This window comes from Fundulus heteroclitus, chromosome 7, assembly GCF_011125445.2.
Source record: "Fundulus heteroclitus isolate FHET01 chromosome 7, MU-UCD_Fhet_4.1, whole genome shotgun sequence".
NCBI lineage: Eukaryota > Metazoa > Chordata > Actinopteri > Cyprinodontiformes > Fundulidae > Fundulus > Fundulus heteroclitus.
The window spans coordinates 15,608,378-15,659,440 of NC_046367.1; the positions used below are offsets into that span (position 1 = coordinate 15,608,378).

General features: G+C 41.2%; 4 protein-coding genes across 4 annotated transcripts in view; 2 read left to right on the top strand and 2 right to left on the bottom strand.

Moving 5' to 3' along the window:
* Window positions 1-3,289: 3,289 nt before the first annotated feature.
* On the bottom strand, window positions 3,290-20,490 carry hacd2 (3-hydroxyacyl-CoA dehydratase 2). The gene is made up of 7 exons (XM_012868500.3): window positions 20,282-20,490; window positions 16,648-16,765; window positions 16,253-16,271; window positions 13,617-13,705; window positions 12,920-13,041; window positions 6,267-6,445; window positions 3,290-3,571 (listed from the first exon to the last, which is right to left on the bottom strand). The coding sequence occupies exons 1-7, from the start codon at window positions 20,404-20,406 to the stop codon at window positions 3,489-3,491; spliced, it is 735 nt and encodes a 244-aa protein (XP_012723954.2). The 5' UTR covers window positions 20,407-20,490; the 3' UTR covers window positions 3,290-3,488.
* Window positions 20,491-23,761: 3,271 nt separating this feature from the next.
* On the top strand, window positions 23,762-38,210 carry stam2 (signal transducing adaptor molecule (SH3 domain and ITAM motif) 2). The gene is made up of 14 exons (XM_012868497.3): window positions 23,762-23,940; window positions 26,078-26,162; window positions 26,333-26,408; window positions 27,298-27,393; window positions 28,160-28,306; window positions 30,899-30,965; window positions 31,136-31,334; window positions 32,810-32,904; window positions 33,091-33,173; window positions 33,260-33,347; window positions 33,450-33,504; window positions 33,588-33,735; window positions 35,492-35,658; window positions 36,055-38,210. Exons 1-14 carry the CDS (start codon window positions 23,901-23,903, stop codon window positions 36,236-36,238), a joined length of 1,530 nt encoding a protein of 509 aa, XP_012723951.1. The 5' UTR covers window positions 23,762-23,900; the 3' UTR covers window positions 36,239-38,210.
* A 1,413-nt stretch (window positions 38,211-39,623) lies between these two features.
* cacnb4a (calcium channel, voltage-dependent, beta 4a subunit) lies at window positions 39,624-45,119 on the top strand. Its single transcript, XM_036139745.1, has 3 exons — window positions 39,624-40,019; window positions 43,655-43,745; window positions 45,076-45,119. The coding sequence occupies exons 1-3, from the start codon at window positions 39,624-39,626 to the stop codon at window positions 45,117-45,119; spliced, it is 531 nt and encodes a 176-aa protein (XP_035995638.1).
* A 5,495-nt stretch (window positions 45,120-50,614) lies between these two features.
* LOC118563820 overlaps window positions 50,615-51,063 on the bottom strand; it is a 7,974-nt gene continuing 7,525 nt past the window's right edge. Inside the window, exon 3 of the mRNA XM_036139746.1 lies at window positions 50,615-50,742. Within this exon, the coding sequence (XP_035995639.1) occupies window positions 50,615-50,742 (128 nt within the window). The remainder of the gene's footprint in view (window positions 50,743-51,063) is intronic.

Sequence of the window (51,063 nt, forward strand, 5' to 3'; positions counted from 1 at the left end):
CCTGAAATAAATAAAGTTGAGTGCACTGTGCGGGGTCCACTTGTGCGTAAGGTGACGTCAATGAAAATAAAGCTGTTCTGTGAAGGCCTCAGCAGCGGGACGAGCCGCGAACACAGCAGGCACGTCAGGGAGGGAGTTGGGGAAGCGTGTAAAATATTGGTCATAAAACAACGTCCCGAGCTTTGAACGCTTCAAAAGACCCATTTTCAATCCATTATTTTAAAAAGTGACTGTGGCACAAGATGAGCCTTCGGCCTATATGTAAAAACGCCACGAGGGATGGAAAGCCAGCATTGCCCATCCCGCTGAAAAGCCATCCACACACTGAAACGTGGTGCTAGGAGATTTATTTCAGCAGGACAATGTTTTTAGAACAAAAAGACTTAAGACTTAAAACATCCAGAGCTAGAGTTAAATGGGTTATATCGAAGCATATCCATATGTTATGAAGGACCCAGTCCTTCATTAAGTCCAGACTTAAATCCAATTGAGCATCTCTGGCAAGATTCATCGGCGTCTGAGACATCTGAGAAGTGAAATGCACACTTCACTTCTCAGATTTAAATATTGGAAAACCTTTGATATTTTCTTACCATTTTGAGATTGTGTGCCACCTTGTGTTGGTCTATCACATACAATCAATTAAAGTGGATCTTATACGGGTGACAAAATGTAATAAATGTCGAGAGTACTTTCTCAAGGCACTGCATCTTCTCGAGATACGTTACATGGAGTAAACGTTGGCCATAGCCAGAGCAATACTGACATTTCCTGCCTTCCCATGTGACCGGCAACTTGCTCCGGAAGTTTGCTTTTCTCACAAAACCAGCTCTTCATTCTGGACAATCCACATATTCCGGTGGCAGTGTTTACAGCAACTTCCGTCTCAAAGAAGAAGCCAAAGAAGCTACAAACAGCGTGGCTTTATGAGAGAGAGAAAAAAACAAAAAAAAAAAAACACACGGCTGTAAATAATCGGATCCTTCGCTGCCGCAGTGCATGACGGATGAGATCTCTGGGGAGCCTGAAACTGTAACTCACACAGATATCCCTCTCAAACTTTGTCGGACATCGGGAGAAGTATCAGATTTGTGTACCCCGGTGGAACCCAAGCGTTAAAAATAAAACAAAATATAATAGAAATTATTCAGGTTGGTAGAAATAGCAAACAAGTGAGAACAGTTTCAGCTCAGCTCACCACAGAAAATAAACAAAAACAAGATCAGAAGTAAAGAATATCCCAAACACACGAGACAAACCAGCTCTTCACATATTAGCTACTTCATCTCATATACCTCAACACGAACCACACATTTTAAGCACAGCAATTCTGCCCTTTAAAAAATAGAAGTTAACAAATGCAGACATCCAACAGTAAATTAGGCTACAATGCAGGGTTCTTACATATCAAAGCTTCTCATTTTAAAACACTTTTGCTACAGTGTTGTGCTATCAGTTGATTTTAGGCCAAACTGTCCCACTTCTTTAGAAAAATAAACAAACAAGACGGTGAAAACCTACAAAAGCAGAAAATAATTCAGTTAATTACCAACATATGGCTGAATATGGAAACAAAATGTAATCTGAGCAAAAAAAAAAAAGATTTGTACTCAAAGACGGTTGTATCTAATAACAATTGACTTAACTGAACATGTATTGAAGAAATATACAATGAGATCATAAAAGACGGCACTCACAGCAGCAGGAGTGAAAACTACCTGATCACTGCCTTGCAAAAGCATTCAGGCCCCTGGACTTTGCAGATGTTCCCATGTCATAGCCACTAATGTCTGTGTTTTAGTGATATTTTGTAAAGAAATAGTGCTGCATAGCTGAAGTGGAAGGAAAATAGCAGGATTTTTGTAAAGCTTCTAATGAACAAAAACTAAAACCTACCAAGATATTACCATCCACCTGATCTGACAGGCTAGCTAAGGAGGACATTAACCAGAAGCCATAAAGCCAATGGGGGCTCTGGAGGATCTGCAGAGTCCCACAGCTCGGGTGGAAGAATCAGTTGATGTAACCGTTATTAGTGCATCGCACAAATCTGAGCTTTATAAAGCAGCAAGTAGTCCTGTGTGTCATAAACCGTGCAGGTAAAACAGGAAGGGTGTACAAGAAGGTGCGTCCGGTCAGCTATGACCAAAATTGTACTCTGGCCTTTATAACATACAAGCAGAAGACTCCATTTGGCAGCAAACTAACACTGCATGTCACCCTGAACAGGACAACCCCACAGTGAAGCACGGTGGTGGCAGCAGCAGGCTCCTGGAATGCTTTTCTTCAGCAGGAACAGGGAAGCTGGATGGAAATAAATACTCCTCAAATAAAACTCAAATCTTGCAGAGGTGCAACATCCAGCAGCATAACGACCCTAAACACGCATCCAGAGCTGCAGTTCAAAGGTTCTGATCAAAGAAAGGTCATTAAATCTGGAATACAGCAGTCACAACTCACAGCTAACTCCAAACTAAAGTCGGTGGCAGGACTTTAAGGCTGATATTTATAGTCTATCAAACCAGACCGACTTTGAGCCGGTTTATAATGATGAAATGTTTAAAAAGTCAGTGTAAATGTGGAAAGTAGGTAGAGGCATATCACTGAAAACCTTTGGCTGTAATTGTGACGGTATGTGGTTCTGCAAAGCAGATTCCAAAGGGGCATCACACATTTCAAATCTCTAAAAAAAAATATATATATATTTTCCTTCTGCATCACAATTATGGCCAACCACCTGCTGGTCTACCAGCCAAGGTATACAGAAATGTATGCATGGGAAATTCTGCCGCAGGTAGGAGTACTTTTGCAAGGCGCTGTATTTTAACGTAAACCAAACCAGACAAACAGCCAAAAAGTGAAAAAAACAAAATACAATCATGCGAGCATGGGATGAAAAAGGGTTTATTACGCTAATATGGAACTAAACCAAACTTTTCAATAAATTACACAAAATGGAAAAACTTACAAATGTGTACAAAGCAACACGGATGACGCAACACCTACAGACATCTACTTTCAGTGCTAGACTCCAAATTATTCTGTGTGTTACTGCAGCCTAAAGAAAGCCTGCTGTAGGGGAGGTGTGGGGGGTGGGGTCCTAGTCTGTTCTCCGCTTTAATGCCGTTTCTTAGGAGGTCAGAGGTCGATTAGTGCTTCATTCAGCTCAGATTAGCCGTGTCCAAGCCCAACTCAATGCTTACAGAGCAGCTCATCTTAACCTAAGTCAACAGTTCCTTTAAACTTCGATGGAATCAGAATTTGTTCATAAATATGCAAAAATAACAAGTGCATCCAGAATGACTTTATGGTTTACATAGCTGTGGAAAAAAAAAAGAAAAATGAAATCAACATAATGTGGGTGGATAACAGGATGATCTATGGGGTCGTTTTTGGCAGTTTGAAAACTAAAAAAAACACTGATTTGTTCTTTCTGGGATGTTTTGGTTGTTTTCTTCTCATTTGGAGCGTTCCGAGCGCTGCGCAGCTCACTCCACTTTGCTGTAGTCCTCCGTGTGGCCCAGCACCTTCTTCCTCTGCCGGATCATGTGGAAGTACAGCTGGGGGAAGACTGAGGGGAGATACAGGGCACAGGCTTCGTTACAGGGAATGCACCTTAGAGAGCGAAACGAGCGGATTTGTACAAAAGGCTGACGTCTTAAACTTAGATTAAGCTTGAAACATCTAAAAGTCATGTCGCAGATTAGCAGCAAAAGCAGGGGCCGAGAGTAAGTAAGTAGTGATTTTGTTGTAATGGAGGATGAAAAGAAAAAAAAGATAACTATCTGACAGCAGAGCTATGATTTCTTTTCATTGTGATACAGGAAAGCTGGGAATAATAGCAGCAGTAACCCTCATTTATATTTGAATGTATATTACCACAAAAGCATCATTTTCCAGGAAGATACATTTGATAATTATACACAGCGCAATGCTAAACATTAAAGGACGATTAAAGATCCCTTAACGTAGAGCTAATTATGAAATTTTATTCTGGAAAAAAAATACAATTTAAAATGGAAATGGTTCAAGCTGAATATAACCGAGCTCTTTACTTTCTTCAGTTTCCAAGAGTGATACTGCAATATTATTAACTTTTTTTTTCTTCTTCACAAAACATTTAATAACACGATTTCCAACATCCAACAAGAAGAAGAGGGTCTAAAAGGACGTTTGTGTGAATTTTAAATGTATACGAACACCAGCGACATTAAAAACCCATTGACAGGTAAAGTGAACCGTATAGACTCTTATTCTGCCAGGATACTTTGGCATTTATGGTGATTACTTATCTAAATGTTTCAACGGCCCTCACTACACAAACAGCCGCCCCACTAGACTTTAAAACCCGCTCAGAAAAAGCTGCGGCCGGAGTCAACATAAAGAGTTGTTTTAGGGGAAGGAACCGTTCTCGTAAAACCTCTGATACAGTCTGCTACCAATATTCTCTCTGCACATCTTCATTTTCTGATTTTGTGTGTGTGTTGTTCACAGAGGACAGGATGTCCAGATTATTATTATTATTTTAATCAAATAAAGCCCATCCAGACGTGTGAAACTCGGTTTGTGAGAGGAGGGCCCGGGGTGAACTGCTGTCCATCTCCACACAGGAAGGAGAACCCAGTCAGAGCTGTGACTGTGACGAGATCTCATGACATAAAGATGCCACGGTGTTTGTTGTTGTAGCGGAGTCGCTCTCACGAGGAGATATCCGGTTTGCTGTCAGCGTGACTGAAGTAAATCCAAGCCATCTTTATGAGACGAGGATCTGATGCTTTTTGTTGATCTGTTGACGCTAAGCAGGAGGAAATAGCTGATATATAGTGGCCAACATTATAGCCTCGCTCATCCGTTTACGGGTTACACACCCACTTGTTGACAGAACATAAACGGTTGCCTAGCTGCTCCAATCACTTGTTTAATGAACTTATTTACTAAGAAAACCAACATACTCTCTCCTTGGGAAGTTGTTATTTTTAAATCTGGTGATAAAACCCTAAATATTACCTATCTAAGAATCAGTTTACGTCTGATTCTATCTAAGGTGGCGTGGTGATGCTTACGAGGTTGTTGTAAATCAAACTGTGTACAAGTGCCACTGGTGGTATTTGAGCTGCTTTAAGTGATACTCAGACGTAATGTCGGTACACTTTAGAAGCGAGGTGAATACAAGATAATTCACTATGCTTTATTAGAATACAGTAAACAGTAAACCAGGAACATGTGCCGTCATCTTCTTTACTGCTACCACGGTAAACACTTAAATCAATACGCTTTGTGTCCCACCAATATAAACGTTTATTTTGCTCTGAAACGTGTGTCTGAGCAAATGTGCACAAAGGGGCCTTATAGATGATGTGAAAATGTCTCTGCTTTAGCAGCTCGTTAACATTTTCTAATCCTTCACCATCCAACATGGTCACATCGCCCAGCCCTGCTGTCTGCTGCCTTCAATATACGTTGGAAATCTGAACCTGGACCGGGGAGCCATGGCCTACTGAAACGTGGTCCTGTTGCTGGTCATGGTCATGCGTTGCTGTTTCTTGCTCCAAGCCTTTTCCACTACTGTTTAAAAATTAAATATTTTTATCCGACATATATTAGGTTTAACAATCACTGGTTTTGATCTGGGTTTAAAACTCCCCCAGATATTATTATTATTATTATTAGGCATCTAGTTATCTATATAGTATACTCATAGGACAAATCTTTCAGTAAAATTCTGTCTATAATAGTATCCATCTCTATATTTATTCAGTAAAAACCCATGTCCTGTACTTATGGAACCATTGTTTATCCTGCACTTGCTGCTATTGCACTTCTGGTTAGACCTAAACTGCATTTCGTTACCTTGTACCTGTACCTGTGTAATGACAAAGTTGAATCTAATCTGAAAGTATTTTTCAAAGCATACCCATTCCACATAGATTGATAACTTTGTGAAACTTCTTTAAAAAAAAAAAAAAAGCATGTATCCTAAATGGATATTAATGTACATGCATTGCTGTAACCTTCTGTTATCATTTCTGGCCATAGTTATAGATTAGCTAGATCTTTTTTTGTCCTTCAAACCATCCGTTTAATCTATGGGATTATAATGAGAGGCTTGATGCATCCTAGTTAGGTTGTCCATCGTAGTTTTAACACAGACAACTGCTGCCTTTTTATCAAGTCCAATTAAAGCACCTTACATGCCAAAACGTATTCATTCCCCGAGTGCGCCTCATCATGAAAACGTACAAATCTAACCGTGCGTGTTTACTTACGAGGAATGTAGGAGATCATGACGAGGATGAGGAAGGCGTAGTAGTCGAAAGAGAAGTTGTACTTGTTGGGCAGGGTGACGGAGTACAGGCCGGTCTTCTGCACGTACGGCAGGGCGGCGTAGATGGTCAGCAGCTCCCCGCTCACTCCCATCGGGTACAGCACGATAAAAAAGGTGTACCTGCAGTCAGAGATTCAAGACGGAGAAGGCACGGGGAAATAAATAATCCAGCTTATTCCTTTATTATTGATTGCTTCTACGGCGAGGGAGGGAGAGGTGGGCGGCATGGCTATTATAGCCAGCACCACACTAGAGGAGAGATCAGTGGTATAGGGTTGAAAAGATGGGTTAAAAAAAATGAAAAAACTATGTTGAGCAGAGGAGAACACATGGTGCCAAGGCCAGAAATATCGGGTTGGTTTATCTTGTCGGATAAAAAATATATAACCATGGACTGAAAGCGTGCTGTGGATTAAAGGGGCAGTTCTCTAAAAACAATTGCAGGGAAACCGACAATTATGAAACGGAGAATGGAGCAAGAATGAACCAACTTTTATGATGGATATTGCTACGTCATAAGAATTAATTACAGTAAAGATGAATACACCTAATAAGCAAATAAAAAATAAAAAAAACTGCCTCTGGACGTTTCTGGTTTTAAATTGTTCCCCCCCAGACTATCTGAAGGAAAACAAGTGCAGGCGTGGCATTAGATATAAGCGGCATGGTGTGTTGCCTTTCCTCTACAGAGAGAATAAACATCAAAGTGGGAGAACGGGGAGAAAAACTTCAGCACCTCCTGCTTATCCGACGCCCCAAACCATCTACTCCTGATCCTGCATTTTCCACACATGCGCGGCCAATTTTCTGTCTCTTAGGGTGCAATTCAACTGAAACTCGAATACCAATATAGCTGCGGCCTCATTTGCTACCTAGCAACAAAGACTGCAGGGAGGGAGGCACTTATCAACTGTTGCCTTGGTGGGAGACGCAGAAAAACCCGGTTAGCCAGATAGAGATGTTGATTTTCATAGTGGCACCAGATAGAGGATGCGAATGGCGTTGTGTACAGCATTGATAGAGCGGTTTAAAGAGTGTTTCTGGGGCCGTTTCATTAACCACGCTATTTAATTTCCCTTTGGGATCAATAAAGTATATTAGAATTTGAACTGAATTAAGTATTCATAAACTGTCACTTCTCCCATCACAACAGTTTTAATGAAGAACGTGTGACGAGTCTGTTCAAGCAGTCAAATGAGACGACACGAACATGTTAAGCAAAAAAAAGGGATTCTCTCCTATAGCACAAGAACGCTTTTGCCTCTAAAAAGCCGACATATCCCACTGTTTTAACCATGTTTTGTGGATTTTGTTGAAGTTTCTCTTATTAGAATGCCTTGCAAAACTTCATGCATTGTTTTTGTTGAGGGTTGATTTTACAGACCAAAAACATGGCGCATTACACAAGAACAAAACGTTATTGTCCACTGTGGTTAGATCTCATCACTTCATTTGGTTAAGAACGCTTATTGCCCTGGAGATGAATTACTTTTTATAGATGTTTTTAGCTGCCAGAGGGACCATGTAACGCCTTCCTGAGCTCACCGGTTCAAACGTGCACAACAAAAAAAGGAGTATGGCAGCTAGCTGCTAAAATATTCCTTAGTGTCTTTTTTTGTCCTTCCGGTAGAAAGTTCAGACAAGGCTTTTTGTGCCGTTCCCACCATTTTACTGGCCACTGCAACAATTCTCAGAAGCTTTTTAGTCTAAAGCGAGAGTGGCCATACCATGCAGGGAGATGAAAAGTTAAAACTTAACAACAGCTTTGCACACGAGCTCGAAGGTTTGCTGACTGAGGCCAGGACCATGTACTTTGTTGTAAAAGTTATTCTCTGTGAGCCATTCTTTAAAAATCTAGTCTGAGTTTTCATCAAAAGGGGAGCAAACAGTCCAGAAATGACCTTAAGCATTTAAAATTTGCCACAGTTTCAAACAGGTCTTGTTTAGGGCACATAATTTGTTCTTCTGTCTTGACTACGTTATGATCTAGCTTGTCCTTACAGCCTAATGTGTCCAGACCCTTTCTATAGTATAGTGTGTTTCTATAGTAATCCAACCAGAGGCACAACATCAGCATATTTAATCAAAATGCAGCGTTGGTCACTGATCACAAATTTGTTTGTGAAAAGAGGCGAGAGAGCAGAGCCTTGAGGGCAACATCAGAAATCTTTCCACCACCACAGATCCTCTGAACGACGGGGCAGAAAATCCCTGATCCAAAGAACCAGGTCTGAGCTGACATTATAATCAATATGCCTTTTTACAATGAATTTTTTTTTAACTGAGAACTAAAACCTAAAAACAACTCTTCCAAAAGCTTTGGGGCTCATCACGTGTTTTGTAACTGTGTTCAACAGAGTCGACAGAGCGTCACCGGCGCCGCTGCTGCTTCTATGCAAATTGGAGCATAAGAGGGTAAACTGAGTAGTGAGAGGAAGCATGTATGCCATTTTCACCCAGACAAAACATCCCCAATCTAAATGACCGCAGCCACAGTGTCTGCTAGCGCCGTCCTCCAACTCTGAGCAGGGAAAAAAACAACCGGTTTGTTGCAGCCTACGCTGCCGCAGACCGACAAACCCGCGCCCCAAGGCCGTAACGGCCTGACCACACGTAGGATCCCGAGTGTCGAATGAAACAGCATCTTTCTGTGCAGCCCGGTCAGCAAACGCGGCACTGCTTTAAGCCTGAACACATGCAGGACTGTTTTAATATTGGGCCGGTTTTCTGGCCCATTCCTCCAGACAGAGTCAGGCTTGTGGGTCAGCTTGTTCGCACACACATTTCCTCTGGGATGAGGATCGGGGCTTTGTTAGGCCGCTCTAAAACACTGATTTTGTCATTCTCAAGTCATGTATGTATCTATCTGTGCCCCCGCTTCGACTTCCTGGCTGATGTCTTGAGGAGATATTGGTTCAATATTTTCATATAACGTGCTTTAATCCGGATTCTATCTCCATTTCCTTCTGGAGCAAAACCCCCAACATGATGCTGTCACAACCTACACTTAACACGGCTAGCGAGCTTCAACTGAGAAGCCCTCAAACCTATGACATCATCATCTGGGCTTTTACAAATTGTCTAAATCTGGTATACTTCCAATTTTGGAAAATCTCATTTAGTTTAAAAAAAACAATGTTATAAAATACTGAGGAATTTAATTTTTAAAAATTCTCTCATTATTCTGGCATTTAGCAAATGTTAAAAATTTAGGAATCTTAAGACGTTGAAGAAAGAATTCATTCAGACTAACCTGACTACTTGCAAATAAAATACTGAGTTAATAACCTTCAGGCACTCCTATATATATTTATATAATTGTGATTCAGGGACAAACAATCCCGTCATTCTTTTTAACGATCTTAAGCAAAATCTCTCCAGGCTTTCTGAAGGTCAACATTTCTGAGGTTTGGTCCTTTAATAATACAAAGCACAAAGAATTGTTGTCAGCGTTTATTTCTTTTCCACAGTAGAGTTGATGTGGTCGTGTAGTTATATGATGATGCTGGACACTGAGAAGCACCAGAGACGCATCTGTAGACGTAGTTCATTTGAATTCAACAAGTTCAACGATAACGCCAGAAACGGTAATTCAGTATCAACTTGTTTTTAATTCTTTATGTATACGTTGGTTACCAGTATCAAGATCCGTTAAACGGTTAGTTTCAAAACCATTAAAATCTTCCTTCACACCAATATAACAGTTTAAAAATCTTATTGATGTGATGAGGAGTGATCTGAGGTTTCTCCAGCTGTATGGGACTGAACCCCTTCCCCTACTTGTTGCTCCCCAATAGGGCTAGGCAATATATCGAGATTTTGTTTAGAAGAGATATAAGACATATAATCATCCAGCCGTTTTAAAACTACAGCTGCCAACCTCCGGCCTGCTTGTCTGACAAGCAGCTGACTGCAGGCTGCTTACATGATCAGAGCGTCTGATTAATAAATGTCAGAAAGATACACTACGCCCCTCAATAAGCACTTGCACACTATTTCGTGATTTAGAAGGTGTTTTTCCCCTGTATGCTTAACTTACATCAAAGTATGAAAATCAGATGAACACCATATCATTTTACATATCATTGAATCATGCAATTTCTCTTCTGCACTAATATGGTACATCTGAATACAGATGAATCCAATAATAATTGTATGTATACATTTATTTTGTGTTGACTGGGCTGATCCTTGCTGGTTGTGCAGGAGGCCCTGCTTCTGGGTCTGACTCAGGATCAAAGACGTACAGCTGTATCGTTGTGCATCTGTTGGCAGCCATTATTATGAAGTGCAAGGGTAAATATTGAATTGGGGGCGTGGCCAGTTGCAGCTTATTTGCATAAAATAAAAAAACAGCTCGTTCTGAAAGGAGCTCAAAATAGGCAAAAGCTTAGGAGGTGAAATCTAATTATCTTATTAGAAAAAATGTAATGAATGATTTGCATAGCCCACAGACTTATTCTAAATGTTTAAAAGCATCATAGGTCACGTTTAATGCAGACTGGGAATGGACAGCACTGAATTATCACTGACCAGTCCATAACTGGTTATCCTCCGCGTCTCACTGGAGCAGCTAAGGCTCGTGTTTAGGTGTCAAAGTTTACTGAGCAGGACAATGAATCGGCCCATTGCCCCTTATGTGCTCAATGTCCTGTGAGACTAAAACGCTGCTCAGATAAACCGTGCAAATACACAACGGCAAACACAACACGAGTGGGTGTACAGATAGGCGAACCAAAAACACATTGTAAAGCTATTAATAGTACCCAGGGTTACACAGAGCCTTATTAAAGTGTTCATACACCTCAGACGCTGTAGGCTGTGTTCCTTCATCTCCACAATGCTGTTTGGTTATTAATGTTCTCTCACAAACCTCTGAAAGTCTTCCTGGAACAGCTGATATATATACTAAGAACAAACTACACACCAGACACTAAAATGTCCAATTCGACACGAAACTGAGAGAACTACTCCATGCTTGATACCATTTTCAATACATCGGCAACATTTTTTTCGAAGGCACGGGTTTATTTCTGATTAAGAGCAAATATATTTAATTTACGATATGACAATATTTTAGCTTCCTTAATTAGGGGAAAGCCAATAAGTAGGGGGACAATTCAGCCCTCGTTCAGAGAAATAACTAATTTAAGTCTCACTTCCCTGTTTGGCAAAACATCAGACAAGATAACAGACTAAGTGTTAATATCCTTTATGGAAGTGTTTACCCTTTATTCAGTCATTTTATTTTACTATAATTAGTACTTATCTTTAGTGTGTAACTGCGTGCTTTCATTAGCCTGTCAATCTGATGTTGATACAAATAAAATTTACTACTGAGGGACAGATAAAGGATCACTTTCAGCTAAAATAAATTGTGCTCAAAACAAACATGGACCAAACAAAACAGATTTTTACAGTGCAAACAAGGATCAGGTCTATATATTCAGCAGCAGCCCTGTGCGATTTATGACTTCCTGGATGTTTTCCTCAATACTTTATTAAGTCATCAGCAATAGAAGAATGGTAGGCTGCTACGGGTTCATTCTGCCTCTACCATAACCTGTTATTATTAGCCACATTAGCCCCTGGTGGCCTTACAACTAAATGGAGAGGTAACAAACAGGGGTCGCACCGGTTCGTTTTGTTGCTTTACTATTAAGTAGCCAACTGGGCCATCAGCTTTTTTTTTTTTTTTTCACACTGACTCACAGGGTTTAGAAGTGTGCACCTGTGAAGCGCACCTCAACGAGGAGATCGGACTGACACAACCCCGTCACTGGGCTGTCCGTGAAGCTAATTCTTAACAGATAGCTTTAAGCTTTTGTTGTTCGGCAGGTTTAGTACTTCACTGTTGCAAATTCCTGGAGCTTTACTGACTTTTTATGTTGCTCTCAAACATCAGGCGCCAGGTTAGCATGTAGCATCGGTCAGTAGTTTTATTTATTTTTTTCCTGTCCATATGCTTCAAAGGGAAAGTTCATCCAAACGACGCCTTTGTCTTTGCCTTGTCGGCTTAAGAGGCCTGCGTATGATTTTCTGTGCATGTAGTCACCATAAATGATTTATTCACATTTTAAAACATAAAGTTATAAAAAATTATGCTGTTATTGATGTAATCATGGAAGTGAGAGGAGGGGCCTTGTGTCTCTGTTACTGCAGCGCTGCTGCTGGGGGAAGTGCCATAATTTGGGCAACGCAAATTGATCAGTTTATATCAATTATGATGCAAACCAGTACCTTTGAATATTTAAAAAATTTTTAGGAATGAATATATTGAAATCTTAATTATTTTGACAACTCTACCACATGCAAGTGGACTACTTACGAATTAAGTGACAGGTGAATGCAATTGGCTGCTCTGGATGTTGTTTAGGGGTATCAAATTGAAAGAGGCTCAATATAAATGCACACAACACCGTTCAGTAAGTCCAATAATCCCGTATGAGTTTTCTTCCACTGTAGGATCAAACATGTTTTTGTCCGTCTATAACATAAAATCCTTGAGGATTTGTTGAAACATCAGATTGTACTGTAACAAAATGTGTGAACAATCCTGCAACATCTAATCATCGGCGAGGCAGACGTGTTTACCTTGCCCACTTGATGAGGTACGGCAGGTGATTAAGCAGGCTGAAGGTGTAGAAAGAGTAGCGGATGATCTCTGTGACGGTCCAGGCTGTGACGAACAGCAGCACGCTGTCCTCACTTTGTACCTACGCAAACAAGCAAAGCCACGGTGGGTGGTGGACACGGACACAAACGGGCTCGCCTCATGCGTCGCTCTGCCGCAACGTCCTCTAGACGTTTCAAAAACAAGGGCCATGCTGTTTGTTTCAGATGCTTTAAGAACAGATCACACCGCAGGCTCATGGGCACTTTCTTCAGATATCGAGTTAAAAAATGATGTTAGACAGACAAGCACACTTTGTTTCAGAAACAAAATAAACTAGCTCTTCTGACAGGCATTTGCATTAGAGAGAAACTGGACGGCTCAAGAAGATTGTCAGCACAACAGACATACAGGAAATCAAAAGGTCAGTGCTACACAACATACTATTTAGAATATTAAGATCTAATAGAGTCATTCCTGAAAGCCTCCAGCGAGATCTCCTACTTTTACTCACACTTGTACTTTCCTCCAATCTATGAACAGGACAAAGAGTACACCAGCTGGTCATATTGCCACATAAATCCTTAAAGCTATGTACAATTGCTTGAGAAACGATTTAAATAGAGAAAAAGGTGATTTAGTTCACTGGGTTATAAAATGTAAACGAAGTCGACGTACCTCTCTGACACTGTGAGTGACCGCCCAGGTGAGAAAGACCCGAGACATGACCTGGAACCCCGTCAGGACCACAGAGGACGGCACGATTCCTGAAGTGGAGATCAAGATGAGACTTTAAACACTGCAAAGCAAACTGGGGCTCAGCTCCACTTTCATGGAGCCTACCGACTCAACTGTTTTTGGTTCTCCACTGGATAAATACATTTCCTGTTTACCAAGAGACCAATCATCAAACTCAAATAAACGCTAGTTTAGTTTATTTGCTCTAGTTTAGTTAATTCAAAGCAAATAACTCTGACTGAACTTGGTCTTGTGTAATGAACCAGTTTATCCATAGTTGAGCAATCAAAGGTGACTGGGTAGAATTAGTGACGGTTTTGACTTGAGTAAAAAGTATTTTTCCTTGTTCTTTGGCTAATGATGAAGAAGTGTCCTCCTTCAGATCAACTAGGGATCGACCAGCGGTCAAGTCTCCTGATGTCTAAGCAGCAGGAGGATGTGTTTCTTTAACCAGCTGTTGTAGGGCTTAATGGTTACTTTCCCATATAGGCTTCAAACCTTAGCTCCGACATGCGTCACAGCAGCAGGATATAGATTTCAGACCCTTGTCTTTGTTGTTTAGACTCAACAATGTTAGCTGCCAGACCAGCTAGCAGTCTCATACATGCTGACTGTAGTGGCAGCTATAAGAAAAAACATCAACAACAACATGAAAGCCTTCACCGATGCCCATAAGGCCAAACACACGTTGGCCGAGGACTTACATCCTGCTGTTTGACGTCAATGAAACAACTTTTGGGCCTAAACTGCTAATTACAATGTTTGCTTGTGTCAAAAACTCAAATAAATGTAATGACAAACAGGAAATACGTCAGACGCTCAAGAGGATTTTATTGAGCTGTTCGACGACTGGTCAAATGAAGACGTCTATTTTACAAGCCAGAGCACGGCCAGAGGTGCCCGTTTACTCTGCAGAGGCCTATTTACAATCGGAAAGGTCAGCTAGCTCAAAAAAATAACAAAAGGTAATGGACAACACCATTTAGGTGGAAATATGTTCAGATTCGATTGGTTCTCCTGTGGTCCTGAAGGTCATAAAGTAATTACAGACATGTGAATGACATTTTCAGTCAATTAATAATTAGACACGCCAGTCAAGAGGCCAGAGGTTGTCATTAGCCAAGTTTCTCTTGATGGATTCTGGATGGTGATTGGCATGTCAGATGCCCCTATTCATTAAACGAGTTAAAACCAAGAACTCCCATTAAGTTTGGTCTATACACACGCACTGATGAAAAAATAGGAGCACGCGTTGTAATCAGAGTCGGTTAAACTTCTGGTTATTGATCTAGTCTGTAGTGGAGGGGTTGTTAATCAGTGTCTGTTGTGCTGATGTTAATGAAATTAACAACAAGGGAACTGAAGGGGCAACAATGAGACGACTCCTAAAACAGGAATGGTTCTGCAGCTGGAGGCTGTAGTTTTGAATTTGACCAAGGTCAGTGTCACTACTGGTAGCATGAGGCGATATCTAGACCGGATTGTGGTGCACAGGCAGTCCGGCTCCACCAGGATGGTACATCAGTACGTGCCTTTTGCTCCCAGCACAGTCTTAATAATCAGGATCTTTGTCACTGCAACATCAATGAATTTCCCTCAGGGAGCAGTGGGCTGCTACTGTGCAGCGCCCAGGGAGCATCCTGGAGCTATGGTTCTTGCTCGGGGACCCAAAACAGCAGTCTCTGGAATTCGGACCCAAATCCCTCCAGGACGCAAGTGCAATGCTCTGACCTCTAGGCCACCACTCCCCTCTAAGAACATGGAGGAGATTCAAGGAGACAGGAAGTTACTCTAGGAGAGCTGGACGGGGCCATCAGAAGTCTTTGGCCCATAAGCAAGACCGGTATCTGCTCCTTTGTGCAGGGACCCTGTCTTTAGGTATCTACAATGGGTTTAAAATCCTTAAACCCATTGTTAGACCCTTCTCTGGTACAGTCAGTCCTGAGGGCCACCTGGTGCATGATAAAGCCCACCCTCATGTTGGAAGAGTAGGCAGGCAGTTCCTGGAGGATAGAGGAGCTGACTGACATTTCTGGGACATCGTGTTTAGGTCCAACAGCTTGTCCCTCAAACTGTCCAGGAGTTCAGTGATGCCCTGGTCAGGATCTGGGGGGAGATACCTCAGGACACCATCCTTTCATCTCATAAGGAGCATTTCCTGAAGCAGTCAGACATGCATACAAGCACGCAGGGGGTCATACAAACTATTGAGTAACATTCGGAGTTATTGCAACGACAAAATTAGCAAGACAATTTGACTAGCCTGTTTCTCTGTGACTTCGGATCGAGACCCCTGTGGGTTCCTCGTTTCGGTCAAACGACGTGGCGTCCTTTAGTTCCTAACACATTATACTGATTCCAGATCTTTCTTTCAACTGAGATCCGATGTCTTTTCAAAGCGGTCCTCTAATCTTTCTGAGCAGTTCATTCAGAGCTTAGACTTTGATGCGCCTTTTGTGTTTTAATAATAAAGTTTAGGGGCCACATGGTTTGATGGCCTTAAAAAAAACTGTTACCAACTCCATCCTTAAACAGAAAGCAGGGACAGTGAGGAGGAGAACTGCACAGACACTCACCTACAGCACAGTGCAAGATCTGTGAAATGAAAAGAGAAAATTACTCAATGTGCTTCTAGAGGTAAAACACAAGCTCAGTGGTAGCTAGTTTCAACCTTAATTGCAGAACGCTGGCTACTATAGGTTCTGTTTAGACGCACAATTGTTATTTTGAATACACACAAACAATTTGATGATGTTTTCACTCCCATTAATACGAGGATATATGAACTTGTAATGTGTACAGTTTAATAATCGAGATCTGGCTGAATGCTCCACACCTCACCGCTAACAGAAAACAAGCTTGCATCCTTAAACAGAACCATTTCTAACTGAGCTGAAACAAGTGACCACAGAAACGTCATGCCTTGTACTCTGAAAAGACAGCACCGTCTCAGTCTTAGTGCTTCTCTGACCTCCAGAAGAGCTCCTGTCTGAAAGAACTTCAGCGGCTTCTCTATGGAGTAATACAGCCCGTGGTAGCTTCCTCTGGCCAGGTAGGCTCTCACCAGACCCACAGCGATCACCAGCCACCTGGAAGCAGAGACGACAACACAGTTACACTCCCAAAACCAAACTTATCTCAGAAACCATCTGATCAGGTTAGCAAATGACGAGTGTCCAACGGAAGGACGTTGGACGTAAAGGAAAGTCCAGCCTGAGGTCCAGAGTAGCAGAACTAAACAGGAAGCATGTCTTTCCTTTCAGAAATAAACACGTTTGACAGTGACTGGAGCAAATAGGTTGTCTCTACATCCCTGGCCTTCCGTCGCTGGGCACTGGCAACCTGAAAGCATGTTTCTACGCTTTTCCCTAAATGACATCCTTGGCTGTTTAGATGATGTAGTAGGGCTGGATGATATAGGAAAAAAAGTATATCGATAAAATAGAAATCATATTGATCGATATCGATAATTAGCAACAAATTCAAAACATGTATTTTAAGTGCAGCCCTGGCCGTGTTATGGTGTACCTTAGCGACCTATTTTTAGATACAGACTAGGGCTGTGCATAAAAATCGATATAAAGATTAATATCGATATTTTTAAAAACGATTTAATATCGATATTCTGGCTTTCAATATCGATATACCTCCCAACCTCTAGGGGGCGTTATTACAGCGCAACCATTACAGTTCACAGCGAAGGAGAGCGAGTGAGACGAATTTGTGGAACGGCCGACACGATTTTAGAAGCTCCTTTGTCCCTAAAATCAGATGTTTGGGCACATTTTTGTTTCTGTGACACGTTAAATGCATTGAAGCAAATGCACTTTATTTTCCTGTTAATATGTCTGTGATCAATAAATAGAACATAAACATAATATTTGGCTGATTTTGGTGATAATCAGCCAATATCGTAATAAATATCGATATTGGAATCAAATCAAGCTGAGCTGTGTATCGAGAATCGTATCGAATCGGCTCATCCTAGATGATACCCAGCCCTAATACAGACACACAAACACGTTTTAAGAAGAAAAAAGAACACGTGCTCTCTGAACTCTTTAAGTCCGAGTCTGCGTTTGTGACTGGTTGGGAGGATGTAATGACAGTAATATTAACCTATAAGACTAGAATACAAAAGGAAGGAAAACTGTTATTCTATTGAACTTTTTATTGACCCTTTTCTTCTATAGTCGATTTATGTTGTTATTGAATTATTGTCCAGCCCTATGATGTAGAAACTAAAAGTGATCAACAGCGGAAAAAATAAAATAAACCACAAGCTTTAACATTTCTCTCTCAAGATAAATCCCAATCACTACTATGATCAATTATGTATCCCAATAATGATAAAAAAAAAACACTATAACTACCTGCCCCTAGTGCCTTCTGTTATTAGAACGATTTTAAGCGACATTTGGCAGAGTAACATGAGCTAAAACTATCAGCCCAACTAACCAACTAGCTGCTATTAGCTTGTTACACTAGGATCACTCCATGAAGAGTAAAATGGCCACAACTGCTTAGTAATGCGCACACCCAGGAAAAGCTACTGGCAACCCTCTACCATCTGTAGCAATTTGCACAAATTAAAATAAAATGTGTAAATTGTATAGTTTCGCTTTTGCATATTTTTTTAAACATATATTCAGCACTGCATGCTATCTCCTTCATGGAATCCCAATGAGTTCAATGGCAAATGAAAATCCAGATTTCCCAGATATTAATCTTAAAAACATTGTAAATTCGAATTAATCGATTAAAGTCAATATATCGCCCAAACCTAATATCAAGGAAATGATCATGTCTCAGCACAGAAGCAGACGGCCTATTGTGGTAAAAAGCGAGGGCCTCGTAATTACTCTTTTACAGCGCGTGTTTGGCATGAGTCTGTCTGCTGCAGCAACAAATTTAGACTATGATAAAAATCAGTAAAAGGCCTAATGAGCAACACTGAAGGAAATAATTGCAAGAATTTGCAAGTCCTGTAACGTCAAACATTTTTTTCCCCACTACAAAGCAAGCCCTGTATGGCGGGGCATCGGTACTGAGCGGCGGAAATGTGACCAAACAGGTCGGGACAGTCAGAAAACAACGCCCACCCTGTCATTGTGCAACAGTTTAAAAATCAGAGTAATAAAAAAAAAAAAAAAGGGACACGTAGAGGGATTTATTAGCTCCTGCTGCTTATCTGGAGGGTTACGACAAGTCTGATGTTGGACTATTTACGAAACAAAGTGCAATACTGTTTGAAAAGCAACTGTCTTTGACTGTAGGCCGCTGTCGCGCAGGACATTACCCTTAAATTCTCTGTGAAGATAAAGGCTGAATATTTGCCTGCGCCTGTTCATAGCGTTCCTGTAAGAAACGGGTAAAGAGGCTGACCTTCAAACAGGCACGCCTCTCATTGGTTGGCTGTTGTGGCCTCATCAAGCACTGGAAACTGTCCTAGATCCAATAAATTCAGTTCATATATATATATATATATATATATATATATATATATATATATATATATATATGTGTGTGTGTGTGTGTGTGTGTGTGTGTGTGTGTGTGTGTGTGTAACTGTCAAATGATGGTTCATGGCAGATGATTGCAACATATTTAGCAGTGGACATTGGTATTTACCATTTAACCAACAGAAATAGAGTACAGAAGTAAAGCGGAAGATAGAAATTGAGATCTTTGTAGTCTTATCCTAATTATGTTTAATTTGCTGTTAGAGAAAAACTTCTAATCATAAAGCGCATGTCAACGTCAGGTTTCAACTATGAGTGTGAGTAAGTCATAGAATTATTTATACTATTGTCAGATTGGAGTTTGAAGTGTGTTTTTTATTTTATCATTATTCTACAAGCATGTTTTCTCTGAGTGGACTGGAAATCATATTCATGTTTTTTAATCTGGTGCAGCCAGAGTCTGTGGAAGGAACAAATGAAAGAAGAAACTTGTGGAAATACCAGGGGAACCATGCAAGAAGCTGTAATCACAGCAATCAAACCGTTCGTTCATTATTAGGAACAGTAAAACTGATTCTCAATATGCCATTATATATATATATATATATATATATATATATATATATATATATATATATATATATATATATATCGAAATGTATGTGTTTCTATTATCTTTTTCGAGGTGCCCGTCTTATTTCCCATTAGAGACAAATCTCTACTAACTCATTTTTTTTTTTTATCGGTTATATGTCATTTTATGCATATGCCCTCACCAAATAAATGAGTGCACATATGAAACTAGAAACGCGGTGCTGGACGTACGCACGCTGTGAGCAAACAATGAACCATCTGTCTCAATGTTTTTAACGTGGGACCCGGTGGGGACTCTTCGGTCTCACTCGGTTAATCGGCGTAAGCTGTCGGAAGCCGCGCGCACATTCTGAGTCAATTTCTAAAAAAAATAAATAAATAATAATACGTCGCGCGGCTTGTCTTGTTTAAATCCTGAACGACAACAGGAGCAGTTCTAAGTCAGCATATTACAACCGATGAAACGGTCTCTCGTGCCGAGCCAGTCCCGGTTTGCTCCACGGCGCAGAAGCGAAGCACGGTGTTAGCACGAGGAACCACGCTACCTACCCGGCTGTCATAACAACATTGTAAATAACCAGGTAGGCCGTGGCCAGGGCGCCCGGTCCTTTCTTCTTCTTCGAGGCCACATCACCGTGGCCCGCTTTGCTGGTCCCTTGAGCAGCTGCCGACATGACTCCTACCCCCCAAAACGGTCTCTGGTCCTGCGCGACGGCGGCTGTCAGCTTCACCGAGTCAGGAAGGGAGCAGGGGCCAATGCTCGAAGCATCGCCCGGAAACAAGATTGTCGCCTCTCTTCACTTCCGCTTTTGCTTTGACTCGTTTAAAAAGACGTTATACGGATTTAAGCAACATTTGAGTACACGCATTTACCTTTTATTTGAGCCATATGTAGACATTATCAACATTTATTGTAACATCATTAGTCACCTATAGTCCCTTTGTCTCACACAAGACTTTGGTACAAATAGTGGAGGAAATAGAAGGTAACCATCTTGAGCAAACACTTTTTTCTTTGTCTCCTGATCTGAGTGCAGTGAACGAGAAGCGCGCCCCCTACAGTCTGTTAAAAATCATCCTGTTTCCCAACTTTTCTTGTTTTATAAACTGTCAGAGGTACCTGAGCTACCTTCAGTGGTGCTCAGTGGAAATTCTGGTTTTAAGGTATTGCAAGGTAAATAAAGACAGACAAATTGACTGTGTTGAAGTGGACATTGATAAAGAAACAAATGCTGGTAGCTACTTGGGCATTGGGTGTCCCCGGGACTCAACACATCAAAATAACAGAAGGCAAGCGTTGCTACACTACGTGTTCATTAGGAACACTCTGAACCCATGTTCCAGTTTCAACTTGGGGTAAGAGAATAGACATTTACCAGGAGCTTTGAGTGATCATCCACAGATTCTCTCAATAACGCTGCATTTGCCATTTGCCTCGGAAATCAAAGGACATCGGGTAAACCCGAGTTCCAGTTAACACGGTGTCAAAGAAGTCTGGATTCCAAAATGTAAAAAAAAAAAAAAGAAAAAAAAAAAAAAAGATTAGGCCTGGAAAGCTATGATTTTGTTCGTAGCACCTCGTATAAATGTGCTTTAAAGCTGTAATTTCCAAATGCAAACTCCACTTTTACTTAGTTTGGTTCATAGTTGCAGCTGATCCATGTAACTTTGATTTTAGATGCACTCTTACAACTGTGTCTTGTAAAATAACCATGTTTTGTCACAGCTTACTGTTGTTGATGCAAGGAGCTGCCATATTGGATTTGACAATTGGCCTTAAAGAAAATCCTGGATTTTCTGAGGGGAAAGTCTGATTAAGTTGATTTTTCTAATCGGAAGCTGGGATTTCGGAGTTGTGACTGCAAATGGAATACAACATAAGTGATACACATAAGAAAAACATATTGAATTTTGAGGTTGGGGTCGGTGATAAATCTTCAACTTTCTCACTTGAAATTCCAACTTCTATAGAAATTCTTAAAAAGAAATTTCCAACTCCCAACTTAGAAATGTCGACTTTTTGACAGGAAAACAAAAAACATAATCACACTGTATCTTTCAGCCAATCAAATAGTGTCAGTTGATCAGATCTTTTATCTTTTCTTTTTTTTATTGTTTTCATGACATAACACAACACTGTAAAATTTCAAAGATATTGATATATTGATATTGGCTGGAGGTTTACTGATAAAAGTTTAAAAACCACTCATCTAAATAATTGCAGGAATGGTATCTGTGGAGTCAGTTGCCACAGATCACAGTTTTGTTTTCAGTTGCTAACAGACATTTGTCCAATACAGTTGTCATTACATTTTCAAATCTGGGACATTGGTGACCGATATGTAGAAATGGAACTCAGGAGAATACAAATAATAACATCTGGACCAGGGAGAGAAAGTAGCCCTGGGTGAGAAGAAGACCTGGGGAGAGGAGCTGGAAAGAAGAGCAGGGTGTGGGACTGGGACACCTGGCACAGGAACAGGATCTGGCCAAGGAACACGACAACGGAGAGGTATTAAAATGTGTGGTTGTGGAAAGTCTGGGATCATCAGCCACAAGGCCAGATGTCTCGTCTGCTTGCTGTATCAACATCGCAGCCAAACACAGCCAGAGGTGGATCTGACACTGCAAGCTGTTTTATCCCTAGTGTATTTCCACGGATAGTGCCAAATGTGAGAGGTCAGAGAATGGAATATTTTGTTTGTTTTACCTCTTCTCTCTGACGTACTGTCCAGTCATAGTTTGTTTGTTTTTTTAGCAACTTTTGATCATCCTTATTTTATTCACTTCAAACTGTTAATTTCCAGTTTCCACTGTATACAGTAAAGGAAAACAACTTTGTTGATTTTGCTTAGAATCTAAACATTTCATGCCAACAATCAATTCTTGAATGATGAACGTAGTGTACTGATGGTAAAACCAAACAACACAAGTAGTGTTGGGCAATAAATCAACCTTGAGATTTTATTGAGGAGCAGAAAATGACAATACTAGTGATAAAGGCCAGGCTTTAGAAGTCAACAGGACAAATCACACGTGCGGCGTATCAGGCAGTATGTGGGCTCACCATTATTTAGGAATTTTTACAAAATGTAGAAGGGATCACAACCAGCAGTGTAAACTTGATTTTCTTTGTTCTTGTTTTTTTAAAATTCTTTTATTATTTATTTATTTACTTGCTTACTTGTAATCCACACTTTGCCACAAAAGCTCTATGAGAATTATATGTATTTAATTTCTGGCAGTTTCTGAAAACATCTTTAATAATTGAATTTTATTTGTTCTGTCAGTTTGTTGTTAAAAAAAATGCAGTGTTAGAAACTTGATTATTGTTTTGAAACTACTTTGTGATAAATATTGGAACGGTTCAATGCAGAAAACAATATTGTGATAGTTTTTGGTCCATATTTCCCAGCTCTAAATTCAAGTGGTACATTGTGTGTCCTGTAGGCAGGGGAACAAAAATCATAGAACTAATTCTGATTTGCAGAGCTAGCAATTGCTAGTTTTTTTTTTTTTTTTTTTTTTTTTTTTTTTTTTTTAAGTGGACGCATTTCTAATGTTATTTATTCACAATATGAGTTACAAACATGTGATGTTCTTTGACAGAATGGTTTAATTTTGAGTCTGATTTTCTGTGTTTTGATAAAGCTAGCGGGTAGAAAAGTATGTGATTTGAAATCAAGAGTCTGTGTTTTATTGACAAAAGGCGCTTTTGGGAATTGAATTGGGCAACTGGGATGTAGTTATGGTGCTCTTTAGAAACTGATAGCTGGGAACGGAATATCTTCTTTCGCCACTAGAGGCCACTCTTTCCCTTTGGCTGACCAAAACGTTACGTTTAATTTGTGATTTTTGTCATATTTTCTTCCCGACTCCCCTTCTATTATCCATGCGTGACGTTCTGTATTCTATGTAATAAAATTACGTCAGCATAAAGATCACATAATGAGATAATTTTTTTGGCTTAGATTCTCTCTCAAATGTTGGATTTGGAGTAATACCGATCAGGCATTATACGGGACAGCCAGGCTTCCTTCCGGAAGAGCAACTGGTGCAACTTTAATGGACAAGGAAGAGACGTTTGTTTAGGTTTAGTGTTGGCAACGCATCCACTTTTCCTTCGTCCCGGATTCCGGTTTCTTTTTTTATATATATATCGTTGAAAATGCCTTTGTTTTCACAAAACCCCTTTGACCAAGATGTCGGTAAGTATAGCACTGTTTTTGGGGGCCTTTTAGTTTTAAAGGGAGTCCGAGCTGTTGACGAGAGCTGAAGCTAATGCTAACTTAGCAGCTATAGTTTGCCGTGGACTTATTTCGGCCCCGAAAGCTGGTGTCAACAGGTAAACGTATTTTATCATGAGTTGTAAGCTCATTAATTTATGAGAGACAAACTGACCGGCTGTCGACGGCTTGTTCAGCGGTCGTTGGGTTGGTCACATTAGGGGCTGTTTGGTAACAGACTTGGAGTCTGACCGTAATCGATAACACGTTTGCTCCCAAAAACACCGTCGTAGTTCATGTTTTATTATTTTTTTTCTTTTTAGATTGTTTCCGATGCGGTTTAAAATGGGGTGCGAAAACAACGCCAGTCACACCAGTATCCCAGAATATTTGTCAACTAACAAAGATGCATTCAAAAATATTATAATCTTAAATTGTTTTTTTTTTTTGATTCAAGTAAAAAAAAAAAGAAAAACAAACGTGAAGTTTAAGGTTTTTATGTGGTGACGAATCTAAACGGATTGTGTTATGGAGTTCTAATTCATGAAATGGAATAATAATTTGCTTCTCTGTAATAATCAATATTCAGAAAAGCTTTCTGAGCTGTAGGTGGGAAACTGGTGCAATTGTGATTATTCTTAGACTGGCTTTGCCTTGTGTTTTGGTATGCTAATGACTTAGCAGTTTAAAGACATAAACTGGATCTTAAATTGTTTTCGATCGGCAGTTTTAACAATACTTGTTTATTAGTAAAACCTATTTTATTTTCAGGTTCCTCCATTGTAATTGTAAACCAAAGGCATAAATGGTGTAATTCCTCACATTATCGGCGTTTGTTTACATGCAGCAGTATGCTGTGCTATTACATTCTGTGAATTGTAGTCCGGTGGGGGGGAGAAATGTACTGTTAGCCACTTATTTAAGTCACAGCCCTTGGGCCCTCCTTAAAATGACAGTTCGGCACTCCCTCAGCCACCGCATGCTAAACTAAGTCAACACTTCAGGTCAATTTAAGGCTCTTCTTAAAGAATGTTTTTCTCTAGGTTGCCAACTCTACATTTAAAATAGCATCCACGTTATGACTGTCTCTATATTTCATGAAGTTTGGAAAGAAGTGTAGTAGCCCTTTATTTTAAGCCAGCTGACCAGCAGTGGGTAGCGCTATAACCTAAAAATCCAGAGAAAGTTTGTGGATGTAATAGAATGGTGTGACTGAACGCATTTTTACGTGCTGGTACCAGAACATGACCCGTTTCCTGTTGAGAGTTAGTTATTTAATTCTGACAGTTTATTCACGTTTTTTTTCTTGTTTTTTCCAGCATTAATCTTTGATACCGGTATCACTGAACACCTCACTTTGCCTGCCATTCAGGCTTTGTCTCATTAAGATATTAGTCTCTCCTCTGGCATTTCAAACAAAATAAAATAGTTTTCCTCTGGCAGCCGGCTTTCCAATTGGATCCATTTAGTTGCGATGAGTTAAGCCTTCATTCGAAAGCAGTCGGCCAACATTTAGCGCTTGGACATAAGCAGCAGGGTACAACACTATGTTAGTGATGGGGGAATCTTAAAATTTCAGCCCGTTGAAGGTGAATAGATGTTATTAAGCAAACGGACGCCTTTCACCTGAAATTATCGCCTGCCCGGTCCGAAACCGGCTTCTATGACACGCATGTAAATTTTATTCAAAACGTCCTTGTTCACCAGCTGAGTCTGCCTTCGCAACACACCACGTACGTCTGTGTGACGAAACAATGGCGCACTGTTGACTGAGGAGTCATGAGTGTTGTGACAAATGTTCATTTGGGGGATTTCCTGCCACCATAGTACTAAGAAGCTGCGTTCCATGTGGAGTGACACATCTTGCCTCTATCACAACAACTGAGGCAGATTTTCAAAAATGAACCACCTCACAGGCCTGAAAATGGTTATTGACCAAACTTTGGCTCCCAGACCCGTGTTCAACATGCGTTAGCTCAAACACGCAGCGGCGCCGTGCTTAATATGTATCGTTTCGTCACTTCCCCACTTGGGCTGGCGTGGAAAACCAGGCGCCGCGATGGCAAGGGACCGTGTTCACTCACTTCACCATATGTGTCCTCGTTTGCATGTTTTTCAGAGAAGGCAACAAATGAAAACAACACAACAGAGGACTGGGGGCTAATTCTGGACATCTGTGACAAAATTGGAACGACATCCAACGGGTAAGAATACGGAGAGTAAACGGCGCAGGAGGACGGATCCAGGTTTTGTTTTCAGACGCTGAAAGTGGTCTAGGATCCGACACCCTCTGAACCTCCAGTCTTCAGATGCAATGTCCTGTTCTGGTGATACTTTGCTGGCAGTTCATCATTTGTTTTCTGTTGTGGTGCAGAGCAAAGGACAGCTTGAGGTCCATAATGAAGAGAGTCAACCACAAAGTGCCCCACGTTGCCATGCAGGCCCTCAATGTGAGTTTCATTGGCGTTTTTAAAGGAAATATGAATAAAACTGCTGTTTGAGTTAAGACGCAACATATCCAGGATTATGCTTTATTTTTATTCAGGAACGTTGAATTTATTCATCTTAGAATGAAGGTAGTTACTTTTTTAGGTGATTATTTGTTCACATTGATAATTTAAAATGCGTCTTAAAAGATACATAAAATCTATTCAGTGTAAAATAATGCTATACGTTTCTGAACATATCTTAAACTGCTTCATTGCACTCCAATTTTACATATTCATAAAAAGTAGCTCATAAATATCTTTTGTTTAGATTTCTGATATCAATTTTACTGAACATGTTTATCAATTAGCTATTTGAATTAGTGAAATTATTTTAGGAATTGATATTTAAATATTTCCCTAAGGAAATTTCTTGGACAAACATGTTTCAAAATACTTGTCGTCAGTTTTTGCAACCTTTCAGTGAAATATTACATGACTTTTTTTTCTGCTTTAAGCCATGCAATTATTTTCCATTTATCCTTTATTTATACAAATATTCTCATTGAGATCCAAGATCTCAATTTCTGAGAGAGAACTGTCTGATTAAAGAAAGCAAAAATAAAATACCAGTGACTTTATTTTTAAGCTAGTCTTGAAAATGCTTTTCTTCAGGTAACGCCACATTTTCTTCAGTTGTGTTTTCAGTAAAGACATTTTTGTTTTAATTGTCTTTAAATACTATAGCTTCATTTTGATTAGCGTATGTGTTTTGTGTATAATGCTCTGTAGCCATGACATGTTGTATTAAAGCTCAACCCTCTTATAAACACATAATCCCTACATCAGGCAGGCGATATTAATGTATGATTTGAGTGGTTCTGGGATAAAGTGTCTCCATGTTATGTTGCAGCTGCTGGGAGCTTGTGTTTCAAACTGTGGCAAAATCTTCCATCTGGAAATCTGCTCCAGGGAGTTTTCTGCTGAAGTGAAGAGTGTCTTAAACAAGGTCTGTGATCTTCCATAGGTTGTCTTTCTTGTTTTATATTTGTCTCTTATCTTTATTTGCACGTTTACGTTATTCTCATGTCATGCCCACAGACTTACATTCACAGATGTATAACAAAGTGAATCATTCATTTGTCCATAAGGCCAACAGCATCTTAATCCGAGTTAGGGCGCTCAGATTGAACCCTGTTCCTTGGGTTACCCATAAGCCCCTCCTCCAATCCCTTGGCGTTTAATTAAGGTAGTGGATAAAAATATTCCCCTGAGGGGTCGGACACTGCTTCAGGAAGCTGCTGCATCACTGCTTCAGTTTCTCGTAAACATGCAACACGCAGTCCTCAAAGCAGCCGCAGCTCTCAGTATACTTCACTTTTCATCATTGTAAGAGATGGAAGGACATGTTAGGAAAAATGTAAATCATCTATATCAAATTAGATGTTACAGCGTAGCCCATCTCTTCTTTTGCCAGTTCAGAAAATACATTTGGATGAACCATGCTAGACACTATGATTGGTGAGATGGTAAAACATTTCTCACGTTTCCTTTCATGCTTAATAAGGTTGTTATAGTTGTTGTTTTCAAGTGGCTGCATAAAAAATGTAAAGGCTACAAAGCCGTGTCCCTTCACCCTACTACCACTCCACACAGTCGGTAGGTTTAGAGCTAAGAATGAGAAGCAAAGGGGTGAGATGAGATTCGGCGGCAGCCAGAAGGATCCGTTGTGTCAAAAGGGAGTAATGTAAATGTCCGTGTAATGTCCCCCGTAGGCCCACCCTAAGGTGTGTGAAAAGCTAAAGGCAATGATGGTGGAGTGGGCAGAAGATTTCCAGAAGGATCCACAGCTCAGCCTGATTGGAGCCACCATCAAGAGTTTAAAAGAGGAAGGGGTCACCTTCCCAGCAGCCTCCTCACAGGTGGGTGCAAAGGAAATACTATCTTAACTCTAGGGTAGTGCTGCGTTTGTGGTCCACTTTTATTCATACAATATCACATGAAAGGTCCTAACTTGTAAATAAGTTGTTGAAAAACCTCAGACTTGGCCTCTGACCAGTTAGGGTGTTCCTCTTCTTTGGTCTGAATCAGTGAATAAGTTTAACTCGTAGGTTTTGTCCCGTAGTTCGGGTTCTTTTCTCACAGATGACTCCATGCAAACCACAACCTGGAACCACAAACCACCTGAAAACATGCAGTCTGCTTATTGGTCAGATGTGTTCGGGGTGGGAGATCCAAAAGTAAACACAGGAAGCAGGAGCCGTGTTCGGTGTGAGGCAAAAACATGGAGAATTAAATCAGATTGTTAGTGTTTTTTCACTGAACTTTTTCTTGTAGAATGTGAGATGTACGTCGGATGTGTTTGAGATGACGTGTTGAAGGGAGCGTAGGGTTTTCCGAACAAGACGTGCCGTCATTGTTTATTTTTACTACGTCCCATCGCTAGGTTCACATCCAGACAAACGGAGCGACCCAAGGGAGGAAACGGCAGAGTTCGCTTTAAACAGCTGAGGGGGGGAAAACACCTTTAGGAAGCCAGGATCTATTTCCTTTACAAATAAACTGAGACTCAATAATTCCCTTATTATACATAAGCTGCTTAAACGTTTTTGTTTTAACCGTCATGCTTTAGTCATCTTTGGGCAATTGAAAAGCTGCTCTTACAAGCCTCCTGGACCCCTAAGATTCTCTGACCAAAGAGTTATATGTCGACTGAGAATGAAAACAAAGGGATGATGGGATTTTTCTCTGCTGGGTCCAAACTATGGCACACTCCTCCTCTGGAGTTTGCGATGTAAGAGAAGTTGAAGTAGACTCTAATCCCAGAGTGTCGTAAAGGTTTTGATTTATAATTTAGTCTAATAGGAGGATCGTCTTTGTTAAGGTGCTTAATTGCTTAGATTATTTATGGAATATCAGTATAATAGAATCAAGAGTCTTTATCGTCATTTTTGTAACCATAATGACATTTTGGTGAGACACCGGCTCAGAATTCACACATAATACACAGACACAACAAGACATAATTTTCAAGTCAAATGCATCGACAACATCTCTTGAGCAGCTAAAAGTGCAACTAGTCCTCAGCATCTGATAAGATTTAAATATTCGGTTGAGCAGACATGGTGAATATTACTCCCTCAGGGTTTGAAAAGTGTGCAAATAGTTATTAGCAAAAACTGAAATGTTCGAGCCAATAAGACATCAGTCAGTTTACAGGATGATGTAAAAAATAAAATACGGTGGTATTGCGTGAATGTGTTTGACAGACATTCCCAAAGAAGTTAGTCTGCAAAGGGTCACTAGCAAAAATTTCAATCTTGAAGTTGTAGTTATGTTATTTGGTGTTTATGTTAAAATAAATACACCAAACAAGGAAAAAGTTCTAGACTTTGACAGGGCCATGCAAGACACGAATAGACTTTAGTCTGAAACTTATATTTGCATCTCTGCCGGTAGGTTTAGGGTGGTTGTCCCACTGAAAAGTGATCCTCCAGCCCAGTCTTGGGTCTATTACTCCTTGTAACAGTTTCCTTTCTGGATTAGCCCTTATTTAGCTTCATCCAACTTCCCTGCTGAGCTAAGGCAGCCCCACAGCGGGACACAAGCCCCCAGAACTAGCCTTTATGAGCAGGTGCATGTTGGTGGAGTTCAGTCTTAAGATGTTTGGTTGCACTGAATTTTATTTGGGACTATGAGACTTAAAGGGGGCGCTGACCACCAATGGAGGCCAAACCTTTCAGGTTTTTATTTGCAAAATAAAATGTAGACAATGTCTTGTTTCTCTCTTTACTTAACAATTATGTGCTACTTTGTGTAGTTCCATAACATCAAATCCTAATGCGTTGAAGTTTAGTTATTTTTGCCAGGCGGTTTATTAAGTATAAAGTGTTAAAAGCATTTAGAGTCCACTGGTCTCTTTGCCAGTGGCAGTGCCGTGTTTAGCTGCATTGTGGCTCATCGGGAGAGCAGGTGACACACGAGGCAGCAGGTATGACATTTAATCTGTAAAAGCTCGTGAGCAAATATCAGCAGGCTGTGGGGCTCAAGCTGTGCCAGTGTTTACCTTCGGTTGCCATCCATTCTGTACACAAATGTCATCTTTATATTTACGTTTTGTTGGCATTTCTTTTTAGTCGAATCGAGTCGCATAGCAGGAATGAATTTGCTGTCGTCGTCGTTTTATCCCCCGTCTACTTGGCAACACTGCTTGAGGGCCAAAGTCCACGGCAGCAGCGAAACTTGTGAAGCTACACTAGAGTTGGAGATTTTACATTTTAGTCTTCCCCTTTTAATGTTTTATATTTGCTGGTAGTAAAACTCTCCTGCACTTTCTGGCTCCGCTCGCCCGAATGAGCTCTGCCGAGCAGCGTGTGGTACCCAGCGTGAGATGCAGGTGGCAGGAAACCAATTCTTCACTTTCAGTCTTTGTGCGACACTCTCTCCTTGCTTCCTTCCTTCGTCAGTGTATTCGCACACACAGATGTGACCTTATGTTTCTGTATTGATCACAGGGATCCAGCACAAAGGTCAGCACCCCTGCTGCAACCAAGATACCAGATGATGATGACCTGGCCAAGGGTAAACGACAGATGCCACATCTTTCTGCTGTTTGATGTGTTATTCTTTAAAAGTCACAGAGTTGTTAGAATTTGCTGTTTTTTATCAGATTTGCGTGAGCTTTACAGAATCTCTTCAGCCTTTGTTCCTATAAATGAAAAGAAGCGGTCTTTTTCTTCTTCCCGTCGCAGCCATTGAGCTGTCCTTACAGGAACAGAAGCAGCAAGCGGAAACGCGGCCCCTCATCCTCACCACCGACCCACCAAACAACCCCAACGGCGGCGGAGGGCAGGAAAGCCGCAAAGTGCGCGCGCTCTACGACTTTGAAGCAGCAGAGGACAACGAGCTCACCTTTAAAGCCGGAGAACTTATTATAGTTTTGGATGACAGGTAATGTTTCGGCGCTCATTCGTGAGTCGGCTCGGTCACGTCAAGTAAAGACCGTGAGATGAAACTGGCCAAAAATCTATCTGTGGCATGAATATTAACATGAAGAACTGGCTGTTTGCTAAAAGGTTCAGATATTGTGGAAAATGTTGCTCTTCGTTCCAGGCTTTCTGTCGTTTTTGCTTTTTATACATTTACATTGGAAGCAGAAGCGATGCTACACCAACACAAGGGTTTAATATTTTAAACGAGAAAATTGCCACTTTCTAAGCTGTCTTTAGTAGTTTTCCTTACAAAATGTAGATCCCTACCTTAACGCTGCCATTTCCCCAAGTCCAACATGTTTCCTGATAGGGGCTGAAAACTCAGAAGCATAAAGCAGAGCAACTTTGCTGGAATATATTTTCAGCCTTCCTGTTATCCGCTGGAAGTCTTACTATCTTGTAGCCTGAATGGACATTTCTAAACATGTCAGATAAACTACTGTCTCCTTTAGGATTGTCATGATATGGAAATTTCAAACTTGATACCGATACTAAGAAAATACTTCCAGTTTCGACATTCCAGTGAGGCGGTCTTGTAGACAGCTCAGGGGTCCTATCAGGTAGTGACACAGTGTACCCTAATGCACCGCATATCCATTGAGCGGAGCGGCTTCGTTGCTAACCAAAGTCGTACTTACACATTTATTAACAGATTTTTGAGCTCATTGTAGCACATAAGATCGGCCAATATTCACAACAGTAATCATATATATATATATATATATATATATATATATATATATATATATATATATATATATATATATATATATCACACCATCCATTTTTGAGACAACTTAAGGATTTTAAGTGCGCCTTATAGTCCGAAAAATGCAGTAAGTCACATGTAGTGAATAAAGTAATGAAATGTTTGATACAACACATTTGTCCACATGCTGAGCACAAATTTCTAGCCTTAACCAAGGTTATAAAATTGATCTATAAACGTAATAACCTGGAGTACGCGCTAGCAACAATAAATCAGGTAAGTTAGTTCAATACAAAAGTTTATTTTGGCCTTATGTTAGAAATAGGGCAACTACTCTGTCCTCCCAACAGAGACGGATAGCTCTCCCTCTCAGGAGAGAGCTGTGTACGCTGAGGGGCGGAGTGATATTACACACTTTGGAAGAATATTTAATGCGCTTTATAATCCAGTGCGCGACAAATATGATAATTCATCTTTAAAAATGTCTTTTTTTTTTTTGTGCCTTTTTGAAACTTTTTTTTTTTTCCCAGTTACCTAGAAATGAACCTATAGAAGCACACTGGTTCTGGTTTCCAATGAGCGTCCTGAAGACAGACTTACAGCAACAGTTATATTTGATCAAAACATTGTCTCACGTTATTTGAAGTAATGTTTTAGTTTTATGTTGAATGCTGTTGAGAATGGCCTGATCAGACAGGATGTTTGTTTTTGTTTTTTTTTGGCAGTGATCCAAACTGGTGGAAAGGAGAAAACCACAGAGGAGTTGGGCTTTTCCCCTCAAATTTTGTCACAACCAATTTGAATGCTGACCCAGAGCCAGGTCTGTTTTCTCTTTTCTGTTTTTATTCTAGTTTGTTCACTCTGGAAGAGCTTAGTGGAGCTACTTAAAACACTAACACACAGATTTCTCTTATGCTAGCTCTTTTTTTTTTTTCTGCCTAGCTCTCTGATTTACACAGAAGTAAATATGCTTCATTGTTTGTAACTCATTTCTTTCCCCTCACAGTGGCTTATGTTGAAAGGTCAGCCACTCCTGAGGAGACGAGTCTGGAAAGCAAAGTTGAACCAGAACCCGTCTACATTGACGAGGTAACACCCTTTCTCATAAATATACACTTATTAATCCAAGTATCCCCGAAATCAACCTGCCCAACACCGCCGTTATCCCTCTGCAGGCGAAGATGGACAGAGCGCTGGCGCTCTTGCAGAATGCAGATCCTGCAGATGCGACTCCTGACTCCTTAGAGCTACTCCACCTGGAAGGTATACGCCTAAATGCTTCTGTAGATCTAGGCACGCTGCGAGCGACAGCTGCAGTCAGCCTAAATCAAGAGATATCTCCTTTGCTTGTGTCTGCCGGAGCAGGTGCGTGCGAACAGATGAACCCGCTGATCGATGAGAAGCTGCAGGAGATTGACAGGTGGCGTTTTGTCCATTTTCACCTCGTATAAAAGCCGGGCTTAACTTTAAACAGCGTTATGTAACCTTCTCTTCCTGTTGCAGGCATCACTCGGAGTGGTCAGAAGTGAATCTGAAAGTCATGGAGGCCTTGGAGCTTTACAATAAGCTGATGAACGAGGCGCCTTACTACGCCGCCTACAACAAGATGCAGTCGCAGTACGGCGCAGCGGGCTCCTCTGTGCCCATGCAGGTCAGGACAAAACCTGCTGTTTACCAGCTGCCTTTAAGCGTACTACACTATATTTGGGAGTCGTGCAGTCACTATGAATGTGTATTTGATTTGGTATTTTTGACAAACTGCTTCTATTTTTCTATCTTAACTAATTTCTTTATGTCCTGACCAGCATTTCATGTTGTTGTACCCATAACAGTGACATAAACGGATGTTTGAAATTCAAATTTTTACATTTTCTGACTAATTATATTGACATTAGCATTAAATTTTCATACTGACAGCAATGCAAAGAGCCCAGCGGTTAAAAACCTGCCAAACATGTTATCGATGTGCAGAGCATCAATGCACAACATTTGGAGTTATAAGGTCCTACCAAATATTCTGTCCAAACAATCCTGTGCAATTCTGGCATTGCAATGAATGCTACGACATATTTTGCAGCTGTCATATACAGGTCGGTAAACAACGCAGAGATCAAGTTAGCAGGAGGATAAAATTATATAATTCATTTAAAGCTACTTCTAAAAACAATCTGAAAAGTTGCAAAGACATCAAGCAAGATAAACAAAAATGAACAAAACCAGACAGAGGACCATGAAATAATTGAGTCCTAAGATCAGATCCAAGCTGCACTAAAAGCTGGATTCAGAGACTGGAGTATAAGAATAGAAGTCCTGGGATCAAAGCTAAATTTAAAAAGAAAATGTTTTCTACACGGTTAAAACCCTCCACTTTTAGTCGTCGTCAAGTAATTAATTCCAAAAACAAGGCTCAGACTGATGATCCGTAGCCTCGTGGTTTAGTTTGCACTTCAGGGACAGAAGACCGGAGGCTTCCTAATGACCAGCTGTATGAACGACTAATGGAAACGGCTGCTTGTCCGTTATTTTGCTTGTTTTTTTCTTTTTCTTTTCAACAAGAGGGAGTATTTTCTGTACATCGATTGAAAGTTATGAACACAGATTGCTTGACAACCCAGAAAAGCCTCTCCGTGTTGCGGCGCACTCTGTGGGATGTGCAGAATCGATGGGAAGCAGAGCTGTCATGCATAATTTAAGGCGTGAGCCGTCTCACCGTTCAGAAAACTCAAGGGGGGGGGGGGGGAATCCTGTGTTCAAACCAGAGTTTTGTTTTGGCAAAACATGTTTAACCTGTCTGCCTGTGAAGCAGCTTTTCTGTAACACTGTAATTAAATGGCAGCCCTTAATACACCTACCTTCAGTTTAAATGTTGTGATGCATTACATTTGGGTTTGCTTTTTTTTTTTCCCTTCTCTGTTCATATGTCCTGTGTTCACCCTCAGTTTCTTTCTGGGTAGCATGCAGTCAGCGCTTTCCCCTCCTTTCAGAAGCTCTAGTAGTTTTGCACTTTTCAAGCAGCAGCTCGTTTTTCTCTTTTCTCAGTAATGATTGATGCCGCTGACTCTCCCTGCAGATTTGTGAGTCTATCAATGTCACCGGTTGGGTCCACACTCGAATGCCCCTCAGTGCGGCGCTTGACCTTGTTGAGATTTTCTGTGTGTGTGTTAGGAGTTCATTTAAAAAAAAAAAAAAGTGCTTTGCTGTGAGTTTTTATGTCTTTTTCTTTTTTCTTTTTATCTATGAAAAATCCATTAGATTTCCACAAACCATTTGGTAGTTTTATAATTCCCAATTTGCAGGTTGTATTCTGGGAGCTAAACATAAATCTGTGTTACTTTCTTGAAGTACAAAGTAATTAAAGTGTCCGTCAGCCACTTGTTGAAACCATCCTGTTCTTCATATGTTGTTAGGGTTACCTGGGACCAGCCGGTGGCCCCTACCTGCCCCCAGGTATGCCCCAGGTCGCTCCTGCGCAGCCCTACGCTCTGCCCAGCGACCAGCCGGGACCGCTACATTCGATGCCCCCCAGCGTTACGGCGCCCCCCAGCAGCCAGGCCGCTCAGCCTCCCTACATGAGGTAAAGCTTATCAACAGCGCAGATTGAAGGTCGTCAGATTAAGCATCACACAGACGGACTGCAGTTGGTCGGTAGCAAAGGGGGCTGAACACGAATGAATATCAAACTTTTCAGATTTTCATTTCTAAAAACCTTTGAAAACAATGTATTTTCCTTCTTTTTTGTGCAGCTGTACCACATAAACTCCCAATAAAGTGCATTAGAGTTTGCCTGTAGGGTGTAACGAGTGCTTCTGCAAGCCACTGTAGCGTAAAACATACGGGACCCTGCGCAGGGGGGGAAAAAATCCAGAATCAACAATATTAATTGAGGATTTACTTAATGAAACTATCTAAATGAAACATCTTACCATCTTACATTCCAGTAGTAACAGCGGATGTGTCTCCTCATTCGCAGCGGTGCCATGAACTCTCAGTACATGACCCAAGGAGCTCCGTACCCATCCCAGGCGGGCGTGGCCATGGATATGTCAGCCTATCACAACGCCAGCATGCCTCCCGTGTCTTATCCCGTTGCCGCTCCTCCTCACCAGGCTCCTCCCCAGCAGCAGGCGGCGTACTATCAGCAGCCTTTGCTGTAAAAACCCCAGAGCTGCCAGCAGACCATTAACTACACTCTTCAGATATTTCAGTTTCTGCTCAATCAGCTGCACTTATTTTTTAATTTTTTTTTCTGCTTTAGGATACATTCTTTGGCCTTAAAATTTCTCGTCTAGCTCCACTGGCAGGACCCTAGAGCAGCTGAGGTAGCTGAAGTGTGTTTGTAAGGCAGGTCTGGATTAAGCTGCTGCTTGTGAGGGCAGGACACGTCGGTCTCCACAAGACAACACACAACACTGGTGATTTTTACCCACCTATTATTTATCTAATCTATGGATTATCAGCATTTCTTAGTTCAACAGAATACTACTTCCACACAAGGCTTTGAAGAATTTACTCTAAATGTAATGTCTGAGCGGCGCTTCTGTTTTACCTTCACACAACCTTGTTTGAGCTGCTCGTCTAGAAAAAGCAGCGCAGCAGCTGCAGCCTCCTGTCGGTGTCTGCAAGGATTAGGCTCTCCGCCTAATAAAAGAAAGAAAAAAAAAAAAGTCCTCGCACTTCAGGCAACGTGCAAACAGAACGCGAGCCTTCACAAGAGCCAAATATATGTGCGGCGATAGGGGCGGCAGTCGGAGCGGTGTGTACTTCTTCTTCGCCGCAGCCAGAACGCGTCTGGTACAGAGAGGCTGCGAGCCGACTGTACCGGCGAGGGTAAACAAAGCAGAAAGCACCAGATGGACGTGGGCAGGCAGAACCGGGCTCTTCCTAAATGCTCATGAAAAACAAAGCAAGCGTGATGGAATAGAGCTGCAGCTACACCATGGCTAAAGTTCATTTACAGCAGCTCCCTATACGATTTATTATTATTGTTTAATTCTTAGGGTAAATTCAAGTGAAGGCACGTTAAGCTCGTTCTTTCTTCTGCCGTTTGCTCTGAAGAGTCAAACTTTTCTGAATCGGTGTACGAACTTGTCCGTCTGCAAAGCCAGCTCTTCACCTCACCAGCATCTGTGTTGTTTTTTTTTTTTTTTTTTTGAATGTCTAATAAAATGTCTTTGCATTACTGTAAATGAATCACATCCCGCTTTCCACAAATAACTCGCCGCCTTGCTTTGTGCGGTCGTGTTTTGAGATATTTATGTAAACCTAAGCTTCGTTCTTTCTCGGTGTCGGAACTTCTTCGTGTTGGTTGAAGAGAGGGGTTTTTTCAAAGGCTTCTTAAATTCTAGGGTGAACTACTCGCCTTTCTTAGTTTAATCTTGTGAAATGCTGCATCTTCTGAATGTTTCCTGCGTCTTTGCTTTTTTTCTCTCCGCGAGCAGGGTCTCTTCAGTTCAGTAGCGCTGAGGATTCTGCGTTTATACAAATGTACATTACTGAAATCTTTAAATCCGTAACATATTTCACGATCAAGAATGCACATGGCTCGATTTTATATATATATATATATAGATGGATATTCTAAATGTGTAATTTGCATAGTTAAAACTAGTTCTTCTTTTTCCTCCTTTTACTTTGGATTATTTGCAACTGGAACAGAGGTTCCCTTGGCAAAACCTGTGTGATGCCATGTTTTAAACCTTTTGTTGTTGCTTTTCAGTTAAAATGGAGGTCGCGTTCATCACCCCCCCCCCCCCCCCCCCCCCTTTAAGTGGTTTTATCTGAAAGTGTCGTATTTCTACTTGGCACCCCGCTGTTCTTGGAGTTGTACATTAAATGTAAAAAAAATACCTGGACTTTTTTTTTTTTTTTTTCTTTCTTTCATGTTGATATTGCACCTTAGCTTTGTAAACATTTATTTACCACCGAATGCCTTGATTTTCTTGTTTTCTTGAAATCAAATAATGACATAAACGCATCTTCGGCTAGCAACCCCCTTTGCATTTGTATAATTCTGTACATTTGAAATATTCCAGGAAAGGTTTCTTTATCCGGGATTTTAAAACTGCTTTTGTAACGGAGCAAACCTATAAATATTCTTTAAAATAAAAGAAAGATGACCTATTTCAACCGTGGTCTGTTTTTATGTATTTATTTTTTTATTTTTTTATTTAGAAACCTTATCAGAAGATCAGAGATCCTGAATCTGTTCCCCTAGTCGTCTGCGTTTTATTCAATGGTTTTGATCTACCCAGAATGCATGATTTATTCATCCAACCTGCCCTTTCTGTCACTGCTGCTCTTTACCTTTCAAATGGACGCGGCCTGAAAGTGCAAATAAAATCTTGCACGATGGTAAACATTCAGGCGTGGGTGTGTTTGTGGGTGTGCTCGCCACAGATCTGGGACAGGATTTAAAAAAAATAAATAAAAAATCACTGCAGTCACTTCGGACAGAGTGCTGTATAAAGTGCCATAGAAATGACCGCCAGCTCAGCATAAAATTAAGTTTAACTTGTCCAACTTTAGGTTTCATTAGAAATAATCCAACTCTTGAGTCAGCAAAATTGTATTTTAATGCTATCATCATGTCCTACTGCGTAACAAATGGGGCATCAGCCTGTAAGAAGCCACTAACGCTTACTGAAATAGTTCAGCTTTGAAAGTATTGAATAAAAAAACGTACCATCACTGTCAGATATTAAAAAAACATGAGTGCTTAAACTGGGACAACACTCTTAACCCTCAACAGGAGCTATTTATCCCTATATTTTGGGCACAATGTTATAACTTTTGGAAAATCAGCTCTAGTTTGAAATCTAAAATAGACAAGACCGACCAAATATGGTGGGTCCTTTTGATCTGCTCCCTAATTCAGGGGTCGCCACAGCAGGTCACTGCAGCTTGCACGCGTTTGGCAGAGTTTCTAAGCCGGGTCCCCTTCCTAAACGCAACCGTGTCAGACACGGGTCAAATCTAGGAAATGATGTTCTGAGGGCAGATCCTTTAAAATTCACTTTGAGATCAATAAAACCTTTATTCTAGTGCAAATTATTTGTTCCCCCTCATTAAGCAATCTTATAATGAGATGATAACTGCAAAGCAAATAAACATCTGTTGATTAATTTCAGATCCTTTTAAACACAATTTGGATTTGTGGTCCCATTTAATGAAATAGTTGATGGAATGGCGTTCTAATAAAAAAAAAATGGTAAAAATGTCCTCCAGCTTCGTCCTGTTCTTAAGAACCCAACATAGAGCGTTTGAAGGAGGCCCAGGGCCCTATTCATGAAAGAACCGCCACTTGTTGCGGTCACATCCTCCACGGCTCTCATGATACAAAGATTTGCTCTGATGACTCTCATGTCTTAGTGGCCTCCATGTACCAGGAAAGAAAAAAAAACACAATCGATCAACTGTTGGTATGATTGATCTGCTTTAGACCGCCTCTGTCTGTTCTGCATGGGGCTAATTCATTTTAACGACGCTTTGTTGTGCTCCCCCATATTCCTGTGACGTTTCCCCCCCCCCCCTCATCTGCCGATGTGTCTGAAATCCCGAAGCTGTCCTTTGAACGTGAACGCAGCGCAGCTTGTGATGAGAGAGGAGGAGGAGGATGGGGAGGAGGAGGAGGAAGGAGGAGCAGGGTTAAAAGGATCTCTGATGCCAGTTCTGCTGCAGTGTTGGATCCATCCGGGCGCCCAGCACCTGTTCTCCTCTCTTCTGCTGGAGAAGCGACGCAAGCTGGAGCCGGCGGTGCACCGCCCCCCGTCGCCGCCTCCGCCGCCGCCGCCGCCGGAGCAGCCGCAGCCGCAGCAGTTCCAGTGGAGCGGAGCGGAGCGGCAACCTCCGCCTTGGACCGACGAACTGGCGGAGATGTCCCGGCACATCTACACCCGACACGGGATAGGAGAAGGGCTGCAGAAGCCAGTGTTCCAGGTAGGAGCAGAAAACCCCCATTGGTGGTGGTGGTGGGGGGAAATGCGCTCATCTTTGCAGATATTTAATCAGAGCAGGACATCCTGTCTTTAAAAGTCCCTTGAAGTTTGGATTATTAATTAAAAAGCTGCACAGCGATAATATTCTAGCTTCTAAACCTGGACCTGACACTGAACCTATTTAAAAAAAAAAAAAAAAAAAGCACCCCCCACAGAATCTAAACTCATTTAACACTAGCATTACCAGGGTTTTCGACCTCCCCCCTGAAGTCCCGAAAGAGGGTCAAAAGACCCTGAGTCCAAACTGACGACTCTGGTGGCTCAAATTAGCATCCCTTGTTCAATTGTCAATAGGGCCATTGCCTGAGGAATCAGCAAGGGGGGAGGAGAGCCGAACTCACAAAAGCATTCCACACTTCTGTACTGTCAGGCCAGAAGGTACGTGTGAGTAGTCCATGTTAGGGGTGGGTGCGATCTATGATGGAGGCAGCTCTACAGTAGAAAACTAACCAAATTAGCAACACGGGTTGGCGTTCAAAGTTACTGCAGGACTATCATTGGATGGTGTTAAATAATAATAAAAAAAGACACATTTTACTGTAGGCATCCCGTGTTTACCTTACAAGTTTTCCTTGAAAATTAAGGAGCTGTTTGCTGATTTCATACATCAGAACACCCAAGAAAACAACTTTTATTTCATTAGATTATAATTGCACTGCATTTAACAAGGTCCCCTTTTTTTACTCTGACCAGTTTCCCTGTATCTAGTGAATATAGCATCCCCCAAAGAATAAAAGCAACCAACACTATCACTTTACAACTATTACCCTGCAGTGTGGATAAAACTAAATACTATAATAATAAACAATTGTTTGTTATTAGCAAAGTGCAGCATTTTTGGGATACAAAATCTCTAAAACCATCGTGTATGGTTTATTATGTATGTATGTTATATTATAAATCAACTAGCTGCTTCGGAGTCAGGGTAGAAAAATAAGCCTACTCTGTGCTACCATCACAAACAAGGTAGTTCTGAAAATTATTTTAGAGAAGGAGATGTTTGTCTGAGTGATACCCTGTCAGTTTAGGCTGATGACCATGTCCTGGTCATGTCTAAGTATGCCCCTCTCTTTCCGATTTCAATCGAACAATAACAAGCTTATTGTTTCAATCAAACAGTAAGTTTTGTGTTGACTAGAATTTAGTAATAAAGCAATTTTTTTTAATCTAGGATTGTCAGGCCCTGAATACAAATGCAGTCCACACTTTTTCAGATTTGCCTTTGAAAACCACTTTTTAAACCACAGATCCTTTTCTATTCACATTACAATTATGCACTAATTTGTACCAGTCAATGTCATAAAATACCAATGAAATACACTGATGTTTGTCATCATAATTTAACAAAATGCAAAACAGTTCAAGTAGTACGAATACCAAATTGTCCAAATTGCCATTGCCTCTTATACCTTTGTATATTTCTCATGCTGGAATTTCAGTCCTCTTGACTTAGACACAAATACTTCTGGTCATTGCTCACAGCTGTACCTGGCAGTTAGTAGGGAGTTAAGCTTCCCCCTTCCTTTGGTGCACCAGTAATGGCCTTATTTACAGAACAAAAGCGCCGGTTCACAACTGCTTATAGGATGCTAATTAAAATCCTTCAGGTCAGTCGACCCGTCTCTGGGCTCCAAAGGTAGAAATGTTAAATGACCCTTCTCTGGTAATTCTAGTGTTAAACTGTTCTGGCTGTAACTACAGGTAATTTCTTCATCACTTCTAACATCTCCCTAAGGAGAGGAGGGGGGGGGGGGGGGGGGGGGGGGGGGGGTTATCTGATGTATTAAGAAAGAAATGAAATTGGGTGCTCAATTATTAAACATTTCCGGATGGAACTCATTATAAGATGTATTAGGCTTGTTCAGATTGCTTTTTACATCTCAGCACAGCTGGCCTTTCTTTTTTTCCTTTCCTTTCTTTTTTTTTAGTGGCTCTGCCCCAGATCCGTATCGGTTCTGGAAAAGCTGTACGGGTGCATTTCACAATAAATAAAAAAAGTAAAAGAAATGACAACAACGCCAATCTTCTAAGCATTGGACTGTTTTGTCAATTGGACATCTATGATCCATTTGTGTTGGCTGGACAGGGCTTCACACCCAATAGTGTCTGCCCAGCGATTGTGAATTATGTTAGGATTGCTCCTTTGCTCTGCTGCTTTTCTGAGCTGTTTTTTTTTTCTTCTGTTTTTTTTTTTTTTTTTTTTTACTGGAGCTTTCCTAAAATCCTCTCTTGAGATCCCTGCGCAGCTTGCTGTGCAGATTGAGTGTTAGAAAATCTGAAAGCGTCCAGATGCTCTTTCCAGTCACCAGGGGAAGGGATGCCATAGACGGGCAGAGCTGGAAGCCCCCCCCCCCCCCCCCCCCCCCTCAGTTTCCTCAGGTGAGGCGTTACCTCATCACTCTTGAACAATCTGGGCATGAAAGAAAACAGGTCAGCTACACTATTGTGCCTTGCAAAAAGGATTCACACCCTTTCATCTCCTCCACGTTTTGTGACGTTGGGACCACAACCTGGTTTGTATCTTTTTGGGATTTTATGTAAAGGGCCAGCACAAAGCATAGCATGATCAAAAGGAACAGCCAAGAGGCCTGTGGGTAACTCTGGAGGAGCTGCAGAGATCCACAGCTACAGTGATACTGTTCTCTGAACAGTATCACTGGTCCTACAATCCATGAATCTGACTTTTTTTTTTTTTTTTTACTCTGGCAAAAACAAGACAGCCATTGATGAATGAAAAAAAGCCATAAAAAATGTAAAGGTCCTGATGAATCCGTGGCAAGACTTGAAACGTTCACAGAGGCTGTCTGTTCAATCTGAGCTTAAGCTGTAACAGCGTGTGGCGAATGGGCGCAGCGTTTAGTTCTAGATGTTAGTCCCTGATAGGGACGCAGCTGGAAAGACGTGGAGCTGTAATTGCCGTGAAAGATGTTCCTGCAAAATATTTAACGAGGGGCCCTCAGTGGAGTGGACCCTTTGTTCTGGTCTAAGACACCAAATCCCAATAAAATACTTGGAGGTTTGTGACAAAAGGTTAAATATCCAATAGGTGCAAGTCTCTGTATATCAGCCGATGCTATGCGCATAAAAAAATAAATAAATGTAGGCTGAAATTTTAGTGTGACTGATTGAGGGAGCCGTGAAGGACTGCCTCCATGTATCAGGACACCACAGAGGACGGACTAGATGGAGGCCAGAGGCTGTCCAGCCCCTGGGGGCGAGGTGTTGGTGTTAATGGGGTTGCTGACAAGAAGGTGCCCTTGGGTTTGTGCATGAGGAGAGAAAAAAAAAAAAGAAGATAATCAAAAGAAGTTTGGATTCAGCACATTTACCGATCACTGAGTGTTGCAATTTTCAGATCTCAGATTTCAGAGCTGTCCATTATGTCAGGCAGCAGACTATATAGACTATATAAGGAAAAATAAATAAACAAAGTGAAACTTTTTCTTCTGTCAGCCTTGTGGTTGCCACAAGCATCGTTACAAACAAAGCTACCAAAATCTGACTCTGTCGCATTTATTGTGTGTGCCTATTAAAACTTGTCTGCGTTCTCTTCTTCTGTGGTTTTGGCATGGCCAGGGTAACAGAGGGACGTACTCCAGACGCAGTCGCCTGAAGAGGTCAGACGGCAGCACCACATCCACCAGCTTCATTCTCAGACAGGTAGGCTGCTGGATTTCATTAGGAGGGTGCTGTCTTTGGTCGAGGGGGGGGGGGTCATTTCAGCGATTATTTTATGGTCTTCTGTAATTTATTACCCCCTTCTAAGTGTCTGTCACTCACTGCTTGTCCCTCCCCGCTAAATGTATCACAGCTGCTTAATAAATCTTCTGGGATTGTGTTCTGGTTCTTGGACGCGGCGCCCTGATCTGGGCCCACCTCTTCTTTCTGTACGCGCCCCTGAGAGGCTGCATCACGGGCCGCTAATTACAAAGTGATGGACACTTGTCTCTTCTGAAGCAGGAGCTGTTCATCTTTCATTGCTTTTGACCGTAGAGGTACCATTCAAGCTGCGTTCTAAAGCACTCCTCTTATGTCTTGTTTTTTTTGTTTTTTTCACCTTGTCGTGTCAGTCATGTCAGCATTCATTTACACAAAGGTTTGCAAATTTGGTTCATTTTCATCTTTCAATAAAAAAAAAAAAAAATTAATTGTCAGCTTGAGTCGGGCCTGGCACCACAAAGCTTCTGTGGTGGAGCGAGTTGAACGAGAGCTGGACTGACTGAACTTCAGGGATGATCGCAGTTAAAAAGACATTTCTTCCCTGACTGATTGATATTGTGGAGGGAGGGGAGAGTTGGACTTGGTTTAAGTTTAAAAAAAAAAAAAAAAACGCTTATTGTACAGCTAAGTACAAACATATAAATAAACACGTTATGCCAATGGTGTCCAAATGCTGGAGGTTTTTCCTTCCCGTTAAAGGGGAGTGTTCCTCTCCACTGACGCTTCATGCATGCTCAGTATGAGGGATTGCTGCAAAGCCATCAACAATGCAGACGACTGTCCACTGTGGCTCTACGCTTCTTCATGAGTGAAGGCTGCTTGTAAAGACTTGATGCAATCTACTGGGTTTCCTTAGATAGGAAATAATATGATTGAATTTGACTTTGGAAAGTGCCTTGAGATGACATGTTTCATGAATTGGTGAAATATAAATAAAATAAAATTGAATTGACACATGGGCCGAAATCATCAAGTCAAAAGTAGAAAATGGGCCATAAGATTGTCTTTCATGCCATAAAGTCGGAAAAAATTGTATGGTGTTTTTTTTTTTTTTTTTTTTTTAACCGTCTCAACAATAGATTAAGCATGCAATATTCTCACGTATTTATTTATACAGCGCTTTATAACAGCCAACAGACAGGCAAAGTGCTTTAAAAGAATAAAAAAGACAGATAAAACAAATAGACCAGATAAAGACTAAACATCAGTGAAGTATTTGAAGCCTTCCTGGATAAAAGTGTCTGATTTAAAAAGGCCCAGCGTTTGTGATTGAGCAGACATCCAGAAGGAGCTGGGTCCAGAGTCTGGGGAGCGCCACTGAGAGGGCCCAGTCACCCCAGTGTTTATATTTAGTTCTCTGAACAATAAAGAACGGGGACAATGACCTCAGGGGATGTTTAGCAAAAGTATGTATGAGTCATTGCAGATTCAAAACTTAAAAAAAAAAGTGCTTAATGTTTTCTCTTTTAAAAGCATGGATTTCAGTTTGGAAATGCTTTAAGGCTTTATTCCTTAAAAAAAAAAAAAAAAAAAAAAAGAATTTAGTCTGTTCTCAGCAATAAGAAGAGGTTTTGGGTAAAACTCACCAAGTGGATGGGGTCCCATTTATGAAAGAAAATACAAAAAGCAAGGTTTATGAGTAAGATGATTTTAATTTATTTGCAGTAATTTTACCCTAGTTTACCTAGTCCATCTTCATCAACCACCTACGGTGGCGTGCCGAAATTATTCTTGTTTCATGGTTGGGGGCCGCACAAAATCACTCAAGGTACCACAAATGGCCCCTGGACTCTGGACTCCGCTGTTTTAGTGGCTCTACCTGATTTTGATTTTGTTTTGGGTTCATTTGCGTCAGCAACGGCAGACAGATCAGTGGACCTTTCTGTTAAAGGATCTCAGTGTCTGACTCAGACTTCTGTAGCAAATGTCTGGGCTTGGTTTCCATAATCCTTTTGACGTGCTGCTATCCATTTTACTTAGTCTATTATATAAGAGCTAGAATATAGATCTTACATTCCAGTTTTCTTTTCCCATGAATAAGTTTTGGAAAGAGTCTGGAAATGTACCCCATTTTAATCTGAGCTGTAAAATAAGAAGTCAGTGAGTCTGAGTCAGTTCTGATTATTCTGAACTGCTCCCCTCCTGAAACTGATGCAACGAAACGGTTGCAGATTATTAGTAATAGTAATATCATCTTTATTGTCATGGAAACATACATTGAAACATACATTACAACCGAAATTTGTTCTCTGCTTTTAACCCATTAGCAGGTAATGTTCAACCACCGGAGAAGTAAGGTCATGTGGGAAGCAGCAATCTAAAAACTGTTTTTCAGTGATTTAAAAACAAGTTCCCTGCCATTTTCTGGGACAGGAACCTTGTTAGAGTGAAGAGGTCTGAACTGGAGTGAAATGCATTTCAAATCCCTTTTTAGACGTTCTTCCTGCACAAGTTTGGAAAGATGTGCCAACAGCAGAGCAGGGCAGGGCACGAGTTTCATCTCCTCCTTAGGTTTCCATCCATCGTTTCATGGCGTGGAACGGCTCCCTCCTCTGACGGCAGGTCAGGGAATCGCTTTAACGTGGGCTGGTCCGTTTCTGGGACGTCAGCCTCGGCGGCCTTCTTCTAACCTGACTCTCGCCAGATGGATGTCGCTCCGCCTAGCTTCACTCACATCCATCTGGGACCTCTCCCATAGAGAGTGATTTCTTCAACCAATTTTATTGTCCAGCCAATCAGGACGCAGGACTGGAGTTTCATGGATGTGAAGTAGTGGAGACGCGACCATGATGTGAGACTGTTTTGATGGCAATGGCGGCTCATTGAGGAAGGAAGCGTTAACATTGATGCTGCTATTTCTTCCGTGTTGTCCAATCTACCTAATATTGTTTCATTAAAAGAACATCAGAGAACGGCTCTGAAGACTTTTGTTGGTGGAAACCATGTTTTCGCCCTTCTCCCGACCGGATTTGGCAAGTTTTGTTTTCAGGGGCGCATCCGTGGCGGAGCGGTTAGCGGTTAGCACGAAACATGTTAGGAGGCCTTTAGTCCTCAACGCGGTCGGCCCGGGATCGACCTCGACCCACGGCACTTTGCCGCCTGTCGTCCCTCTCTTCCTGTCAGCTCACTGTCAATAAAACGCGTGCCAATAGAGCCACAAACACATTTAAAAAAAAAAAAAAGTTTTGTTTTTTCTTGCGTCGCTCTCATCAGCGTCACGGGTTAGCTTCGGTGTGAGTGGTTGAAATAGCACGTCGATAAAGATGACAGACAAGTGGCTTATCCAATCATGTGCAAGAAGTTTTGATAAGGCCCAGCCTTCAATAAAGGCAATTCCTATGGAGAGGTCCCAGATGGATGTGAGTGGAGCTAGGCGGAGCGAAATACATCTGGCGAGAGTCAGGTTAGCCTTCTTCAGCTCAGGGAGTCAAAATGGTGTTAACCCGGAGAATCAGGCTGCTGGGCTGCTTTGTAAACGTCCACCAATCATGTATTATTCACAAAGGCTGGTGTGTTTGAATGCAGGGGCTGCCTTCTTTAGGCTCGCAACAATGAAACAAATTCAAACCGACCTTCTGAGTGAAACCCCTCCTATAATTAAGACAACATAAGGGACTTAGACAGTTTTGTTTGTCTAGCTTTATATTCCCCAGCCCTCCTCTATTATGCCCGATTCTGCCTTTTAACACGTTGTCATAAACTTTCTTTATATGAAACATAAGATAATATGGCAACGGATTGTGAGAAGTATTGATTAGAGCATGTGTTCTCGCTGCTGGGTAATTGGGTAGTGGGGTTCCTGCAGCGGGGCATCCACAGGAAGGTGGGACGTGTGAGCTGTAGCAGAAGAAGTCGGACAGAGAGAGAAACCACAAAGTGGACACCTGAATCAAAAGTCAGCGAGGAGGACGGAGAGCCCTCGCTGATTCCTGCAAAACACCCCCGCCGGGATCTGTGTCATCATCGGCGCGTTCGTCATCAGGTGAGAAGAGGAGCGAGTGGGCTCTCTTTGATTCCCTCGGGTATCCATAGTAACAGTCCACCTCCGACAACAGAGGTCAGTCCCAGAAGGTTGGCGCTAAGCAAACTACACCTCCTCCCTTTCACAACGAAACGCGGACATTCACACTGGATACTCTGCCGTGTGAGGAGGAGGGGGAAACTTCTAACCGCTGACTCACCTCTGATTTAGCTCAGTCCCCAACGTCCCCCCCCCCCCACCCCCCCCACACACACCCCCCTGTCCCCTGAAAGCACCAATGTCCCTGTTTTTACAGGGGGCTTCCTCAGGCTGCAGACCAGGTTTTGGCCGGCTAGGTGGTGCCGCACTTAGGGAATTAAGAGGACGCCAGTTTGCTTCATGGGTCACTTGGGTTAAGATGGAACCATTGTAATAATAAAAAAAAAGTTTTTAATTTAAGCGTATGTATTTCATGGACAAGTATAGTAATAATTATTTTGAACAATATCCCTGATATCACAATTATGACCTCTTAAAAAAACAGTAATTTTTTTTTTTTTTTTTTTTTTTTTTTTTACTCTCTCAGGTGGATTAGAGTTTTTAGAAGCATCGTGTTAATAATCCACGATTTTCTCTTCCCCTGGGGGAATATGATGTCACACTGGACTTTGAATTCCCCTGCATTGTTTACATTTAAATTGTTTACATAAATCGCTGCTGCATCTTTATCCTGAAATTTACTGCAATTTACTGTGGTTTTTCGAGCTGTATGCAAACGAAATTTCGTTCTGTACGCACTTTGTGCATACAAAATGACAATAAAGTTGTCTAAGTCTAAGTCTAAGTCTACAAAAAAAAAAAGCAAAAAAAAAAAAACACTTCTCCAAAACTCACATTGGACAGTAACGTAAACCCCTGCTATTTCTTTATATTCCAACTTTAACTGGATCCGAGTGCTTTGGTCAAGTTTTGCTTTGCTCCAGCCCACTCTTATTTACAGAATTGTTTTGAGAATGAATGCCGTGTTTAAGGTCATGCCAGAGACGCCTAATTTATATCAAGTCTGGACTTTGACTAGGCCACTCCATAGCCTTCACAACCAGAAGAGACATCCTCACCGTCCTGCTTCATAACCTAATTGAGCCGGACATTACCTTTAAGGGTTTTTTTTTGCTGCAGAGCGGACTTCATGGTTCCATCAATCACGCCAAGCAGACTGCTGAAGTGACAGCAGCCTCAGGCAATCATACCACCACCGCCATGTTTGCTGTGTTAGGAGGTACAGCTTCCAAAAAAAAATAATAATAAAAAATCCACTCCTGACCGAGCAGTACACAGAATATTTTCTCTCAAAAGTCTTGGGGATCATCAAGGTCTTTTTTGCAAAAAATGAGGTGTACCTTTGTATTTTATTTTTCATCAGCAGCTGTTTTTACCATTACGTTTTTCCATGGACGGCATTTTAGGCCCGTCTCTTCCTCAGTGTTTAATAATCATCACTGACCTTACGTGAGGTAAAAGAGGCCTTTGGTCTAAGATGCTGCGTTAGATGTTGCTTCATGCGTGCTCCATTTGTGGAGTAAACATGGATTCTCTCTGCGGTTCGCTGAAGTCCCACGGCCTTGGAAATGGCTTTGTAACACCATCAGCTAATTTGTTGCTTAAAGTTCTTCAGACTGGGACACAGTGAGATCTTTTAGCCCCACTTCATGGTATCACACCAATCAATTTTAGTGATTTCTTGATTCTAAAGCTCGGGCAGTAATCAGTAATGCGGTTAATCACACTTAATTTAACAACAGGGGACAATTACTTTTTTCTCAGGGCCTGGTTGGTTCGGGTGAACAAATGAAGCCATTTATGAGAACTGCGGCTTGATTTTGCTCCTCTTTGATTAAACTCCGCGTCAGATCTGAAAAGTTGTTTTGATTACCTGAAATAAAAGCAAAAGCAGAAGAAGTCTGGAAAGGTGTTACATCGGTTCTTTGGTTGGACCACCTACTGAATCGGCTGTAGTTTACACTTTTGGAGATCAGGTCTTTGTGACACCTTCTTTTGTTTCTCTTATTTTGTTTGACCAGAAAAAAACCCCCAAAAAACCTCAGGGATCGGCTGTGCATCGTGGCCTACACCAGTTCTGTTTCCTGGCACCGCAAATTGTTGCAAGTGAGAAGCACAACAGAAATCACATTGTCTTAGTTAAAACTCTACATTTATCATATTAATAGCAACGTCCTGTTTATGTATCTACAGCAGTTTTATTCAATACCAAGCATTTAGATTTTCTCTTTAATCCTCCTCTTTGTTTTTAAATGCTTCTTCGGTGGTGGGTCTCCCTTCACTGCAAAAACGACACTAAAATTAAGTAGAATTTTCTTAAACTGAGTGCATTTGTCCTTGATTTGAGCAGGCAAATAAGATGATTTGCCAGTGGAATAAGATTTTTTGCACTTAATATAGGAACAACTCATCTCCGTCATCTTATTTCAAGTGCAGTTTATCTAATTATCTTATTTTAGGGATCAAAATACTCGTTCCATTGGCAGATCATCTTATTTGCGTGCTCAACTCAAGGACAAATGCACTAAGTTCAAGAAAATGTGACTTATTTTTAGTTCCGTTTTTGCAGTGTTCCTGGTGAACGCAGACGCCCTTTAAAACAATCTTGGTCCAGTTTCTCCACGAACTAGAGACGTGGTTTGCGACATATTAAGCAGAGTAAAAGGGAATGACCGTTTGAAAGATCTGAAAATAAACAGCTTTATAAACAGAAATAAAAAAAAAAAAAAAGAATAAAATGTCTGAGCATTTGCCTCTGATTGGGCGATATACAGGACAACATGCAGTCTGGACTCTCAGTGTGTTGTGTTCCCATATCGGTGGACCGTAGAGCCCTGTGGCTGCTCTGCTGACACAGACAGATGCCGCTGTGGGTTGCTGGTGTGCAGATATGGGATCAGTTTCTGGGCCAGCCTCTGGGCTCCTTGAAAAGAGGACACAGCAGCAGATGCTCGCCGTAGAGTAATCCCAAGCTGCAGCACCAAAAATGGCACACGTAACCTTTTGCTCGTCTTCAACCTTTTAACGTTTGTTTGCTGAGTTTGGGAGCTAAATGTTTCTATCCCACCCTCTCCCCCCAGTGTTTTTTTTTAATTGATCTATTTTTATTATTTTTGTAGATTAGAGAGCAGGTTCTTATTTATTTTAGTTTTTTTTTACCCCAGCCCCTGTAGAGATCCGTATAAAACCCTTAAAATGAATCCGTCTTTAACTACAACAGCATGATCTCACAAAGGAGCGCGGG

Coding starts and splice junctions, on each gene's coding strand:
- hacd2 (XM_012868500.3), bottom strand. CDS start 20,406: ATGTCGGCAGCTGCTCAAGGGACCAGCAAAGCGGGCCACGGTGATGTG. Junction 16,766..20,281: donor AATGTTGTTATGACAGCCGG/GTAGGTAGCGTG, acceptor CTCTGCTTCCAG/GTGGCTGGTGATCGCTGTGG. Junction 6,446..12,919: donor TACCTCATCAAGTGGGCAAG/GTAAACACGTCT, acceptor CTCTGACTGCAG/GTACACCTTTTTTATCGTGC.
- stam2 (XM_012868497.3), top strand. CDS start 23,901: ATGCCTTTGTTTTCACAAAACCCCTTTGACCAAGATGTCG. Junction 26,409..27,297: donor TTGCCATGCAGGCCCTCAAT/GTGAGTTTCATT, acceptor GTTATGTTGCAG/CTGCTGGGAGCTTGTGTTTC. Junction 33,736..35,491: donor GCTCCTCTGTGCCCATGCAG/GTCAGGACAAAA, acceptor ATATGTTGTTAG/GGTTACCTGGGACCAGCCGG.
- cacnb4a (XM_036139745.1), top strand. CDS start 39,624: ATGTGTCTGAAATCCCGAAGCTGTCCTTTGAACGTGAACGCAGCGCAG. Junction 40,020..43,654: donor TGCAGAAGCCAGTGTTCCAG/GTAGGAGCAGAA, acceptor TGGCATGGCCAG/GGTAACAGAGGGACGTACTC. Junction 43,746..45,075: donor CATTCTCAGACAGGTAGGCT/GCTGGATTTCAT, acceptor GTGATTGAGCAG/ACATCCAGAAGGAGCTGGGT.